This window comes from Oncorhynchus keta, chromosome 28 (genome assembly GCF_023373465.1).
Source record: "Oncorhynchus keta strain PuntledgeMale-10-30-2019 chromosome 28, Oket_V2, whole genome shotgun sequence".
Classification (NCBI taxonomy): domain Eukaryota; kingdom Metazoa; phylum Chordata; class Actinopteri; order Salmoniformes; family Salmonidae; genus Oncorhynchus; species Oncorhynchus keta.
This window is the reverse complement of record NC_068448.1, coordinates 44322417-44383364: the sequence shown is the minus strand read 5'-3', so window position 1 is coordinate 44383364 and position 60948 is coordinate 44322417. Positions and strand designations below refer to the sequence as shown.

Below are 60948 nucleotides of genomic sequence, written 5' to 3'. Positions count from 1 at the left end.
TTTTGGCAGCAAAACTACCAACCCAAAATAGTATTGTATAGAAAAATAAAACAGAGCATCTAATCACTGTAATTCATCAGTTTGTCTTTTCTAGGCGATGAATTTAAATAGTCTGTTTCTCAGACAATTGTCAATTTTTTTGCTCAGTTGTTGTTTGACTTACACTGCACTCCAGTGGTTAGTATGTTCAGGTATGATAAAGACAGTACAGTATGAAGACAGGCTAAAACTACTTCTCCAATAGAAATCCCAGATCACACTTGTAGGCGATGTCGGCTAGCTAAGCTCATGCATAGAAACACGTCATCAGGTCTAATGGTCATCTCGCGCCAAACTGCACACGTGCAGGCTTTCAAACCATAGACACTCGTTTGATATAAAAGCTCGTGAAAATGTTAGTTTGTCACTTTCACAAGGTTGTAGTAATAACATGTTCAACGACTTAATACATTGACTGGAATCTAGGTTGTGCCTTTAGACTGAGAAAAGGATTAATTTTTCACTTTCCCCACTGTCTTCTCAAACCCCGGCCTGGTCTGTTTAGCAAGCGTTCACGTAAATCCTGCGATGTTGCAACTCTGTGTTTAGAGAAACCGATGATACCTCATGACTATCGTTCATCAAAAAAGTACACTCAAAGAAAGCATTGTTGACATTTTTTTAATAAACATTTGCCAAATGGGGGAAGAAAAAAAAAATCACATTTTAGTACAAAAGGACAGTTGCTTGTCTCCTTTTTGAACTTGGGTTACATCTCTTTTTGTTTTACATATGATTTTACAATGGCAATTGGCAGAGGGCTTGTGTAATTTAAAGTGAACACAGCCTTCCATCAAGTCATTCAGTAGCTATCAGTTTTACTGCATTCACCCAAGTGCTACCAGTCTTTCTGGAACCAATGATCTCTTCACTGTTGGGTAGAGCTTGCAAGTTAAGCATTTCACTGTACTTGTGGATGTGACAATAACACTTGAACCTTTTATCAAAAACAAGCCCAGAGAAGCCTTATCAACTGAGACCTCCTGGTTGCAACATATTCTTAACCCCCAAAAACTACATAACTGGTATTTTTACATTTGTGCAGATATAGCACTTCATTCATTTCATACCTAAATTGTTCTCGCCTTCTTTAGTCAGTAGTGCAAAAAAATATTAATTAGTCTGCTCGGGAGTAATTAAAGAACGGCTAAAGTCCATATTTAAAACGCATACCTAGCCTGGTACACTTGAAAAAGGTGTGTTTAATTTAAAAGACAGAAGTAGAATAGATTACCAAAAAAAATACAAAATGTTACGAGCAGGAAAAGCCCCCTCCTTCTGCAACATACCCCACATTCCAGATAAATTAGGACTACAATGCTTGACACAGATTTAAAAATGTTTTTTTATTACAAATCAGGTGCACATTTCCAGATCCCTCTGGTCAGCCTGAGAGTTTGGGGCTCAGCTTCTTTTGAGTCCTCAAGTCTGGGGTGTTTCCATCATCACACCCCGCCCCGTTCACTATGCCACAGCCAATCAGAAGGGGAGGCCTCGCCCTCGGATGGCTGTTGAGTTCACATTTGTGTTGAAGCCAAGGGGCATAGATGGGGCCCCGGCCTGGGAAGGGGAACCCCAGGACTGGCCCAGAGGTGGGATGGGCGGGGGAGGTGTGGCATGGTTGTAGAGCTGGATGTTGGTGGGGTTGACCTGCCCTTCCACAAGCAAGGAGTGGCTTTGATTGTACTCAAAACGGTGGTCTTTGTCCCCGCTGAACACCATGCTACTGCCACCTCTACCTCCCCCTGTGCCTGAAGGGTAGGGCTCCTGGAGTGAGGGGGCCAGGGACCCGGCAGCTGAGGACGAGCCGGGGGTTGGAGCGCTGCTGGTGAACACCTCCCTCAGGGCGTGGGGGGGCAGGCCGCCCCCCAGCATGTGGCCCATGTAGCTGTTGCCAAAACCTGCAGGAGGGAAGGTTGGAGGGGGTGGGCAGCTGTAGTCACCACCATAGCCCGGTCCTTCTGCGCCGGGGTGTGGTGAGTAAACTTGCTTCGGGAACCTTCCTCCCTCACCTGAGATCAGCATGGGCGGCAGGTGGCCAGTCTTGAGCTCCATCTTCTGCCGGTAGTCCAGGTCCTCGCAGCAGGGAGGGGGCTCTGGAGGTTCAGGAGGTCTCTGGTCAGGGGGTAGGATGGGTCTGGAGGAAACTCCACTCCCCTCAGACACTAAGGGGGAAATGCACAAGACATGATGTTAATTCAATGCAAAGGGATAGTTCTAGTTTGAGTTCTATCCAACATTAAATTCATTGTGTACAGAAATTAGAGCCAGATAAGCCTACTGGATGGTCACAACAGTGTAGTTACCTGGTGAGACAGGGATGGGCTCTGGGGGCTGCTTGGGCTCAGGGGGTGGCGGAGGCCGTCCTGCTAGTGGGTTTCTGCCGACTGCCTCGTCCCTGGCCTCTTGCCTCTGTTGGGCCTGGAGGAGCTGGGCCAGCAGCATGGTGACCGCCGTCTGGGTGGCTGACGATGCTTCACCTTCAGGCTTTCCCTGCGAAACCGACGAGGGAGGTGGTGATGGGAGCTTGGGCATGGGGGGCGCTCCACACAGCATAGGGGGCTTGGGCGGAGTGGGTGGCTCTGGGGGCTGGTTGGAGTCAGAGGGCAGTGGTGGTAGGACCTTGGAGAGCTGCTGCAGTGTCTCAGAATTGACCTTAGCGATCTGGGCTGCGTTGACAGTGCTCTTAGACTGGCCAAGCAGCTTGAGGAGCACCGCCAGCTGTTCCTGGGTCAGCTGGCAGTTGGGACCTTTTGGGTCTACGGGAGACAAAGGAAAACATGATTTACTAAAAAGTAACTATTAATTCACTCCAAGTTGTTGTTAGTGTGTAACTGACAAGGCATGAGGCAAGTATGGTGGGTTGACTTTGCAGTACTAGACTAGAGACACAGTCGCTCACCCAGTAGGGCCGAGGCAGCCACAGTCTGGGCTTTGAGCCCCCCGGGTGGAGGGAAGCCCTGGGGAGTGTTGCTACGACTGTCATCTCCCAGCCCCAGCTCCTTACGGGGGGCCTTGGGAGCTGACAGCTCCTCTGGCATTTGCTTCTGTTTCCGCCGCTTCTTACTCCACAACTCATGGCAGTCCTGCCACAGGGGGAGACTGGAAAGGAGCAATGGGGACAAGATCTTCAGTTTCTTTGCAATTTCTCACATGGAATAGCCTTCATTTATCAGGACAATGTTTCAGAAGAAAATGCTTTGTTTCTGGCTATTTTGAGCCTGTAATTGAACACACAAATGCTGATGCTCCAGATACTCAACGAGTCTAAAGGCCAGTTTTATTGCTTCTTTAAATCAGAACAACAGTTTTCAGCTGTGCTAACAATTACAAAAGGGTTTTCTAATGATAAATTAGCTTTTTAAAATGATAAACATGGATTAGCCAATACAACGTGCCATTGGAACACAGGGGTGATAGTTGCTGTAAATGGGCCTCTGTACGCCTATATAGATATTCCATTAAAATAAATCTGCCGTTTCCAGCTACAATGTTAATTTACAACATTAACAATGTCTACACTGGATTTCTGATCAATTTGATGTTATTTTAATGGATTTTTTTTTGCTTTTCTTAAAAAAAAACAAGAACATTTCTAAGTGCCCCCAAACTTTTGAACGGTAGTGTACAATTCTACAGTGATGGATCACAGACACTGAGGTGTAACGGCTTTTCCCAAACATACTCTGGTGGGGGCATCTTGGTTGGGTCCACGTCTTTGAGGAATTCACTGCTTAGCGCCGCCTCGGCCGCGCAGCGCTTGCTGGGGTCCAGCGACATCATGTGGTCAAACAGGTCCAGGGCTGAGGGTGGAATACTGACCAGAGAGAAAGACCAAGCGATTAGTCAAACACGGCCAAAGAATAATGCTATGTATTATTTTCATACGTCAATGACGAACTCATTTACTGAATTCAAACAAGATGATTGACTCACAAAGCATACTCCTCTCTGAGCCGCCGCCGGTACTGTTTCTTTGGTTTCATGGTGTTGAAGTAGGGCAGCTTGATGACGTCTGGCCACACGGCGGGGCAGGGGCTGCCACAGATACGACTGGAAGGGAGAGAAGCCATCAGTTTGGGCTAGAGTTCAGTAATGTTCCCCATTTGGGAACACTGTCAAACGAGATAGCTGAAGGCCTTTCAGACAGTTAAAGCTGCAATATGTACATTTTTGGGCGACCTAACAAAATTCACATATAAATGTGAGTTATAGATCTGTCAATCATTGAAAGCAAATCTAAGAAGTGGTAGATCTGTTCTGTGTGTGCCATTTCTATGCTTCTTGTTTTTAAGTTTTGTTTTTGTGTCTTTTACTTTCAGTTTTGTACACCAGCTTCAAACAGCTGAAAATACAATATTTTTGGTTATGGAAAATATATTTCACAGCAGTTTAGATGGTAGAATGATTCTCTACACCAGGGCTCTCCAACCCTGTTCCTGTAGGTTTTCGCTCCAACCCCAGTTGTAAACTAACCTGAGTCAGCTTATCAATCAGCTAGTTATTAGAGTTAGGTGCGCTAGATTAGGGTTGGCGTAAAAACCTACTGGACTGTTGCTCTCCAGTGACACGATTGGAGAGACCTGCTCTACTCTTTATTTTCTTGTTCTGTCACATACTGAAATTCTGCGAACTTTTAGAATTTTAGCAACCAGGAATTGATGACAGAGCAATTTCTTAATAGTGAATCTTTAAACGAATACTGACAATAAGACAATGACAGATTTATAGTACCCGTTTCCTCTGACCACAACGTACCTGATCAGCTCTAACTGGGCAAGCTCCTGGTTGGCTTGGAAAATGGGCTTCTTTGTGAACAGCTCCCCCAGAATGCACCTGGATTTCAGACAAAAACAGAATGAATACATGATCATCTTTATAGAACCATGACCAATCATCTGTCCTTGGTTCAAGAATCATGAATCTCATAAGCCAGTGAAACACCACACCGAATGTCAACGCAATGTATGCATCTTACCCGCAGCTCCACACGTCAATGGCAGGTGTGTACCTCTCCTCCCCCAGCAAAAGCTCAGGGGGTCTGTACCACAGGGTGATCACCTTGTTGGTGTACGGGCGGCTATTACAAATGCATCAGTGTCAATAATATAATCCACAACAAAACACAGTTGAGACCTATATGTTTGATGAAACATATATACAGTAATACATCTGAAAATCCAATAACTATGGGCAGTAATCAACTGTAAGCCATATCGGGACACTTACCTCTCATCAGAGTTATAAAGTCGAGCCAGTCCAAAATCTGCCAGCTTTATTTGACCCCTGGCGGAGAGAACAGAACACGGCTTTAACTTGACCTCCAAACCCTTTCTGTCAGACACTGCCACCGCAGTGGATAGAAACAGGTTCTTTGACGTTGGCTACCCTTTAGCATGGTCCTAGATCTGCTTGTGCTTTGGCGTGACAATGACCATAGGAGTTGACAAGACAGCACCGACAGATATGGGATCAGCAGGCGAGCTATCCTGAGGAGCACTCACTTGTTATTGAGCAGGATGTTGGAGCACTTGATGTCCCTGTGCAGAAAGTTCTTTTTGTGGCAGTAGTCAAGGCCCTCCAGCAGCTGCCTCATGAAGGACTTGATGTGGCTCTCGTTGAAGTGGACCAGGCCTGACTCCAAGAGGCCCATCAGGTCATGGTCCATATACTCAAACACCAGGTAGAATGCACCTGTAAGAGGAGGATGGATCATATAGAAGGGAAACAGATGCATAGATAAACACAATGCAGACACATGGGGCTGCGTCCCAAACGCTTTTCCCTATAGTGCACTACATTTGACCAGGTCCCATAGGGCTCTGGTCAAAAGTGGTGCACTATTTAGGGAACGGAGTGCGGACATGCTAATACAGAGGGTTTGTCATATGGACCTTTGTCGTTCTTGAAGTCCAGGGCATCCTCCTTGTCGGTGACTATCTCCTTCATGTTGATGATGCTCTTGTGGTTGAGCTGCCGGAGGATCTTGATCTCCCTGATGGCGGTGATAGGGAAGCCCTCCTTCTCGTTGTCCAGACGCACCTTCTTCAAGGCCACCATCTCAGCTACACCATGGGGATAGAGAAAGGGCAGAGTATATTATAAAATACATTGTGGCAGACGGCAGGGAGAGGTGAGGGGGGTGGTAATTGAGGAACGATAGCTTGCAGGCCAGTGAAATACCCACAAGCCTTATATGGACTTCCTGCCCCAACGAGGCAAGACTGAATTGTTAAGCCAGGGAGTGCTTGCGGATTAAGAAGGGAGCAGCCTACACAAAGGGGCAGAGGAGCTGAGACAAGAGAGGTATGAAGAGTGAGAGAAACGAGAGCAAAATCTGTGTGATTGCCCATTGTGACCTGGGTTGTTGGACTACCCCTCCATGTACCAGACCAGATTGGCTGAGAACCCGAGTGTGAGGATTACCCCTGGAAAACGGAACGGCTTGTGGACTGTGAGGTGATGGGTGAATTCCGCCTTCTTTCCCTGTGTACCAAAATCCCTAATAAACTTCCCCTTTGCATTACATTTGGGCTAGTGGTGGTACCTGTTTTGTTATTGAACTTGAGGATGTGGAAACCCCACACCCTTGATCCTGCTACAACATGTTCACACATAATAGATATACAGGGCATAGAAAGACTTCAATTTTGAGTAGAGCGAGTTTTTTGCTTTAAAATGTTGATAGTGAAATAATTATTATAATATGAGCTACCAGGAAGATAGGGCGTAGCCTATGATCTACATGAAATGTTGACAAAAGACAGCATTAAGTAGTCCTCACCTGTGTCTTTGTCTTTTGCCTTGTACACCTGGCCGTAGGTGCCCTCTCCCGTGATGCCGATAATCTCAAACTTGTCCACGCACCGTTTCCCCCAGTCTATCTCAGTCTCCTTGATCTCCCCAAAACGTGGGCCGCAGATCCTGGGAGACAAACAAACCAACTAGAGATTAGGTCAAGCAGTGGTGGTCAACAACAGGCAGTAGAAACTCAAGGAGCATTAAGAAGCATAGGCCATGGAAGAGGTAGGGTGAGTATAATGGTTTCACAGAGCAGACACGGAAGGCCAAGGGGACCAGACATACTTGGGCCGGCGGTGAAGCGTGGTGGTCTTCTTCTCGTTTAATGGGCTGTGGGGGGAGGAGGCGCCGCCTCCGGGGAGTTCAGGAGGAAGGGGCAGGTCGGCAAGGAGGTGGCGGGCCTTCTGATGCTCTGCTGGCTTCTTCCCTGAGATCGAAGGTAAGACCTCCTTCAAGCTGCACAGGGGAAGAAGAGAATGAGAAGTTAGGCTATGGAACAGCACAGAGGTGGAGTGATGAAAACGATAATAAAAGCTATTTTCTATTACATTCCATTTACCTGTCTGCTCCATCTAAGTGCTCGAAGACATGCAGGGGCAGGAGTAGAGATGTCAGTGTAGAGGCAGTCGGGGCAGCTACTCGCCCCTTCTCTTTGCCCTGTCCAGATGCTGGTGCTTTCCTCTTGTCCCGTTGCTCCGAGGGGTGCCGCTCTCTGTCCCTGCTGGGCTGATGGGGCTCTGTGCTCCTCTTGGAGGTCCTGTCTGCAGGGGACTGGGGCTGGCTCAACACAGGGGTCCTGGGACCCTTCTCGGGAGGTGGCGGTGAAGGGGGCCGGCCCATCTTGATGGTGGGGTTGGCCTTGGGGCTGGGCTGGTGGGAGCCTGTAGAGGGGCCCTTGGTGGAATTGGAGGCGTTGCTGGAGCTTTTGGCCCGGGCAGCTGCCTCGGCAGCTTTTGCCTTCTTTTGCTTGCCGAGCTCGGCCGCTAGGCTGCTCTTGAAGGTCAGAGTGCTGGGGGAGAGGCTGGAAGGTCGACTGTGGGAGCAAGAGTGGCGGTGACGGCTGCGTGAGCGGGAGTGCCTCAAGGAGGAATACGGGCTCCTGCTTCGAGACTTGCCAGATCGCCTGGAGAAAGGAGACACACAGGTTGTATGATGAACCTTTATCACAGGAGAAAAGTTCTCATTAAAAAGGTGCATAATTTCTACCTAGCGCAAATCTAGCAGACTACTGAAATGGACATTTATATTCAGAGCCATTAAAAGCATCATTACAACCTTAATCACAATCTAGTAAAACAGTTCTACTAATATGTTTCACAAAGCAGAGCTCTCTCAGGCAATCCAGATTCCACCTTGACCTCATATTTACACCAATGTCTTGGAGTAGCCAGGTTTCCATCCAATTGGCCACAGATTTATGCAAATATATATAAATTTTTTAATCAGCATGAAAACAATATGCACTTTTTCCCCACAAGAGATGCGTTGCCATCAAATTAACTTGTTGTGGATAAAATGCTGGGCGTGGTGACGTAGATTCTAAGCTAACATATAGAATTGTTTAATGATGGTCATACCAAGGAGAATTTAGCTATTTGATTTGGAATTTTAAGACCCATTTTTATTTTATTTCACCTTTATTTAACTAGTTATTTAGGCCAGTTGAGAAGTTCTCATTTACAACTGTGACCTGGCCAAGATTAAAGCAAAGCAGAGCAACAAAAACAACACAGAGTTACACATGAGATAAGCAAACGTACAGTCAATAACACAATAGAGAAGTCTGTGTACAGTGTGTGCAAATGTAGTAAGATTAGGGAGGTAAGGCAATAAATAGCCAATAGTGGCGAAATAATTACAATTTTGCATTAACACTAGAGTGACAGATGTGCAGATGATGATGTGCAAGTAGAGATACTGGGGTGCAAAATAGCAAAAAATAAATAACAATATGGAGATGAGGTAGATGGGTGTGTTATTTACAGATGGGCTGTGTACAGGTACAGTGATCGGTAAGCTGCTCTGACAGCTGATGCTTAACGTTAGTGAGGGAAATATAGGTCTCCAGCTTAAGTGTTTTTTGCAGTTAGTTCCAGTCATTGGCAGCAGCGAACTGGAAGGAAAGGTGGCCAAAGGAGGCGTTGGCTTTGGGCATGACCAGTGAAATATACCTGCTGGAGAGCGTGCTACGGGTGGGTGCTGCTATGGTGACCAGTGAGTTGAGATAAGGCGGGGCTTAACCTAGCAAAGACTTATAGATGACCTGGAGCCAGTGGGTTTGGCAACTAATATGTAGCGAGGGCCAGCCAACAAGAGCATACAGGTCGCAGTGGTGGGTAGTATATGGGGCTTTGGTGACAGAACGGATGGCACTGTGATAGACTACATTCAATTTTCTGAGTAGAGTGTTGGAAGCTATTTTGTAAATGACATCGCCGAAGTCAAGGATCGGTAGGATAGTCAGTTTTACGAAGGTATGTTTGGCAGCATGAGTGAAGGAGGCTTTGTTGCAAAATAGGAAGCCAATTCTAGATTTAATTTTGTATTGGAGATGCTTAATGTGAGTCTGGAAGGGGTGTTTACAGTCTAACCAGACAACTAGGTATTTGTAGTTGTCCACATATTCTAAGTCAGAACCGTCCAGAGTAGTGATGCGAGGCGGGCGGGCACAGGAATCGGTTGAAGAGCATGCATTTAGTTTTACAAGCTTTTAAGAGTAGTTGGAGGCCACGGACGGAGTGTTGTATACCATTGATGCTCATTTGGAGGTTTAACACCGTGTCCAAGGAAAGGCCAGATGTATACAGAATGGTGTCGTCTGCGTAGAGGTGGATCAGAGAATCACCAGCAGCAAGAGAGACATCATTGACATATACAGAGAGAGTCGACCTGAGAATTGAACCCTGTGGTACCCCCATAGAGACTGCTAGAGGTCCGGACAACAGGCCCTCCGATTTGACACACTGAACTCTGAGTAGTAGTTGGTGAACCTGGCAAAGCAGTCATTTGAGAAACCAAGGCTATTGACTCTGCACCCCTTGATGAAATACTGAATTTGGCATTACTGCTATTATCCAATTGAAACGCATTGAACAGATTCACTAATTAAACCATAATTAATCTCCATACACACACACATATATATATTACTTCCATTCATTTTTTGTTGTTGTTGCTAGTACTGGGGACCTTCAGACAGTGGATTGAGAGGTGGCCCAAGCAAAAAACATCTCCCAATCTTAAAAACAGACAGATTTTGATGGGGATGTTATTAAATTGATTTCCACGGGACTGCGGAAATTGTAGGCTAAGGGTTAATAAAGTGTTTGTAATTCAACAAGAAGCACTTAAAAAAAACACCAAATTTAATGCCAGATTTCTAGAATTTTCAGACAGTATACACTTGGGGAAGTGTATACTGGCTCCTGAGTCTCAAGATGGTCAAACAGTACTATTGCGGTTGAATTGTAAAAAGAAAATATATATACAGGGGGGTGCCGGTACAGAGTCAATGTGCGGGGGGCACTGGTTAATTGAGGTAGTATGGACATGTAGGTAGAGTTGATTAAAGTGACTATGCATAGATGACAACAGAGAGTAGCAGTGGTGTGGAGAGGGGGGAGAAGGGCAATGCAAATAGCCCGGGTAGTCATTTGACTAGATGTTCAGGAGTCTTATGGTTTCGTGGTAGAAGCCTCTTGGACCTAGACTTGACACTCCAGTACCACTTGCCATGCGGTAGCAGAGAGAAGTCTATGACTAGGGTGGCTGGAGTCTGACAATTTTTAGGGCCTTCCTCTGACACCGCCTGGTATAGAGGTCCTGGATGGCAGGAAGCTTGTTGCGTCATTGGCAAACTTAATGATGGTGTTGGAGTCGTGCCTGCCCGTGCAATCGGGGCGGCAGCGTAGCCTTGTGGTTAGAGCGTTGGACTAGTAAACGAAAGGCTGCAAGATCGAATCCCTGAAAAATTAAAGAGAAATGCAAACGACAGCAGCAGAGTCCTGAATGGCAATATATTCAGAAGTTAAATGGGAAGGAAATGCAAACTTTAAAATTGTCACACCCCTAGTATATATATGCCTTAATATATTTTTTAAATAGACTCAGCCTTCATTTTGACACCCAATTTGACATGCTTCTATTTACTTCACGTTGGTGCTTATGGGTCCTTTAATATGGAAACATGAACATAAAATATTGCAGTTGTAAATAACTGCTACTGAACTAAAAATTAAGAGCTGAGAAATAAAAAGAATACCTACAGAAAGCTGTCAACAGGAAAGCATTGCTTTGCCAGCAATTGGATTTTAAAATATTATACAATCAGAGCATTTCCCCCCCCGGGAAAGGAGCGAGAGGCTCGCTCGACACAGCAGCAGACCCTAGTGAAACAGGTACCGTGACAGGCAGACACTTTCATTACTGGAATCATGAGGATTTTAGCCTCCTAAAAAATGGGAAGTTTTGAGTGAGGTGACCATGTAGAATGTGCAAATTTCACTGATGCAACCAATTACATTTTTTACTCGCACAGCCAAGTCAAAGGGTGCGACTAAAATGTTCGCAGTCTGGAGCCTTGAGGTGGCATGTGTAGTCCACTGTGTAGCCTTATTTCAAACATTGAAACTTTAGTAAATAAAAACAAAGAATATGGATGATTCAAAATATTAACTTTGTAACCATTCCCATTTAATCCCCTCAAGCCAGTGTTGCATAACTTTAGTCAACCAAAGCAAAAGATTTTGAAACTCTGGTGTCTCCCAGTGGCTCCTGTGGATGAAGTCAGCACACAACGTGACAAGCAGCAGAAATAATGTATCCCTCAGAATGTATGGAATACATCAAAGTGACTAGCTAGCTAACATTTTTTATCATGTTACAATGCGTATCGAGATACATTGCACTTGTACATTTGGGTACTGATACAATGGCAGGCAGCATTTAAAGCACCTAGCGGCCCCATGACTGAGAGTACCAGTCAAGCGCTTACTTACTATTGATAAGCCAAATGTGCATGCTATTACTGTCACCGTTTCCATGTGCCAAGTTAATTCAACACTTCGTAGGCCAAAGCGTTCTGTTGTCTTATGCCATCTTGCATTTTGAAAAGGAGATGGCCTCTCTTCCAAACTAAGGCCTTCTGTGTAGTCATATTTACATAATGAGGAAGTATGTGTAACGGGGGTCAGTGTGCTGCTAACAAGCTTAGCTTCCTCCACTGTACATACTAGACTCGAACCAGTGATGCTCTGCGTCACAACACATGTAACCGGCCTCCTTGACAACGTTCCAATGGGTTGAGCCACCCAAAGGGTACTGATTGGATGGCTCCATCTGCAACATTGCAAGCTAGCTGTGCAGTGAGCTTACATCACGTTTTTAACTCAGCAATCAAAGGGCATAAAACACAATATTGAACATGATCACACAAGAGAAGCTAAAACACTGGTCCAAATCACAATCAGGTAGGTAGTTAGACGATTGACACCTGAAATTATACCAGGCGTGTTATCTTTGACTTTAAAACAGATACAGTACCATCTGATTGACTGCTTACCTTATGACTGGACTTGGGCTGAGTGACTTTCGGTATGGACTTCGTGATCGCCGACGGGTACCGAAGGGACTTGAGACAAGTTCTCCCTGTTCAAATGGACTATGTCGGCCATAGCTTGGAGAACTGCGCCTGTTGAATGGGCTCATTGGAGACCGCTTTCTTTTGTTGCTTGAGTATGAACTGGGCGACTTTGAAATGTTGTAGGTGCCATAGACCTCAGCATCTCGGCTGTAGTATGTCAAACTAGGGGACAGCCTTTTGTTCCCATAACTGGGACTTCTTCTACATATAAACTGTTTATTATAACTACCACTGGGAGACTGGTATCCATAGGAATAAGATGTCCCATGTGGACTTTCTGCCTTGAAACCAGGACTTCTTCTGGAGGCTTCGAGTTCTTCACAGTCATCTCGGTATGATTGTGGTGCATCCCTGTATGCAGTCAGGGCCTCTTTTTCAGACCGTGACTTACTTTTGTGCCGTTTAGACTCCCTTTTATCCAAAGACATGGGCGGCAATGTTGTAGACGTCTTCTTGCCGTTGCTGTCACTGTTTCTCGCACTATCTCGGTTGTTTTTGGTGGCACTAAGGCTACTTCCGCCACGAGATTTCGAAGAGTCCCTCTCACCGCTCTGGCGTTCCTTTCTTTTCGGTTCCTTCTCTTGTCTATTCCTCTCGGATGAACCACTGGTTGGTTCATCCTTCCTGAGATGCACTATATCCCGGTCTCTTCGAGACCATCTCTCTCGGGATGTCGGTCCGTTGATGTCTGTAAACTCAATTTTTCTAAATCGATCGGCCGAAACCCGAGCATGCAGTTCTGGTTTAGGTGAAGGGCTCCCAGAAAAGCGTTCCGATTGGGAACTCACGTCGTCATATTCCACCAAAGTCCGAGGTTCACCTTCTCTTACGAGAGTGCTTCTCCGTTCACTGCCTGGTTCATCTGGCGTATGCCATGGTTCTTTATCCCTAGCGTGACTGTGTTTCTTTCTACTAGACGACAGCCTCTTCTCCCGGTGTTTCTCTCGCTGCTGAGTAGCACCGCTTATAGTTCTAACGCTACTGCGCCGCTCCGGTCTGTCACTTCTCTGTGCGGATGGGCTTCTTCCCCGACCCTCGCGAATTACCACCGAGTTAGGCATTTATCAAAAATGTGTGATATATACTTTTGGTAACATTGGTTGTCTTCAGTGTTATGTTCCTTGGTACACAAAACATTTGCAACAAATTGGCTAGCTAGCAAACTAGCAAGTTAATATAACTAGCTAGTCAGACGGTAACCAGCAGTGAGCTATTACAAACGACAATCCATCGCATTCATCATCTCCCAAAAAATCCATAATCTGTTTCCCTCGATTAAATTAATTTCATATGACAAATAAATCAATGATTATAATCAGGGGCTGTAAGATTCCAAAGATGTGCCATCTAGCTAGCCAAAGCTAGCTAGCAACTATAGCTAGCTAGGCAGTGTCTCGTAACTGCATTCCATGTTGAGTATAAGCAGGCCCGATATCTCCTGCTCGAAAGGAAATGTTTCTTGGTAGAAAATCGCAGCTCACGTCGGCTTTAAAAATATATTCCCAAAGTGCTGAAAATAAGAAATAAAAACATTTCACTTTTTAGTAATGACATTTCTTTACGCTTGCCATAACAATCCAGTTTGAACGAACAAGGAAGTGGCTAGCACGCATCAAACTATGCTAGCTTTCTTTCTCCTTGGAGTTCAAATCAACTCCGGCAGATTCAATAAAACAAAACTATTTTAAAAATCCACGAACAGTTTACGTATTTTAGTGGATAGCCGTATTATCAAATATTTATATAAATTCAAATATTATATGTAGAGTTTTATTGGTTATATAATTACATTTTATAACCGATATGCAACGAACATAATTCGTCAACAAGGTAACGTTAGATTGCCGGGCCCTCCAGTTTTCAAATTGAAGGGCTGCTGCTACTAGTACGACTAATACTACTTCTTCTTCTTCGATGAGATTTAAGGGTGGTTGGCATCCAATAAATGTTGCATTACCCCCACCTACTAGACTGGAGTACAACTCCCTATACTTTGCTTGAAAAAATGAATAAACGAATACCCTACCATCGAACACTACACACACACACATATTTTTATAATAATAACAAAGCACCCACCCTTCTCTATTATTTAAGTCTATTCAGTCATACCTCAGGCCAACAGATTGAAAGGAGGGGACAGCACCACACACCCTGTAACTCTTCTGACGTAAAGTCTTGCACACCCAAAATACTTCTCTGCAGCTGCCACCACAGCCTCAATTGTCTGCGACTTACATTCCATCCCTTACGTACAGTTGATAACCATTGCTATAAATGCAAAAAAAATCCAATCAATCTTAATGAAACATATATCACCTGCTGGTTTAACCCTCTGTACTTGTACAGATCTAATACTCACACCACTTCTCTTAAGATCCCTCCCCCTTGACCCATCTTCCTCTACTTTCTTAACTTCCTCAGCATATGACAACTTCCGCACTACTCTAACCCTGGAAACCTCAACCTGCCTCTCTCGCACAGGAAATGTCTGATCCCAACCCTATGGGCAGCCCTACAATTAACACATGCTAACACATACAATTAACACCTTCCCCAATGCTACACATTCCTTTGTCTCATGTCCTTCTGCACACTTCTCACACCTAGGAACCTCCCTCCTACACACTGCTGCCACATGCTTGACACCTGTAACAACGGGATGCACCCCTTGATGTAGCGTTTAACAGTGCATCCCACCTGCAAAATCGGCAGTGTATCAAATACTTGTTCTCCCCACCGTGTGTGTGTATATATATATACACGTGCATTAGGCATGCTGCAAGGAGGCATGAGGACTGCAGATGTGGCCAGGGCAATAAATTGCAATGTCTGTACTGTGAGATGCCTAAGACAGTGCCTCAGGGAGACAGGATGGACAACTGATCGTCCTCGCAGTGGCAGACCACATGTAACAACAACTGCACAGGACTGGTACATCCGAACATCACACCTGCGAGACAGGTACAGGATGGCAACAACAACTGCCCGAGTTACACCAGGAATGCACAATCCCTCCATCAGTGCTCAGACTGTCCACAATAGTCTGAGAGAGGCTGGACTGAGGGCTTGTAGGCCTGTTGTAAGGCAGGTCCTCACCAGACATCACTGGCAACAACGTCGCCTATGGGCACAAACCCACCGTTGCTGGACCAGACAGGACTGGCAAAAAGTGCTCTTCACTGACGAGTCACGGTTTTCTCTTTATCGTTGAAGGAATGAGCCTGTACTCTGGAGCGGGATTGATTTTAACATGGAGGGTCCGTCATGGTCAGGGGCGGTGTGCATCATCGGACTGAGCTTTTTGTCATTGCAGGCAATCTCAACACTGTGCGTTACAGGGAAGACATCCTCCTCCCTCATGTGGTACCCTTCCTGCAGGCTCATCCTGACATTACTCTCCAGCATGACAATGCCACCAGCCATACTGCTCGTTCTGTGTGTGATTTCCTGCAAAACAGGAATGTCAGTGTTCTGCCATGCTCAGCGAAGAGCCCGGATCTCAATCCCATGGGCACATCTGTTACCTGTTGAATCAGGGGGAGGAGGGCTAATGCCATTCACCCCAGAAATCACCGGGAACTTGCAGGTGCCTTGGTGGAAGAGTGGGGTAACATCTCACAGGAAGAACTGGAAAATATGGTGCAGTCTATGAGGAGGAGATGCACTGCAGTACTTAATGCACCAGATACTGACTGTTACTTTTGATTTTGACCCCCTTTGTTCAGGGACACATTAGTCCATCTCTGTTAGTCACATGTCTGTGGAACTTGTTCAGTTTATGTCTGTTGTTGAATCTTATGTTCATACACATATTTACACGTTAAGTTTGTTGAAAATAAACACAGTTGGTAGTGAGATGACATTTATTTTTTTGCTGAGTTTAGCTATTCCATTTTTTATTTTTTAAATAAGCCGTTTCCAGCTATAATAGTAATTTACAACATTAACAATGTCTACACCTAATTTCTGATTCTTTTGATGTTGTTTTAAATGGACAAAAAAAATGTGATTTCTTTCAAAAACAAGGACATTTCTAAGTGACCCCAAACTTTTGAATGGTAGTGAATTTCTTACTATAAAAGGCTGAAAAATGGGTGGATTGCAAACCAGGTAGTGTGTGGGTGTCGTGTCACTTTGCCAGTGGATGAGATCACCAGTCGACATTGACTTGAGTTACGGTGGCGTTTCCCACGCCACTCCTTCAATCACATCAACATAACTCCAATCTCACTAGATCTAAATGTCATTAAACAAATAAAGTAGACAGACATTTGCAGGGGAAAAAATAGATTTATTGTAGGACATACTGTACATCTTATGATTAAATTATTATGAACCATCAATATTTCAATTTAATTTTCCAATGTGATCAGTGTGTGTTTAAACATTTACATTTAAGTCATCAAGCAGACGCTCCTATCCAGGACATCATACAGTCTTGATTCCATACATTTTCATACTGGTCCCTCTTGGGAATTGAACCCACAACCTTGGCGTTGCAAGCGCCATGCTCTACCAACTAACCTACACGGGACATCATTAGACCTCATAGAAAACATCTGGTTCTTGGCTTCAATTGTCTTTACTTTTCTCCAAATTGAGCTAGAGAAAGAGAACAGAGTGTAAAACATCAGACTTTTAACAAAAATGACAATCTAATATCAGCCATATAAGATGAAAGGATATGGGAGACATACAGACAACCAAAGACAAATAGCAGTTGAAGCTCAATTGACATTAATACGTGTCATAGCTCTCTGAGGTCCATCGCATCACACAGCATGTAGCGGATTCTGGGGGACGTCCTCTTTTTCTTAATGATCACCACAATCTGCTTGTAGTGCTGATCCATTCTGGGCTGTGGAAGTATAGACTGGCTATTAGTGATCACATTTATAAATCAGAAAGACAAACAAATAAGAGACAGACAATATGTAGTTGTACCTCAGCCTCCTGAGAATCCTCCTCTAAGTCCTTGCCGATGGTGAAGAGTAATGTGCACAGGACCTCCAGTGAACCATCATCACCATTCTTTAGTAGCTTTACAATGCAGTTGTGCATGACGGTCTCCATAATCATCTTTAGCTTGAACAACTCGCACATGAACTTGATGTTGCAAAGCAACTCCCGCTGCCCCTCTGCCTTCGTCTCCTCCAGCCCCTCCCTCAGTCGCTGTCGGTCCTCCTTCTGGAAGGAATCAGGGAGATTTGGTGAGCCTTCCTTGAACTAATGAAAATTGCATTGGACTAAACAAGGTACAAGTTAGTGAGTTGTTACAAGCGTTACAATGATCAGTTGAAGGGAATAAATTCTTCAATGTAAGGTTAACGGCTAGGAGACCCAAAAGTGATAGGGGGCTTTATGACAACAATCCCGGACGATCTACAGTCGTGGCCAAAAGTGTTGAGAATGACACAAATATTATTTTTCACAAAGTCTGCTGCCTCAGTTTGTGTGAAGGGAATTTGCATGTCCTCCAGAATGTTATGAAGAGTGATCAGATGAATTGCAATTAATTGTAAAGTTCCTCTTTGCCATGCAAATGAACTGAATCCCCCCCAAAACATTTCCACTATATTTCAGCCCTGGCACAAAAGGATCAGCTGACATCATGTCAGTGATTCTCTCATTAACACAGGTGTGAGTGTTGGCGAGGACAAGGTTGGAGATCACTCTGTCATGCTGATTGAGTTTGAATAACAGACTGGAAGCTTCAAAAAGGAGGGTGGTGCTTGTAATCATTGTTCTTCCTCTGTCAACCATGGTTACCTGCAAGGATCTGCAAGGATCCTTGCTTTGCACAAAAATGGCTTCACTGGCAAGGATATTGCTGCCAGTAAGATTGCACCTAAATCAACCATTTATCGGATCATCAAGAACTTCAAGGAGAGCGGTTTGATTGTTGTGAAGAAGGCTTCAGGGTGCCCAAGAAAGTCCAGCAAGCGCCAGGACCGTCTCCTAAAGTTGATTCAACTGCGGGATCGGGGCACCACCAGTACAAAGCTTGCTCAGGAATGGCAGCAGGCAGGTGTGAGTGCATCTGCACATCTGCACAGGGATTGGCCTGCTGAGGGTTGGGATAAAATAATTTTCTCTGATGAATCCCCTTTCCGATTGTTTGGGGCATCCGGAAAAAAGCTTGTCCGGAGAAGACCAGGTGAGCGCTACCATCAGTCCTGTGTCATGCCAACAGTAAAGCATCCTGAGGCCATTCATATGTCGTGGGGTTGCTTCTCAGCCAAGGGAGTGGGCTCACTCACAATTTTGCCTAAGAACACAGCCATGAATAAAGAATGGTACCAACACATCCTCTGAGAGCAACTTCTCCCAACCATCCAGGAACCGTTTGATGACGAACAATGCCTTTTCCAGCATGATGGAGCACCTTGCCATAAGGCAAAAGTGATAACTAAGTGGCTCGGGGAACAAAACATTGATATTTTGGGTCCATGGCCAGGAAACTCCTCAGACCTTAATCCCATTGAGAACTTGAGGCGGGTGGACAAACAAAAACCCACAAATTCTGACAAACTCCAAGCATTGATTATGCAAGAATGGGCTGCCATCAGTCAGGATGTGGCCCAGAAGTTAATTGACAGCATGCTAGGGCGGATTGCAGAGGTCTTGAAAAAGAAGGGTCAACACTGCAAATATTGACTCGTTGCATCAACTTCATGTAATTGTCAATAAAAGACACTTATGAAATGCTTGTAATTATGCTTCAGTATTCCATAGTAACATCTGACAAAAATATCTAAAGACACTGAGGCAGCAGACTTGTGAAAATTAATATTTGTCTCATTCTCAAAACTTTTGGCCACGACTGTACTTCCCCAGAGTCAGATGAACTCATAGATACCATTTGTATGTCTCGGTGTTCAGTTTGAAGGAAGTTGCTAGATAGCTTTAGCGCAATGACAAAGTCTAACAGACTTCCAGTTATTGCTCTAATGCTACTTAGCAACTTCCTTCAAACGGAACACTGAGGTATACAAATGGTATCCACGGTATCCATCTGACTCTGGGAAAGTAGGGCTTCATTGGCAAAATCTCAAACTATCCCTTTAAATCAAATACAATTGTGAAGAAAGCATAAGGCATAAGGAGAAATTATGTTCATGTAATGTATACTCAACAAAAATATAAAACGCAACATGTAAAGTGTTGGTCCCATGTTTCATGAGCTGAAATAATAGATCCCAGGAATGTTCCATATGCACAAAAAGCTTATTTCATATGTTGTGCAGAAATGTGTTTACATCCCCATCCACCTGACTGGTGTGGAATATCAAGAAGCTGATTGTGAAGTTATTATGGCTGCAGCGGCAGTATTGAGTAGCTTGGATGAAAGGTGCCCAGAGGTGCCCAGAGTAAACGGCCTGCTCCTCAGTCCCAGTTGCTAATATATGCATATTATTAGTATTATTGGATAAAAAACGCTCTGAAGTTTCTAAAACTGTTTGAATGATGTCTGTGAGTATAATATAACTCATATGGCAGGCAAAAACCTGAGAAGAAATCCAAACAGGAAGTGAGAAATCTGAGGTTGGTATATTTTCAACCCAGGCCCTATTGAATTCACATTGGGATGTGAAAGAAGTTGCACTTCCTATGGATGTCAATCATCTTTAGAAACTTGAATGGGGCTTCTACTGTGTTGTGGGATTGAATAAGAGCTGAATGAGTCAGGTTACTGGCAGAGAGCAATTTCCTGGTCACGCGCATTCCACATGATATCGACTTGCTCCTCTCGATACAAAGGAATTCTCCGGTTGGAACATTAGTGAAGATTTATGATAAAAACATCATAATGATTGATTCTATACTTAGTTTGAAATGTTTCTTCGACCTCTAATATAACTTTTTGAAGTTTTTGTTTGAAGTAATGCACGAGCGTTTGGATTTGTATACCTAACGCGCTAACAAAAGAAGATACTTGGACATAAATAACGGACATTATCGAACAAATCAAGCATTTATTGTGGAACTAGGATTCCTGTGAGTACATTCTGATGAAGATCTTCAAAGGTAAGGGAATATTTATCATGTAATTTCTGGTTTCTGTTGACTCCAACATGGCGGCTAATTTGATTATTTTTCTGAGCGCCGTCTCAGATTATTGCATGGTTTGCTTTTTCCGTAAAGTTTTTTTAAAATCTGACACAGTGGTTGCATTAAGGAGAGGTATATCTTTAACTTGTATTATCATCTACATTTATGATGTTGATTTCTGTTGAATCGATGTAATTATGCAAAATCACTGGATGTTTTTGGAGCTAGGGAACGTAACAAGGTAATGTAAACTCAGATTTTTTTTATATAAATATGAACTTTATCAAACAAAACATACATGCATTGTGTAACATTAAGTCCTATGAGTGTCATCCGATGAAGATCATAAAAGGTTAGTGATTAATTTTCTAACTATTTGTGCTTTTTGTGACTCCTATCTTTTGCTGGAAAAATGGCTGTGTTTATTTTGTGGCTTGGTGGTGACATAACATAATCGTCTGTGGTGCTTTCGCTGTAACGTATATTTGAAATTGGACACTGTGGTGGGATTAACAGCAATATGACCTTTAAAAAGGTATAAGATATGTATGTATGTTTGAGTCATTTTAATTATGAGATTTCTGTTGTTTTGAATTTGGCACCCTGCACTTTCACTGGCTGTTGTCATATCATCCCGTTAACGTGATTGCAGCCCTAAGAAGTTTTTAAACAGCATGATCATTACACAGGTGCACCTTGTAATGGGGAAAATAAAAGGCCACTCTACAAATGTGCAGTTGTCACAACACAATGCCACAGATGTCTCAAGTTGAAGCAGGGTGCAATTGGCATGCTGACTGAAGGAATGTCCACCAGAGCTGTTGCCAGAGAATTTAAAGTTAATTTCTCCACCATAAGCCGATGTTTTAGAGAATTTGGTGGTATGTGCAACCGGCCTCACAACTGCACACCACATCTATGGCGTATGGGCAAGCAGTTTGCTGATGTCAACATTGTAAAATGAGTGCCCTATGATGGTGGTGGGGTTATGGTATAGGCAAGCTGAGGACAACAAACACAATTGCATTTTATCGATGACAATTTGAATGCAGAGACACCGTGACGAGATCCTGAGGCTCATTGTCGTGCCATTCATCCGCCGCCATCACCTCATGTTTCAGCATGATAATACATGGCCCCATGTCGCAAGGATCTGTACACAATTCATGGAAGCTGGAAATGTCCCAGTTCTTCCATTGTCTGCATACTCAGACATCACCCACTGAGTATGTCTGGGATGCTCTGGATCGACGTGTACGTCAGCCTGTTGCAGTTCTCGCAAATATCCAGCAAACATCGTACAGCCATTGAAGAGGAGTGGGACAACATTCCACAGGCCACAATCAACAGCCTGATCAACTCTATGTGAAGGAGATGTGTCGCGCTGCATGAGGCAAATGGTGGTCACACCAGATACTGACTGGTTTTCTGATCCATGAACCTACTTTTTTTTAAAGGTTTTTTAAAGGTATCTGTGACAAGTCATGTAGGTATAGGTATAATATTCCCAGTCATGTGGAATCCATAGATTAGAGCTTAACCTCTCTAGGATACATGAGACGGTAGCATCCCACCTATTCAACAGCCAGTGAAACTGCAGGGCGTCAAATTCAAAACAGAAATCCCATAATTAAAGTTCCTCAAACATACATGTATTTTACACAATTTTAAAAGATACACTTGTTGTAAATCCAGCCACAGTGTTTGATTTCAAAAAGGCTTTACGACGAAAGCAAACCAAACGATTATGTTAGGTGAGTGCCTATTCACAGAATAACACAGCCATTTTTCCAGCCAAAGAGAGGATTCACAAAAAGCAGAAATATAGTTCAAATTAATCACTAACCTTTGATGATCTTCATCAGATGACACTCATAGGACTTCATGTTACACAATACATGTATGTTTTGTTCGGTAAAGTTCATATTTATATCCAAAAATCTAAGTTTACATTGGCGCCTTACGTTCAGAAGTTCCAAAACATACTTTGATTTTGCAGCGAGCCACATCAATTTACAGGAATACTCATAATAAACATTGCTAAAAGATACAACTGTTATGCATGGAATTTTAGATGCACTTCTCCTTAATGCAACCACTGTGTCAGATTTCAAAAAGCTTTACGGAAAAAGCAAACCATGCAATAATCTGAGTCAGTGCTCAAAGCCCAATCAAGACACAAATATATCTCCCATATTATGCAGTCAACAAAAGTCATAAATAGCATTATAAATCTTCACTTACCTTTGCTGATCTTCGTCGGAATGCACTCCCAGGACTCCCACTTCCACAAGAAATGTTTGTTTTGTTCGGTAATGTCCATCATTTATGTCCAAATAGTTACTTTTGTGAGCATGTTTGGTAAATAAATCCAAAGTCACGAAGCGCGTTCACTAAAAGCAGACGAAATGTCAAAAAGTTCCGTATAACAGTCAGTAGAAACATCTCAAATTATGTATTGAATCAATCTTTAGGATGTTTTTAACATAAATCTTCAATAATGTTCCAACTGGAGAATTCGATTACCTTCAGAAGTGCGATGGAACAGAGCTCCCTCCCTCTCATGTGAACGCGCATGGTCAGCTCATGGCAGACTTTACTTATTCCCTTCTCCTTCGGCCCCACTTCACAGTAGAAGCATCAGACAAGGTTCTAAAGACTGTTGACATCTAGTGGAAGCCTTAGGAAGTGCAACATCACCAATATCCCACTGTATCCTCAATAGGAGCAATTGAAAATCGACTAGCCTCAGATTTCCCACTTCCTGGTTGGATTTTTTCCTCTGGTTTTTGCCTGCCATACGAGTTCTGTTATATTCACAAACATCATTCAAACAGTTTTAGAAACTTCAGAGTGTTTTTTTTATCCAAATCTACTAATAATATGCATATTCTAGCTTTGGCTTTGTAGCAGGCTGTTTACTCTGGGCATGCTTTTCATCCGGATGTGAAAATACTGCCCCCTACCCCAAATAAGTTAATGCATTGATTTAAATTGACTGATATGAACTACAGTTCATATCAGTCAATTTAAATAAATTCAGTAAAATTTAAATAAACCCAGTAAAATCTTTGAAATTGTTGCATGTTGCCTTTTCTTTTGTTTGTTCAGTATAGATCAAGTGCAAGTAATTTTGACATCAAAATGTTGGTCTACCTCAGTGATCGCGTCCAGTTCTCTCTGCATTTCCTTTAAGATCTTACTATTGTCTTTCTCAAAGCCCTTCTGGCATCGGTTCAGCAGCAGCTTGCGGAAAGGTAATGTCACTCCGGGTACTTTCAACTGAAAAGGCAGGATATGTTGTAGGTAAAACTCATTGAAGGTTGATGGGTTGTTATTGTGTCAGAGAGAGCAAGATGGACAGAGAGAAGGAAAAAGACAAAAACAAGTAATTTTTTGTGATCACCTCTGGGATTAAGACAGTGAGAAATAGACAGAAAACTTTAATATGTAGACTTACCCCCATGAGTTGGTGATGGTGGCACACCTTGGCGTAGACATCAGCGTAGGTAGGGTATTCAATGGCATTCTTATATATGCGGTCAATAAAGCCCTTGAGTTTGTCCTCTGTGTCAATGGTAAATGCACTCACTACCTTCATCGACTGATGGAAGTTCCTAGGAGTCAGCCTGTCCAGGATGTCATCCATTTGTGCATATATTTCCTCTGTCTTCACTGTATCTAGGTCCACAAAGTCCTCCTTCAAGTCATAAATCAGGAGGCAGGTGGGGGAGTAAACAAACAATATAGAACCAGGAGATTATTACTAAACACAGCTGTTCTGGACAGATCTTACCAGGTCCTTTTCTTCCACCTCCTGTCTGTCAATAGAAGTGATGGCTGTGAGAGAGGGCGAGAGAGAGAGAGAGAGACAATCTGGGATAGGTACATCAATTTTAATTAAATTATAAATATAGCCATTGATTCTTCAGGAGCATGAGTTAGAAATGCCATGTGAGCTTAGTTCAACTTTCTTATTCTAACACAAACCAAAATATGAGCTTATATAAAAACTTGTTTGTAAATCAACACATAGCTTCAGAAAACAAAACACAATCATTTTTATCTCATGGATGGTCAAGTCCTCGTCCTCCATAGCACTGGCTAAGAGGTTGAGAGAAGTTAAATTTCTCCAGCTCCATCCCTCAGCTGTTTATCCCAAAAGGTGGCTGGTTGACCAGTTGTTGCCCCCGATAAGCTAGAGGTCTTTGGGCCAATTGTGCTGTAATGGTAATGCTTAACTGTATGGTTCCAGCATTTCTTCAACTGTTGAAAAAAAATATAATAATAATGTTATGTCTGAAGGAATCTGGTTTATGCTAAAACAAATAGTACAGCTATAATGCTTAATGAGTACCTATTTCATAAAACATCTTAAATTGTCTCTTGGAGGTATTTTCAAATAGCTTTTGGATTTTAGTGGCATATATCCTCTTCACTTTTCCAAAAGCCTCAGTGATGCTGGGCAATTTCTACAGACAGACAAATAAACATTCAGTAAATCAGAAACCGTACAAATCCAATTCAGAAAGACAGTAAATACACTGATGAAATGGTAAAACACAAGGTGTTCACAAGTAAATACACTGATGAAATGGTAAAACACAAGGTGACCACAAGTAAATACACTGATGAAATGGTAAAACACAAGGTGTCCATATAAATAGTTACAGTGAAACCTAAGAGCCCATCATCATTGTCTCTGATTGTGTGTGTTACAAAGTGGGGTTAAAAATGGATTAAATCTTCACTTCACTTCAAAAAAATCCTCATCAATCTACACACAATACCCCATAATGACAAAGCGAAAACATAAGTATTCAGACCCTTTGCTATGAGACTTGAAATTGAGCTCGGGTGCATCATGTTTCCATTGAGCATTCTTTTCAATAACTTGATTGGAGTCCACTTGTGGTAAATTCAATTGATTGGACATGATTTGGAAAGACACACACCTGAATATATATAAGCTCCCAAAATTGACAGTGCATGTCAGAGCAAAAACCAAGCCATAAGGCCGAAGGAATTGTCCGTAGAGCTCCGAAACAGGATTGTGTCAAGGCACGGATCTGGAGCAGGATACCAAAACATTTCTGCACCATTGAAGGTCCCCAATAACACAGTGGCCTCCATCATTCTTAAATGAAATAAGTTTGGAACCACCAATAATCTTCTTAGAGCTGGCCACCGGGCCAAACTGAGCAATCGGGAGAGAAGATAATTTGTCAGGGAGGTGATCAAGAACCCGATGGTCACTCTGAAAGAGCTCCAGAGTTCCCCTGTGGAGGAATCTTCAAGAAGTACAACCATCTCTGCAGCACTCCACCAATCAGGCCTTTATGGTAGTGGCTACACGAAAGACACTCCTCAGTAAAAAAAAATATGACTGCCCGCTTGGAGTTTGCCAAAAGGCACCTAAAGGATGATGAAATCAACATTGAACTCTTTGGCCCGAATGCCTTTCTGGAGGAAACCTGGAACCATCCCTACGGTGAAGCATAGAGGTGACAGCATCATGCTGTGGGGATGTTGTTCAGCAGCAGGGACTGGGAGAATAGTCAGGAATGAGGGAAAGATGAACGGAGCAAAGTACACAGAGATCCTTGATGAAAACATGCCCCAGAGCGCTCAGGACCTCAGACTGGGTTCACCTTCCAGCAGAACCATTTATTTTTTATTTTTTTATTTTACCTTTATTTTACTAGGCAAGTCAGTTAAGAACAAATTCTTATTTTCAATGATGGCCTAGGAACAGTGGGTTAACTGCCTGTTCAGGGGCAGAACGACAGATGTGTACCTTTGTCAGCTCGGGGATTGAAACTTTCAACCTTTCGCTTATTTGTCCAACGCTCTAACCACTAGGCTACCCTGCCACCCTAAGCACATAGCCAAGACAACGCAGGAGTGGCTTTGGGACAATTTTCTGAATGTCCTTGAGTGGGCCAGCCCGGACTTGAACCCAAACGAACATCTCTGGAGACCTGAAAATAGCTGTGCAGCGACGCTCCTCAACCTGACAGAGCTTCAGAGGATCTGCAGAGAAGAATGGGAGAAACTCCAGTACAGGTGTGTGTCACGCCTTGACCTTAGAGATCCTTTTAATTCTCTATGTGGTTAGGTCAGGGTGTGACTAGGGTGGGCAATCTGTTTTCTATTTCTTTGTTGGCCGGGTATGGTTCCCAATCAGAGGCAGCTGTCTATCGTTGTCTCTGATTGGGGATCATACTTAGGCAGCCTTTTTCCACCTGTAGTTGGTGGGATCTTGTTTTTGGTACTGTGCTGTTTAGCCCTACTAGACGTTACGTTTCATTTTGTATTTGTTGTTTATTCAGTGTTCATTTAATAAATTGAAATGTGCGCCTACCACGCTGAACCTTGGTCCGATCTTTCCATCGATGAGCGTAACAGTGTGCCAAGGTTTGAGAAGCTTTGAGGAGACTCAAGGCTGTATTCGCTGCCAAAGGTGCTTCAACAAAGTACTGAGTAAAGAGTCTGAATACTTATGTAAATGTGATAGTTCCGTTTCTTTTTTTACATTTGCATAAAAAACATTTTATACATTTTGCTTTGTCATTATGGGGTATTGTGTGTAGATTGATGAGGGGAAAAAAACAATTTAATACATTTTAGAACAAGGCTTTAACATAACAAAATGTGTAAAAAGTGAAGGGCTCAGGGCTCCCTAGTGGCGCAGCGGTCTATTACTATACCTTTATTTCAACAAGGAACACAGACTGAGACTGAGGTCTCTTTTACAGCTGGGCCCTGCGTATACATGTTTACACATACAGTTTAGGTGCAATGATTAGAAAAACTAAAGACAAACAAAACGATCACAGACAACACCAAAAAAAAAGAAAAAGTACAGCAACATATTTCATTTACACATAGGTTGCTCTACTAACAGCACAAGAACTTGCATTACCTGAAAGCCATACAAAAATAAAAATGCTCCAATAAATATTTAAAATGAGCAAGGGGGACAAGAGTCTCAAGTTTACGTTTAGTCTGCAGGCTATTCCATAGGCAAGGAGCGTAACAGGAAAAGGCAGCCATACCCAACTCTGTGGAAATCGCATGGGCCTCAAGTGTAATCCATGCTTGAGACCTGGTTTTAGGAATTCTAATTCTAATATTGATGAGTGATGATAAATAAGAAGGTCGCTTATTCAGAAGTGCTTTATAGACAAACACGAGAGCATGTTGTTCTCGTCTCACGACTACGAAGTCCAACCCACATTATGATATAAAACACAGTGGTGAGTTCTGTAGCTAGCACCCGTAATAAACCTAAGTGCGCAATGATAAGTAGCATCCAGCGATTTAAGTGTTGATGCCGTAGCATGCATGTAAATAATATCCCCATAATCTATAACAGACATAAAAGTAGCTTGCACAATTTGTCTTCTATTTGTAGAGGACAAGCATGTCCTGTTTCTATAGAGGAAGCCCAGCTTGATTTTTAGCCGTTTACATCATCATCCAAACATGTCCCTAAGGATTTATATGCAGAGACCTGATTAATTTGAGAACCATCTAAGCTCGTAAGTGCAAGTGTATTTTCAACCAACTTTTTGAACCTATTAAAAATCATAAAATGTGTTTTCTTTGCATTTAAAACAAGTTTCAGCTGTATAAAATACCCTTGTAATATCTTAAAATCTGTCTCCAATAGTGACAATGCTTGGTCAGCCATTGAAGCGATAGAGTACATGACAGTGTCATCAGCATATAAATGAATTTGACACTTTCTTACCTCATCACCAATATTGTTTATGTAAAGAGTGGACAGTAATGGACCAAGTATAGAACCTTGTGGGACCCCTTTAACCAACTCCAACGGCTCTGACTGGATGTCGTCGACTCTAACAGCCGGACTTCTATCCTTTAGATAGTCATGAAACAAACGACAGGCATCCAGTCCCAGTCCTATTGACGACAGCTTACCCAAAAGTATTGCATGGTCTACAGTGTCAAAAGCTTTAGATAAATCTATGAACAAGGCGGTACAGTACTGGGTCTAAGGCACTGCATCTCAGTGCAAGAGGCATCACTACAGTCCCTGATTCGAATCCAGGCTGCATCACATCCGGCCGTGATTAGGAATCCCACAGGGGGACGCACAATTGGCCCAGCGTTATCCAGGTTTTGTCCTACATTTTTTTTTTTTTTTTTAAATCCCAGCCACCGTCCTTGTAGGAGGCCTTTTGCCTTCTGGTAGGCCGTCATTGTAAATAAGAATTTGTTCTTAACGGACTTGCCTAGTTAAATAAAATAATAATCCAGTCAGGCCTTTAGAGTTTACCATTTCGAATTTTGGGGTTTTGTAGGCTAGACTTCCTACTTTGTTATTTAGATTTATGGATTAAACCTTCTTTCCCTAAGGAGTCATTCTGATTTTGTTCCCAATGATCAGTGCTTTAGTTTAACATGTCACTGTCCAGAAGTCCACGTTCTGAACTTGCGATGCACCTGACTGACCATGTTTTTCTGTGAAATAGCCTTATGATGTGAACATTTGAAAATAACCAATAACCTGCCTAACCAGCCTGAGGAGGCCTATAACTCCATTCCTATTCTATTCAGAGTTTATAGAAATTAATTGAATTGGAAAAGAGCCATTATCAGGATGGTTATGCCAGGCTACTAAAGCAATGCATGTCTGTTGAAATTTGAAATATATCCAGCTGCACTACTACTCAGCCAGTCAGTACTGCTCATATCGATGCTACCATAGGCCGTTTTCAAAACGAGAAGTTGCTTTTAGGGGAAGTCGCTCTTTAAAGACCTAATGTGTGGTTTTGAGTGGTCTCAAGACCACTAGATGAAGAGTCCATGGGCCCCTTCTTCAGTTGTAAGAACCTCAAGTCAACTTTTAAACTTGAGTAAAATAGAGTACAGTATAGCATAGTAATGTAGAATACAGTACAGAACATTATAGACATCTATGTTTTGGCCAATTAGATGTCAAAGTTTGATATCTTGGAGGATTTAAGCCCCCCTGCTGGCTATGAATCTCAATACTTTAAAAACGTTCTCCTGAAGTGTGCACTTGTCCACATGGTGGTCCTCTGTAGCTCAGTTGGTAGAGCATGGGACATGCAACTTTTAAAATGGAGATAACCTCAATGGTGCTGCCCATGCCGTCACAGACGCCAAGATAAGATAGTGTTTTAAAATGTTTTTATTACAAAAATCATGAATTGCTTTATTTTCAAACTTGAAGTTTAGGAGTCTGGGGCAGTTTGGGACAGCCACCTTAATATGAACAGGTGTATAAACAATGACTTTGTACAATATTAATTTAACAATATGTTATTTAATGCCTTGAATTGCATTAGAACACATCATTATGTAAATAAATGTCCCATTTTTGAAGAGTTGTTTGTTGTTTATCGTTTTTGGGGGGTGGGACTGTAATTTGCACCACTTCTGTAGATTCACCCATATACATACTTCACCCCTCATTCTTCAAAATGTTATATTTTCTACATTGTAGAATAATAGTGAAGACATTAAAACTATGAAATAACACATATGGAATCATGTAGTAACCAAAAGAGTGTTGAACAAATCAAAATATATTTATATTTGAGATTCTTCAAAATAGCCACCCTTTGCCTTGACAGCTTTGCAAACTCTTGGCATTGCCTCAACCACCCTCACTAACAGTCTTGAAGGAGTTCCCACATATGTTGAGCATTTGTTGGCTGCTTTTCCTTCACACCGAGGTCTAACTCAAACCATCTCAATTGGGTTGAGGTCAGGTGTTTGTGGAGGCCAGGTCATCTGATGCAGCACTCCATCACTCTCCTTTTTGGTCAAATAGCCCTTACACAGCCTGGTGGTGTGTTGGGTCATTGTCCTGTTGAAAAACAAATGATAGTCTCACTAAGCGCAAACCAGATGGCATGGCATATCGCTGCAGAATGCTGTGGTAGCCATGCTGGTTAAGTGTACCTTGAATTCTAAATAAGTCACACAGTGTCACCAGCAAAGCACCACCATACCTCCTCATCCATGCTTCACGGTAGGAACTACACATGGAGATCATCTGTTCACCTACTCTGCATCTCACACAGTGGTTGGAACCAAAAATCTCAAATTTGGACATATTTCCACCGGTCTAACGTCCATTGCTTGTGTTTCTTGGCCCAAGCAAGTCTCTTCTTCTTATTGGTCCTTTAGTAGTGGTTTCTTTGCAGTAATTTGACCATGTAGGTCTGATTCACGCTGTCTCCTCTGAACAGTTGATATTGAGATGTGTCTGTTACTTGAACTCTGTGAAGCATTTATTTGGGATACAATTTCTGAGGCTAGTAACTCTAATGAACTTATCCTCTGCAGCAGAGGTAACTCTGGATCTTCCGTTCCTGTGGCGGTCCTCATGAGAGCCAGTTGCATCATAGCGCTTGATGGTTTTTGCGACTGCACTTGAAAATCTTTCAAAGTTCGTGAAATATTCTGGATTGACTGACCTTTATGTCTTAAAGTAATGATGGACTGTCGTTTCTCTTTGCTTATTATTTGAGCTGTTCTTGCCATAATATGGACTTGGTATTTTACCAAATAGGGCTATCTTCTGTAAACTACCCCTACCTTGTCACAACAACTGATTGGCACAAACGCATTATGAAGGAAAGAAATTCCATTAAAATGAGCTTTTAACAAGTCACACCTGTTAATTGAAATGCATTCCAGGTGACTATCTCATGAAACTGGTTGAGAGAAAGCCAAGAGTGTGCAAAGCTGTCAAGGCAAAGGGTGGCTATTTTGAAGAATCTCAAATATAAATATATTTTGATTTGTTCAACACTCTTTTGGTTACTACATGATTCCATGTGTTATTTCATAGTTTTGATGTCTTCACTATTATTGTACAACGTGGAAAATAGTCAAAATAAAGTTAAACCTATGAATGAGTAGGTGTATCCAACTTTTGACAGGTACCGTATATGGAAATATTACCCACCGCAAAATAATCCTAGGGGGTGAACACTTATGTAAGAACGATATGTATGACTACCAATACAGAGAAGTAATTGCTATTGGTTCAAACTGATCGAAAAATGTTAACTTCTTAATATCAATGGTCAATCTGTCTTTTGAAAACCTGTAACACTTTATTAGAGAGCTCCTGATCTTACCTGGAAGAAATGGGGGACGTCCTCTATGTGTGGAAGCTGCCTAGCCTCTGTTTCAGTCATCTTCAGCTCATCAAGCTCCTTCTCGAGTGTCTGTATGAGTCCCTCAGCCTCACTCACCATCTCCTTCTCTTTGGCTTGGATCCACTCTCTCACCTCTGAGCACCTTGTCTCAATCAATTTGGTGAAGAACCTCTGTAGCCTGAGATAAGCACTGTCAAAAGACAGAGAGCGAGAAAGAGTCGTCCATTTCAAGGTGTTTGTCTCAGAAAGTTTGGTAAGCATCTGCTTTGTTCCGACTCTCCACACTTCCCCCAAAGTATGGACTTGCATACTCCCTGTCTTGATTATAATTGAAATGCATTGGCTGGAGGGAGTTAAATCCATCATTGTTAAATCCATTACGGGGAGTGTGCAACTGTACACTTTGGGAGAACGGTGGAGAATAACGGAGCCATGGGATGAATATCAATTGTACTTGCTTGATTCCTCATTGAAGGAGAAGAAACTCCGGACCTTATACAGTATGACGTGATTCACCTGACAGGACCAGAGTTGTTCTAATCAGGTCACATGGTTAAAAAAAAACTTTTGGAAAAACTCCTGGCCTTGGGGAAGATGAAAACCCTGTCAAGCTGAACTTGTTCATATAAATTATCTTTTAAAAGCAGGACTGGGGAGGGGGGTGCATAATATGTTAGACTACGCAGCTTCTGATGTAAGTAGCTTAGTTGATTAAACTGAAAAATAGTCTTGTTTCCATGCAATATAGCATGTCAGATCGCAAATGTATAGGTGTATAGGCTGCCACGTGTATGTAAGAGTTTTTTCTTGTTTTTGTTGGGAGTGATGTGTTATCAGCTTGTTAAATAAATACCAGAGCAAAGTGGAGAGCGCGACTTGAGCTTGTTGCGTTGTGCCCGATATGCGCAACCTGTGATTTCCGTGAATCTGATTTGTCAAGATATGCAAAGAGCCTGCAGCAGCACTGCAATGTGTAGGTATTTGTGTAGAACTTTGCCCCTCTTTTTAACACTTAACTTAACCCCACCTCTTTAAGGAATACCTAGGATAGGATAAGTAATCCTTCTCACCCCCCCCCCCTTAAAAGATTTAGATGCACTATTGTAAAGTGGCTGTTCCACTGGATGTCATAAGGTGAATGCACCAATTTGTAAGTCGCTCTGGATAAGAGCGTCTGCTAAATGACTTAAATGTAATGACTTAAATGTTAACTCTGTGCAATAGAAATTCTTATTTTCGTTACAAAACGTTTTGCAATGGAATCCGACTAATGAATACACCCCTGATGTCTGACCTTTAGAGACTCCACTTCCTGTCTCAGTTTCTGTAGCTCCTCCTCTCTCTCCTGGATTATCTGATGGCATGTTTTAAAGGGCACACTAACCTTTTTCTGTGGACAAACATACAGACAGTTGTAATTGGCATCACACAATGGACCAAAACATATCCCTTGGTCTTTATTCAGATTGAAATATGTCTATCTACACCAGCTGATGGGTAAAGCCTGCAACATTTCTATGTACCGCTTATCCTTAGCCTATTACGGTATCCCATGAATACCTTCTTGGTAGACCGCCCTGCAGAGTCTGTCTCATGGTCTTCAGCTTTCAGCTTATCACCATGAGGACATACATTCTCCTGCAGTGGGGTAAATATGCTAACCAGCTCCTGTTGCTTCATGGGTGATGACTTATAATGAGGCCGCAAAACAGGTTCCGTATGTGCAGGTCCAGTGTGATCGTCAGCATCATCGTCAGCTTGCAGTCTGATCTTCTCCATCTTTTCAGCAAGCTGGGGTATTTCGGTCTAGAGAGAAAATGCGTACACCCCCCCCCCCCACCACCACCACACACACACACCCCACCACACACACAACATTATTAATATTACATAAAAAGACAATGCAATAATTAATCAATTATAGAACTTTACAGAACTGTAATTCCTGAAATGGATGCATATGTAGCAGTGTGATGTTGTTCCCCTAGATTATGCACCAAGTTGCACACAAGGACCAATTCAAATAGACAAGGTCAAGAGAGGATGTTAATAATTTGATAATAATAATTATTATTCAGTGAATTTTTTAAATTGAATTACAGCTGCATAGCTAATGTTTTTCTTTGGTGGTGTACACTTTTTCATATCAATATTGTACATACATGTGATTGTAAAAGTTTTGTATATTTCGGTTTGGTCCATCGCGGGTTATCTGTATTTCCATACTCCCTTATAATATTGTTCTGTTTTGCCTGACCTTCAGCTAGCAAGGTATGTTGTCCTTGGCTCCGAAATTGTTTAATATAAAACCGTCATAATGTTACACAATGTACTGTTATGCTACCATAAGTTTGTTACAATGTGGATAATATAAAGATTTATGTTAACAAATTTCACAAAGCTTGCTAACTAGCTATTGTAACTTGTGAGTACTTGGGACAGTGTTTGAGTGAGTGTCCAGGTGCCTGAGAGCTAGGACTAAGGGTTAACATAATGTGTGTTGTCTCTTCGTGTGCATCTATGTCTTTTATTTTGTCTGAATTATGTTCTGTATCATTTTACTTGTATTGTATGGTGTGCTGTTTTGCATTGAATGTGTGCACACAGCACCTGTTATTTCCTTTTGGGGCTCTTTTGCCTGACATTCGGCTAGTAAGGTGCCTGAGAGCTAGGACTGCGCCAAGGGTTAACATAATATGTGTTGTCTCTTCGTGTGCAGGGCAAATAAAAAAATAATTCAACCAGCAGACCTCCAGTTGTGGCAGCGTCCTAATTAAAAGTACACAATGCAGAACGAACCACGCTACACATACAAACTACATATTACGGCTTTAGAGCACAGAGCAAAAAGAGAGACAACCAAGACGTTAGATATGGATGTTAAAAGAGGAAAGAAGAATAACTGGTCATACCTTTCGGAGATCCATCACATTTTGCAGCATGCTTGTGATTCTGGGGGAGGTTGTCCTATTCTTCACGATCTTCTCAATCTGGTTGCAGTACTCATCCATTCTGGGCTGTGGAAGTAGACAGCCCAAGTGAATGCTTTTGACTGATTTATAGATTTTAATCTATTGGATGAATCTATCAGATCATCTGTGATAAAACAATTATGCACTGTACTTATTAAATGGCATTGATTTTGCTATCATTGATTTAAACTGAATAAAAAAGATAAAAAACAGACCGATGGGAGTGATGGACAGAGAGAGACAATGTTGTACCCTGGCCAATTCCTTGCCGATGGTGGAGAGTAAGGTGCACAAACACTCCAGCGAATCCTCGTCGTGGTTCTATCAACAGCTTTACGATGGTGTCATGCATGATGGCCTCCGTAATCATCTTCAACCTGTACAACTCGCACATGAACTGGATATTGCCTAGAGACTGTCTCCGACCCTTCGCCTTGACCTCCTCCAGCTCTTCCCTCAGTTGCTGGCCGTCCTCCTCCTGGAAGGAATCAGTAAACAAATTAAACTATACAATTGGTGACTAGTTAGATAAGAAAACATTTTCCAATTATCAATTCACGGGAAGAACACCATGCAAGGTTAAGGCACATAATCAATGATGCATTAGAGCATCAGTGAAATGCTAAGGGATTAATATCATTCAGATCAGAATTTCTCAAAGTGTTGGTCTATAATGTAATGGGCAGTGCGTCTAAAGAGATGAATGTGATACCTTGGTGATGGCGTCCATCTTCTTCTGCGAGATTTCATGACTGTCCCTCCCCATGTTCTCAAAGTCTGTCTTGACTCGGTTCAGAAGTATCTTGCGGACATTTAATGTCACTCCTGGTACGGCAACCATGGGTACTTTGAGCTGAGGGGGGAAGATATGCGAGGGGGGTGGGGTAAAAACTAATTGGTGGGTGTGGTGCAGCAGGGCCAAGCCAGGACCAGGAATGTTGGCTTGGGAACAAGCTCCAGCTGAGCACTGTTCCCTTACAAGGGTGTGGCAACACTCTAATTGACTGCATAAAGACTTAAAGGTGTGCAACTCTCACCGCTAGGTAGAGCAGAATGGCTGAGACCTTTATTCATGCTTTTGTTTTCTAAATTTAAAGTCTAAGAGCCAGGATTTCATTTGCATTTTCTTACTATAAGCCTCTTTGTTTGCACCTGGCTCCTGTGCATTTACCTTTGAATCATTGCCTATGCCCGACTCCTTAGACCAGGGATCAGCAATTAGATTCAGCCGCGGGCAGATTTTTTTCTCTTTATAGGATGGTCGGGGGGCCGGAACATAATCAGTATTAGTGACCGAAAGAAACCGGACTAAAACATTCATTTCAAACCTTGCTTACATTTGTATATGATCACGTGTATCTATTATGCGTGGAAACACTTGAACAGATTTCCAAAATTAAAATGACTTAGAGTTGATTTCCTGGTGTTTTTACAGTTAGTCATGTGCCCAACAATAAAAACAGATTTTATGAATAAAATGTAATTATAAATAAAAGACCCGCCAGTTGGGGAACACTGCCCTAGAAAGTGTTAAACCCTTTGCACTGTAACAGTTGATTAAAGGCAAAACCTGTAAGATTTCCAACTCTTCTCCATGTCTGGTCATTGGCATTTGACAAAAAAATTGCAATCACCTCTGTGAGAGACAGACAAAATACAGACAGACGGAGAATTGTACAGATACAGACTTACCCCCATGAGGTAGTGGCACATGTTGGCATAGACCACAGAGCTGGCAGGGTGTGATATGGCCCTCTCATATATGAGGTCAGTAATGGCCCTCAGTTTGCCCTCTGTGTTAATGGTGAACTCAGTTATTGCATTCATTGATTGCTGGAAGTTGTTTTGAGTCACCCTATCCAGGATGTCATCCATTTGGGCATACAGTTCCTGTGTCTTCCCTGGCTCTGGATCCTGAAACTCCTTAAAGTTCTAAGTTGGGGGCAGGTGAGCCAGTCACATACAGACATTCAAGTTATCAGCATGATATCACCAATAATATTAAATCAGGAGGGTATTACTGAACACACATGTACAGACTGTGTACATACAGTGGTTCCTCTTTTAAAACTTGCAGTGTACTGCGGCGCAGCTTGCATGGTGCTGCAGAATTCTATGGCACGTTATTTAAGTGTGCACCACTGGTATCATTAATGCTAAGTTAGTGCTAGTTTGACCACCAGAGGGCATCTTTGAGAAGAATTTGATAGCCTTCAATAACATCTGTACTAGACAATGCGGGCGCGCGGGAGACCAGGGTTCAATTCCCAAGAATTTGTTCTTAACTGATTCCATATGTGTTACTTCACAGTTGTGATGTATTCACTGTTATTCTACAATATGGAAAATAGTAAAAATAAAGAAAAACTGGAATGAGTAGGTGTCCAAACTTTTGACTGGAACTTGCTTAATTAATTTGCTTAATGTTATGGTGTTTCTATTCCAAGGAAAACGAAAAACCCTCTGGGTTTCCATTAGGATGAAACCGAAATCATGGCGCTGTACAATGTTATTTTAATGTTAGGTTGGGATTACAGTACTGGGCTATTTAGCTAAAAATCCAGTCTCCTGCGGGCACGCGGGAGACTGGGGTTCAATTCCCTGATGGGGAGGAAAGACTTGGCTGTCCTTGTGAATTAGATTTTGTTCATAACTGACTTGTCTAGTTAAAAAAAAGGTTACACTAAGAGCATAACATTTCTACACCCTAATTTTCTAATTCTAGTCTAACTAATACCCAAACTGAGATTCAGTGAAAATAAAGATCTTATTGATTTATCAAGACCAGTCACCATGCTTGTCTCAGAGCAGCACAAAACGGTGCTAAAATAGTTGAAGGCCATTGCTTTAAATCCTATTGCTTCTATCTTCAATATGCTCTTTAAATAAACAAGACCTACACCACTTTTAACAGCACATTACTCAACACTAGTGAGAATCATGTTGCCTACGGTAGGCCTACAGTATATTGAAAAATATGATGTGACTCTCTGCCAATAATTGCATATAGACAATTGGAGGATATTTCTGTAATTCAGTGATATTTATTCCCAATAGTAATTTGTTATGGATCCACAACTAAATAAACATTGGCATTTTGAAAGAGTATTTCTTATCATTATTTTATTAATGAAAGCATAAAGATGCCATTATTAGTTACATTGTTTTAGTTTGAACGTGCAGACTGGCACTAAGAACAGAACAGTGGGAACGTTTCCCAAGTCAGCGCCATTATTAGTGCAATGCCCCTTAAAATGTTGCCAGTGTGGTGCCACCCCCCTCTCCTCCCTTCCCCATGGGCTACGTCCTTCTTCTGTGCGCAGATCTGCTGCCCATGCCGTGCCCCCTGTCCTCGTGCCTTAAACCTTACATGCTTTCAGTGGATACAGCTGGAGAACTGCAAGGCAGTCCCATTGTGACCCACTCGGGTGCCATGATCAATATGACCAATATATATTGTCCTGCTAATAACAGGGTCAATAATATATCTGTGAGAATATCCAACAGGCTTTTATATAATTATAAATTAATAATAATAATTGCTTTTTTTTAAATAACAATATTTTGGAGATTATTTTGTTTTCAAATAACATAAAATGAGCGAGAAAAAGGAAATTCTTGAACATGGGGTGAGACATTGTTAGTAATTTGTAAATAAAGTCAGTTTGTTATTTAGAATGATTTATTTCTGTTTTTAAGAGGGAAAAAAAACCTACTGTCATCTCTTGCATCTCCCAGTCAAGACCGGCACGGGTATTGAACCAGCATCTTTAGCAACACAGCTTGTGTCTTAGAACATTGTGCCATTCAGGCGCTGTACAATGTGACCTGTCGGGAGTGGCCTACAGTAAAGAGCGAAATGATCCTAACAAAATAAAGTAATAAAAAGCTAAGTGTAACAACAGTTTTAGTAATGTAGTCGTGTACCAGTTTCTATTTAGGTTTATGTCACCCATTCATTGTCAGTTAGAGACACAGTAGGACACAAAAGCACAATCAGTGCTCTAACTCCCCCTTGCTCTGGTCTGGAGCAATGAAGTTGTGATGCAGGGTACCATACCACAAATGACCTCTTAGTCCAGCGGTGTAAGCTCGCAACTTTTAAAGGAGGAACCACTGTACTAACTTGCCAGAGCTTACCAAGTCCTGTCTGCTGGAAGAGGGAGCTGGTGACTGGGCTTCTTGTTTGCGTGTCTTGCGCCCACTCATCTTTTTCTGTTGGCAAACACGCAGTGGTATTGAGGCAATAATACTGTGGTATTAGAACATTATTCTCTGTGTGATATACACTCTTCCTGAATCTTGGATTGTTCTTGAACTGTGTCTCTGCCTGTTCTGGTAGATGGATGGGGTCTGTGTAATCTTCACATGACCTCCAAAGTACATTGTACAAAGTAGGCTACAGCTATTATTTCATAATAAGTCACATTTCTTTCTACATCTACTCTATGTAGTTGAGTCACTGTAGACAGGAAATAGTTATTATCCATACCGTGTTCATGCTGACCAGGTGCTGATTTCTCAGCATATGTTTGCGGAGTATCTCCTCAGTATGTTTCCTCAGTATTTCCTCAGTATATGACTTGGAGTATATGACTGTTTCCAGATCCAGTCTCATCAGCTTGCATTCCAGTCTTTTCTATTTTTTTCCACCACTTCATCAAGATTGGTGTTTGTATATAGCGCAGGTCTTGGGGTGTATGTCTGTCTGCACTTAAGGCAGATGTGGTAGGGATCATTTTGGTGATCCTGAACCCAGTTACCAATACAGACTTTACAGTAACTCTGTCCACAGGGAATACTCAGCGGATCCAGTAAACCTACACAGATTAGACAATTTAACTTTTTTTAATTCAAAAGTTCTATAGTTTCAGCCACCTTACTACAGCGAATTCGATACATACCAGAGTGTTAGCTCTTTGCTATTACTACCAAGACTCGGTGTAATCTACTGCTGTCTCAGCTCAGCTGTTGGTTTCAATTCTCTGGAATCGTGAGAGGGGAGTGGCTTTCATATGTCAGGAAGAGGGGGGTGAGCTGCAGTGTTGCCATGTTCATAGTTTTTCTGTAAATTGGGCTACTTTGAAAACGATGTTGTGGGTGAAACTGTATTGGTAGAGGGTTTTTGGGCTATTTCTAAGTTGCACCGCGGCCGCCATGGCTTTTATCTTAAAATACATATATTTCAATGTGACCTGCTCTTGACTGTCAAGCAGTGATACAGGCTGTTGCTGAGTGAGTGGTGGTGAGGGCCGGGTGTGTCGAGAGAGCACTACAAGTAACCTGAGGCACGTGATCGAGAGGAGAGAGCAGCACACACGCAAGTTGTACCAGTTGTAGCTAGGCTATTTAGATTGTCATTATGGTGACAGCTATTTCCAAACCATTTTTCCATAAAATATGTTAATACTCTGGAACTGATGCACATTAAGAAATAAGGGAGACAAAGCACTAGAAAACGACTTTGGGCGCCTCCTTTTACGGCTGCTGTCCTTGTACAGGGACCAAATCAGCGGAAATTTCAGAGAGCCAACTAATAGTACTCGATACAACTCAAACTTTCATTAAAACACACATGCAGGGTACTCAATTAAAGCTACACTCGTTGTGAATCTAGCCAACATGTCAGATTTGTAAAATGCTTTTCGGCGAAAGCATGAGAAGCTATTATCTGATAGCATGCAACCCCCGAAATAACCAAAGGGGACGTAAACAGAAATAATTAGCGTAGCCCGCACTACACAAAACGCAGAAATAAAATATAAAACATTCATTACCTTTGACGAGCTTCTTTGTTGGCACTCCTATATGTCCCATAAACATCACAATTGGGTATTTTTTTTTCGATTAAATCGGTCCATGTATACCCAAAAATGTCCATTTATGAAGCCCGTCTGATCCAGGAAAAAGCACCTTTTCAAAACACAAAGTCATTTTTTTAAATGAAAAAAGTTGCCTATAAACTTTGACAAAACACTTCAAACTACTTTTGTAAACCACCTTAATTAATAAACGTTAATAATCGATAAAATTGATCACGGGGCGATCTGTATTCGGTAGCAGCAAGTCTTGAAATCATCGTCCATTTTCTCCCTTTCATAACTTCCTTCGGTGTACCCCAAGACAGGAAGTGCCTATTCGTCATCCCACCAATTTCCAGTACTGGCGACATCGTGTGGAAGCTGTAGGCATTGTAAACGGGACTCTATCTATTTTCCCTGGCCATAGACAATTCAGAGACTGGCGGATGGATTTTTTTTTTGTGTTTTTTGTGAACAGTTTTCCTTGGGATTTTGACTCCTAAACACGTTCTGTTATAGCCACAGACATGATTTAACCAGTTTTAAAGACTTCAGAGTGTTTTCTATCCACACATACTAATCATATGCATTTACTATATTCCTTGCATGAGTAGCAGGATGTTGAAATTTTGCTCGATTTTTAACAAAAAGCTGCGAAAATTCGCAGCCTCCCTAACAGGCTTCTAGCTAGAGCGCATACTATTACCAGTCAAAAGTTTGGACACATCTAATCATTCAAGGGTTTTTCTTTCGTTTTACATCGTAGAATAATAGTGAAGACATCAACAATATGAAATAACACATATTGAATCATGTAGAAACCAAAATAGTGTTAAACAAATTATTCAAAGTAGCCACTCTTTGCCTTGACCGCTTTGCACGCTCTTGGTATTCTCACAACCAGCTTCAAAAGGTACCTGGAACGTGTTTCAATTAACAGGTGTGCCTTATTAAAAGTTAGTTTGTGGAATTTATTTCCTTCTTAATGCATTTGAGCCAATCAGTTGTTGTGACAAGGTAGGGGTGGTATACAGAAGATAGCCTTATTTTGTAAAAGACCAAGTCCATATTATGGCAAGAACAGCTTTTAATTGTTTTTAACTAGGCAAGTCATTTAAGAACAAATTCTTATTTACAATGATGGCCGACCACGGCCGGCGCTTTGTCAATTGCATACCGCCCTAATGGGACTCCCAATCACACCTGGATGTGATGCAGCCTGGATTCAAACCAGAGACTGCAGCGACGCCTCTTGCCCTGAGATGTAGTATCTTAGACCGCTGCGCCACTCGGGAGCCTAAAATAAGGAAAGAGAAACAGTCCATCATTACTTTAAGACATGAAGGTCAGTCAATCCGGAAAATGTCAAGAACTTTTCAAGTTTCTTCAAGTGTAGTCACAAGGAAAGGAAGAACCAGAGTTACCTCTGCTGCAGAGGATAAGTTAGAGTTACCAGCCTCAAATTGCAGCCCAAATAAATGCTTCACACAGTTCAAGTAACAGACACATGTCAACATCAACTGTTCAGAGGAGACAGACCTTCATGGTCGAATTTATGCAAAGAAACCACTACGAAAGGAAACCAATAATAAGACGAGACTTGCTTGGGCCAAAAAACATGCGCAATGGACATTAGACCGGTGGAAATCTGTCCTTTGGTCTGATGAGTCCAAATTTGAGATTTTTGGTTCCAACCGCTGTGTCTTTGTGAGATCTCCGCATGTGTGGTTCCCACTGTGAAGCATGGAGGTATGATGGTGTGGGGGTGCTTTGCTGGTGACATTGTCAGTGATTTATTTAGAATTCTAATCAAATAAAATTGTATTTGTCACATGCACCGAATACAGCAGGTGGAGACCTTAAAGTGAAATGCTTATTTACTAACGATGCAGTTTTAAGAAAAATACGTGTTAAGTAAAAACATAGATAAGTAAAAATATATTTTTGGAATTATTTTGTGAGTGTAGTGTTAGATGGTGGTAGAGTACAACTCTCTTATACTTTGCTTGAAATAAAATACATGAAAACAATGACTACATTTCCTTGTTTGCAGCTAACCTGTATGCTAACCAGAGCCATGTATGTGTAAAAAAGAATAATACATATTTTGGATAAATAGCTAATCTGTTCCAGTTATTGTTTCGTTATTTTTCAGCTACAGTGGGGCAAAAAAGTATTTAGTCAGCCACCAATTGTGCAAGTTCTCCCACTTAAAAAGATGAGAGAGGCCTTTAATTTTCATCATAGGTACACTTCAACTATGACAGACAAAATTAGGAAAATCACATTGTAGGATGGTGGAAAATAAGTATTTGGTCAATAACAAAAGTTTATCTCAATACTTTGTTATATACCCTTTGTTGGCAATGACAGAGGTCAAACGTTTTCTGTAAGTCTCTTCACAAGGTTTTCACTTGGTATTTTGGCCCATTCCTCCATGCAGATCTCATCTAGAGCAGTGATGTTTTGGGGCTGTTGCTGGGCAACACAGACTTTCAACTCCCTCCAAAGATTTTCTATGGGGTTGAGATCTGGAGACTGGCTAGGCCACTCCAGGACCTTGAAATGCTTCTTACGAAGCCACTCCTTCGTTGCCCGGGTGGTGTGTTTCGGATCATTGGCATGCTGAAAGACCCAGCCACGTTTCATCTTGCTGATGGAAGGAGGTTTTCACTCAAAATCTCACGATACATGGCCCCATTCATTCTTTCCTTTACACGGATCAGTCATAATGGTCCCTTTGCAGAAAAACAGCCCCAAAGCATGATGTTTCCACCCCCATGCTTCACAGTAGGTATGGTATTGTTTTGGATGCAACTCAGCATTCTTTGTCATCCAAAGACGACGAGTTGAGTTTTTACCAAAAAGTTATATTTTGGTTTCATCTGACCATACGACATTCTCCCAATCTTCTTCTGGATCATTCAAATGCTCTCTAGCAAACTTCAGACGGGCCTGGACATGTACTGCCTTAAGCAGGGGGACACGTCTGGCACTGCAGGATTTGAGTCCCTGGCGGCGTAGTGTGTTACTGATGGTAGGCTTTGTTACTTTGGACCCAGCTCTCTGCAGGTCATTCACTAGGTCCCCCCGTGTGGTTCTGGGATTTTTACTCACCATTCTTGTGATCATTTGACCCCACGGGGTGAGATCTTGTGTGGAGCCCCAGATCGAGGGAGATTATCAGTGGTCTTGTATGTCTTCCATTTCCTAATAATTGCTCCCACAGTTGATTTCTTCAAACCAAGCTGCTTACCTATTGCAGATTCAGTTTTCCCAGCCTGGTGCAGGTCTACAATTTTGTTTCTGGTGTCCTTTGACAGCTCTTTGGTCTTGGCCACAGTGGAGTTTGGAGTGTGACTGTTTGAGGTTGTGGACAGGTGTCTTTTATACTGATAAACAAGCTCAAACAGGTTCCATTAATACAGATAACGAGTGGAGGACAGAGGAGCCTCTTAAAGAAGAAGTTACAGGTCTGTGAGAGCCAGAAATCTTGTTTGTTTGTAGGTGACCAAATACTTATTTTCCACCATAATTTGCAAATAAATTCATAAAAAATCCTAAAATGTGATTTTCTGGATTTTTTTCTTCTCATTTTGTCTGTCATAGTTGAAGTGTACCTATGATGAAAATTACAGGCCTCTCTCATCTTTTTAAGTGGGAGAACTTGCACAATTGGTGGATGACTAAATACTTTTTTGCCCCACTGTATTTTGTTTGAACACCATGACCACAAGGTGCCAGCCTGCGTGGTAGCTCGGTGGATATTCCTGCCTCAGCCATTGCATTGGCTATCTTGTCAGCACGTATGGATGAATGCAGATGTCAGTCAATTATTACATGTCGACTATGGCGTACTGTATGTCTGGCATACATACAGTACGCCATAGTCGACATGTAATAATTACACTTTTTATGTGAGAATTGTTTTCCTCATCTAGCTACCAGATTTGAACTAGTTGCCTGCTTGATTATTGGAAGTTAATGTTTTACACAAAAAATAACCTCTGTTTAACAGACGACATTATTGCTTGACTGATATCATTTATCTATGAATAAACAAGCACGGTCTATCGTATTGCTCGTTGATTGCGAACTCACAGTTTTGGACGTGGCTCACTAACCTCACATAGCCAGGTAATGAATGGATCTATTGGCTCACAACCGCCATCTGCGAGGTCATTTCGAGATTACACCATGAAATAGCTCTATGACATTTACAATGATCATGTTAGTTGGAAAGTCGATTACACCAGCTCCTTACTGTAATGTCATTATGCGATTACTGATTTGCAAACACAGAGCACAACCATGCAGAGAACCCTAATAAAACCATGTACAGAACACATTTTTTTCCATCTGGAACTACATTTGTTTGCTATTGTGACATCATGGTGATTTTTTAAATTTATTTTTTTATGCCATTTAGCAGACGCTTTTATCCAAAGCGACTTACAGTCATGTGTGCATACATTCTACGTATGGGTGGTCCCGGGAATCGAACCCACTACCCTGGCATTACAAGCGCCATGCTCTACCAACTGAGCTACAGAAGGACCACTGAGCTACAGAAGGACCACATGATCTCTCGTATTGGCTCATTCTAGAATATATTAGCATATTTCAATTAGGAAACGCCTACTCTGATCTTATTGCGTGTGCAATAACTCAATTCGCTCGTGTACTCCTTCCAAAAAACACAATTTAAAAAAAACTTTGGCAAAGGACAAAATCTGTTGGTAACATATTGTATTTTTGGAAACATCAAATGTCTCATGTGCAGAATTTCGGCCACAATCCATCTTCTCCCACAGCCGTCTAGTGGGTTTCTTCTCATCACCATATTTGGCGGGGAACGGAATTGCCAACCGGATGCTTCAGGTTTATAACATCTGGCTAAACGTCTGGCTCATTATTCTACCTGTGGTATTACCTAAGAGTTAATATTATATTGACAAGATAGAGGGGTCACGCGACTAACAATGGAAATACATGGAAAACAGGCGGGATCAGATGGGATCATTATCTAGCCAATGAGACGGCAGACACGCTTGTAAACAACAGCACAACTCCGAATTCATGTTTGTAATATTTTTGCCGAAATGCCACTTATACCAGTGCATTCCTAACAACCTAACCACGACACAACTTCTATTCGATCAAATAAGCCTCATACAGCAAATTAGCAATTACATATTTGTTGACCAAATTTGACAATCTCATTGACTTCTTGGTATTATTTTCATGGACAGATTCCGGGGGGATAAACCCTCTCGTTTTGCCTTTTCTAGTCTGGAATTACCCACCCTGCAAAAACGCTAAACCTGGGAATATCGATTTTTGTTGTTGCACAGCATTGCAGCCACATAGGAAACACATACAGATACAATTATTATTAATGCAAGCATTATTTTTTAAAGTTTACATAAATACTGGTATTTCTAAACCAATTATGTATATTTAAGGAATTTCCCTTTAATAACATAAGCTATTTACCAAGAGAGTTCTCATCTATGTTATTCATTCATTATTCATTCATTCATATACCACCACAAATCGATGCTGGCACTAAGACCGCACTCAACAAGCTTTATAAGGCCATAAGCAAACAAGAAAATGCTCATCCAGAAGCAGCGCTCCGAGTAGCTGGGAACTTTAACTTAGGGCTAGGCCCTTTTTTCTCAATTTCCGCCTGACTAACGTGCCCAAAGTAAACTGCCTTGTTCCTCAGACATTTTTCCAATTGGTACCATTGGAAAGAAAACACTTTGAAGTTTGTAGAAATGTTAAAATAATGTAGGAGACTATAACATAATAGCTATGGTAGGAGAAAATCCAAAGAAAAACCAACCTGAGTGTTTTGTTGTTGTTGAGAAGCCATGCTCTTACAATGGAAAGTATAGGGGCATACTGAATTCCAGTTCCCAGGATGCAATTCCTATAAGAAATATCAGTTTTAGTACAGGGACACAGTCTTGGAAATTCGTGTTTGGGCGTGCCATGAAAACAAGGTGCACCTGCTAAAATCGATTTCCTATTGAACGTACTTCTTTCCATAAGAAATATTATAGATTACATTTTAGGGTATCTGAGTAGTAAATATAAATGTATTTTGACTTTTTGAAACAAAGTTTAGGGGGTAGATTTTCTGATTTTTTTCTCTGCATGTTGAACGAGTGGATTACTCAAATTGATGGTGCCAACTCAACTGACTTTTTGGGATATAAAGAAGGATTTTATCTAACAAAACGACACTACATGTTATAGCTGGGACCCTTTGGATGACAAATCAGAAGAAGATTTTCAACAAGTAAGTGAATATTTTATCGCTATTTGTGAATTAATGAAACCTGTGCCAGTGGAAAAATATTTGATCGCCATCCTCAAACAATCGCATAGCATGCTTTCACTGTATTAGCTACTGTATTAGCTACTGTAAATTGGACAGTGCAGTTAGACTAACAAGAATTTAAGCTTTCAACCGATATAAGCAAGTTTTCATATGTACATAAATATTTAATATCCATAATTTTTATGATTATTTATTTGAATTGCATGCCCTCCTGTTTCACCTAAAGTTGTCCCCCTAGCGGGACGCCTATCACCGTGAGGATTTATTATTGCAGGCAAACTTAATATATTCCACCTAGTTTCTACCAGCATGTCACATGCGCAACAAGAAAAAAAAAATTCTAGACAACCTTTACTCCACACACAGAGATGGATACAAAGCTATCCCTCTCCCTCCATTTGGCAAATCTGACCATATCTCTATCCTCCTGATTCCTGCTTACAAGCTAAATCTAAAGCAGGAAGTATCAGTTACTCGCTCAATATGGAAGTGGTCCGATGTGGCGGATGGTACGCTATACAAGACTGTTTTTCTAGCACAAACTGGAATATGTTCTGTGATTCATCCAATGGCATTTGAGGAGTTTACCACCTCAGTCACCGGCTTCATCAATAAGTGCATTGAGGACGTCGTCCCCACAGTGATCGTATGTACATATCCCAACCAGAAGCCAACCAGAAGCCATGGATTACAGGCAACATCTGCACTGAGCTAAAGGCTAGAGCTGCTGCTTTCAAGGAAATCCGGACACTTATATGAAATCCTGCTATGCCCTCAGACAAACCATCAAACGGCCAAAGTGTCAATACAGGACTAAGACTGAAACCTACTACTTTTTACAGCCCTCCAATGCAATACACTGTAATTACATATTGGGTTGTTGATATACTTTTTTTTCTAACTGTCTCCGCTAAGTGGGTTTGGGAAATACTCAGTAGGGTCTTTACTAACCAAATATGTTTTGTTTTTGATGGGGACCATGCTGCATTGCCTGCGGCTGGCTTTTCTCTGCCCCCTATTTGGTTAGTAGAGACCCTACTGAGTATTTCCCATCCCACTTAGCTGATACAGGTTTTTTACAGTTTTTTTTCTCTACATCCCAATATTCTCAACATACCAGTGTCAACATTATATTTTTTTAAAACATATGTTTAAATCCGTTTTCATAAATTCCTAATTGCCTTTCTTGATGCCAAAATAAAAGCGGCCAATAATTAAATTGCAATATCCTTTTAATCAGCTAATGATATTACAACGGTATTCAAATGCTGGCTTTTATTTTGAAGGTTTTGTCATTGCTATAGGAAAATGATGTCATAATTTGTGCTGCTGGCAGAATAGTAGTGCAGAGGTTAGAAAAGGGAAACAATACAGTAAGTTTCGGTTTTCAAACGGTCTTTGCTGGCAAATCGATTATTGTTACAATTTATAGGGCGGTTATCTGGTCACTAGCTAGCTGTTATGTATCCTTGCTGATTTAGCTAGTGATCAATCCCGGGAAGACCTCATAGCCTGTCAGCTGGCTAGCTATCGTTAGCTTGGTTATGTGTAACATTTTCGACGTTGATAATTTATTTGTCTATTTAGCTAGAATAACGTGTTAACCTCTTGCAAATTATTCTCCAGGGCTGGGTTTCCTGAAAAGCATCGTAGTACTAATATAATATTTTGTCCATTTTAGTTTCAATTGAATTAATACGATTTTAGTGCGACAATGCTTTTGGGAAATCCAGCTCCGGTTTGAATATAATTGTCCTATTGGGTGTTGTTACTTGTTTGTTTAGGTTATCGTCATCATGGCAGACCCTTGGAAAGAGTGCATGGACCACTGCCTTGAGGTGACCAAAGAGGCTGGGAAGGTGAGAAAACAGCCTTATACCCTACTAGCTAGGTTACAGTGAATAATATTACGTTATGTCAGGGATCATCAACTGGATTCCGATTTTTTTCTTGACCGGATAGTCAGGGGGCCATAACATAATTACAAATAATTTTTAAACTGCAAATTGACCGCAAGAAGCCCAAACAGATAGAATATTATACTAAATAATAATAATTTCAAACCTGGCTTACATTTGTACACTATCACATAAAGTGCTTTCAGAAAGTATTCATACCCCTTGATTTATTCCACATGTTGTTGTGTTACAGACTGAATTCAAAATATACATTTTTAATCACCCATCTACACACAATACCCCATAATGACAAAGTGAAAACATGTTTTTTTTTTAGAAATGTTTGCAAATGTATTGAATATGAAATACAGAAATAACTAATTTACATATGTATTCAGACCACTGAGTCAATACTTTGTAGAAGCACCTTTGGCAGTGATTACAACTGAGTCTTTATGGGTAAATCTCTAAGTTTTCCACACCTGGATTGTGCAATATTTACCCATTACGTTTTTTTCAAAATTCTTCAAGCTCTGTAAAATCGGTTGTTGATCAATGCTACACAACCATTTGCAGGTCTTCCCATAGATTTTGAAGTAGTTTAAATGTGTTTTTTTAGTTATGTGTTTTTGTTTGATTTGCCTCAAACATAACACTTTTTACAGTATTACTTGTGTGCCTTGTTGCAAACACGATGCATGTTTTGGAATATTTGTATTCTGTATTCTACCAGTAGGTGCCCTACTTTGCAAGGAGATGGAAAATCTCCCTGGTCTTTGTGGTTGAATCTGTTTGAAATTCACTTGTCGACTGAGGGACCGTGCAGATAATTGTATGTGTCGGGTAAAGAGACGAGGTAGTCATTCAAAAATCTTGTTAAACACTATTATTGCACACAGTGACTCCATACACATCTTAACTCCTGAACTTATTTAGTCTTGCCATAAAGCGGTTGAATACTTATTGACTCAAGACTTTTCAGCTTTTCATTTTTAATTAATTTGTAAATATTTTAAAAATATATAATTTCACTATGTGAAGGCCAGTGACCAAGTGACCAAGGCCAGTGACCAAAGGAAATCTATATTTAATCCATTTTAAATTCAGGCTGTAACACAACAAAATGTGAAAAAGTCAAGGGGTGTGAATATTTTCACTCTATTATGCATGGGAATACTTTGGAACAGATGTCCTAAATTAAAATAACTTGGAGCTGATTTGCTTGTTTTTACAAGAATTGTACAAGAATTTCCATTATTTATTTCTTTGCCTAGAAAACTTGGGGGGCCAAATAAAATCACCCGCGGACCAAATTCAGCCCGTGGGAAACCTGCCTTATGGTCTATCAATGCCTTGTAGTCTATCATAGTGGGCTATCTTACTCTCATCGGGGTGCTGTGCTTATATAAACCATTATAATGAAAACGTTTCAGTAGTGAAACAGTGATCTGTCATCGCCCAAGTGGGTGCTACAAATTGGTGGTGGAAGAGGTGAGTTTCCCGCCTTACTATGTAAAGCGCTTTGAGCACCTACTCTACTGTATGTATAGTTGAAGTAGGAAGTTTACATACACCTTAGCCAAATACATTTAAACTCAGTTTTTTTACAATTCCTGACATTTAATCTTACAAAAAATTCCCTGTCTTAGGTCAGTTAGGATCACCACTTTATTTTAAGAAGGTGAAATGTCAGAATAATAGTAGAGTGACTTATTTCAGCTTTTATTTATTTCATCGCATTCCCAGTGGGTCAGGTGTTTACATACACAATTAGTATTTGGTAGCATTGCCTTTAAAATGGTTTAACTTCGGTTAAATATTTCAGGGAGCCTTCCACAAGCTTCCCACAATAAGTTGGGTGAATTTTGGCCTATTCCTTCTGACAGAGCTGGTGTAACTGAGTCAGGTTTGTAGGCCTCCTTGCTCGCACACGCTTTTTCAGTTCTGCCCAGAAATTTCTATGGGATTGAGGTCAGGGCTTTGTGATGGCCACTCCAAAACCTTGACTTTGTTGTCTTTAAGCCATTTTGCCACAACTTTGGAAGTATGCTTGGGGTCATTGTCAATTTGGAAGATCCATTTGCGACCAAGCGCTAACTGATGTCTTGAGATGTTGCGTCAAGATATCCACATAAACTTTCCTACCTCATGACGCCATCTATTTTGTGAAGTGCACCAGTCCCTCCTGCAGCAAAGCACCCCCACAACATGATGCTGCCACACCCGTGCTTCACGCTGGGATGGTGTTCTTCGGCTTGCAAGCCCTTTTTCCTTCAAACATAACAATGTTCATTATGGCTAAACAGTTCTATTTTTGTTTCATCAGACCAGAGGACCTTTCTCCAAAAAGTACGATCTTTGTCCCCATGTGGGGCGGCAGGGTAGCCTAGTGGTTAGAGTGTTGGACTAGCAATCAGAAGGTTGCAAGTTCAAATCCCTGAGCTGACAAGGTACAAATCTGTCGTTCTGCCCCTCAACAGGCAGTTAACCCACCGTTCCTAAGCCGTCATTGAAAATAAGAATTTGTTCTTAACTGACTTGCCTAGTTAAATAAAGGTAAAATAAAAAATGAAAATGTGCAGTTGCAAACCGTAGTCTGGACTCTTTAGAGTTTTGGAGCAGAGTGGCCTGTCAGGTTATGTCGATATAGGACTCGTTTTTACTGTGGAAAGTTATAAAAGTTACATATTTTTATTCCATTCCTTTACTTAGATTTGTGCATATTAGGTAGTTGTTGTGGAATTGTTTGATTAATTGTTGCACTGTCGGAACTAGAAGCACAAGAATTTCACTACACTCGCAATAATATCTGCTAACCAATAAAATTAGATTCAAACAATTGTTATTATTATCATCCCTATTTAATCCCTCATGTGACTAGCTGGCTGACACTCTCGCTTTCTCATCTCTCTCTGTCAGATGATCCAAGAAGCGTTGCAGAAGGACATCTCCATCATGCAGAAGAGCTCTCCTGTGGACCTGGTCACTGAGACCGATCAGAAGGTGGAGCAGCTCATCATCTCCTCCATCAAGGAGAAGTTTCCCACACACAGGTACAGTAGCTCACTGCAGATCTTTAAAGCCTGAACCACCACTCATCATCATTTGCTGCTTTCGAGAGTCTATTTCTTTACATTGTTCCCAGCAGACTTGGGTCAAATGCATAACTAAAATGCTTGAAATTGATTTAGCTTGCGTGGTATAATGGAACCCAATTCATTAGTCCCAAAAGTGCACATTTTGCCCACTTTGCATGCAGGTCAAGCTAAATCAAGCACACCTCAATTATTTGCATTTGATCCAGGTCTGGTTCCTAAATGCCTGAAAGGTGTGGTACTGTGCTTCTATCGCTGATATTCGTTATCCACCATCTTCTCTTAATTCTTCTTTCACCAGTTTTATAGGTGAAGAGTCTGTAGCGGCGGGAGCAACCAGCAACCTAACTGATAATCCCACCTGGATCATCGACCCCATTGATGGGACCACCAACTTTGTCCACAGGTGCTGCACAATGTTACAGTTCTGTATTGCAAACATTCCCCCTTTTATAGCCTAACATATGATCTAATGTTCTCATAACCAAAGAAGCTATAGCCTCCTACATCAATAATGTTTTTTTTGGCATTGGTAGCTTCATATTAAAATGGCTATTTTTAACAAGATTTTTCCTGGAGTGACCTCAAGGATTTTAATAGAAATGGATTTTTATGTGCTTAGTTCCTCTAGGAGTTCACTTATTTAATACCTTAACACATTTTCTCTTTTCTTTTACCTCAGATTCCCCTTTGTCTCTATGTCGATTGGTTTTGCTGTGAAGAAAGAGGTAAAGGTTTTCTGTGTTTGGCAATGTCATGAGATTTATAAGACAGTAATAACTGAGTAGCAGGAACTCAGCAGGTTTTGACTTTGCATTTTAAGTCAACCTTCTCTATGCTATGTCTTTGACTCAGATAGAGTTTGGCATTGTCTACAGCTGCCAAGAGGGCAAGATGTACACAGCACGGAAGGGGAAAGGGTCATTCTGTAATGGAGAACCCATCAAAGTGTCTGGGCAGGAAGGTATGTTGTACAGCCTTGTCTGTCTGGCTGAGCCAATTGAGATAATATCAACTAGGTAGAGTCATTCACCAAGTACCAAACATCAGGGCTGGTATTCATAAAGCATTCTAGAGTAGGAGTGCTGATCTAGGGTCTGGTCCCCCCCGTCCATGTAATCTTCGTCGTTATGATCTAAAAGGTCAGTTAAACTGATCCTACATAATAATTTCTCTTAATTTGAGTGTTGTGCCTTCAAAATGGTCTGTCATAACAGCTATTAGGAATCAATTGATCATGATAACACGAGGAAGATATACAGATGAATTGTATCTCATTTTATTGTATGAGAATTAGCTTGGTTAGCGTTATGCTAGTTTGTTGTGTAATGATTCAATGAGTAGTCATAACTCATGACACTCTCTGTGTAGACATCACCAAGTCCTTGGTCCTGACAGAGATGGGCTTTAAGAAGGATCCAGAGCACTTCAAAACCATGATGGGCAACATCGAGACAATCCTCACCATCCCTGTGCACGGGTAAACATTACTTCCCACACTCTCTGTTTAAACATCTCAATATTGTGAGCTTGTAATGCTTCAAACATTAATAAGGTCACAGAAAGAGAGATGTTGTATTATAATAATTTATACCATTTAGCAGACGTTTTTATCCAAATCGACTTACAGTAGTGCATCAAAGGTGCAAGTGCCATGCTCTACCCATTGAGCCACACGTGATGATGTTTGGCTAACAAGCAAATGTTGCTCCCGTAGCATCCGCTCGCCGGGTAGTGCGGCAGTCAACATGTGCCTGGTGGCGTGCGGAGCGGCTGATGCCTACTACCACATGGGCATACACTGCTGGGACATGGCTGGAGGAGCTGCCATCATTAGAGAGGCTGGGGGTGTCATCATGGACATCTCAGGTGATTCACTGTACATAGTTGTAACCATGATGTGGCGGGCTTCTGAAGAAGTGGTGTGGATTGTAGATGGTACATGATCAAGGCCTCCAAGTCCTGAGTAAATTATTTTATTGATCTTATGAATTATATTTTCACCATCTTAATGTTCTCAATGAGGTTCAAATGAGTACTGGACACATGCTATTACATGGATCTATTGTATTGTTGTCCTACCCAGGAGGCCCATTTGACCTGATGTCCAGGAGGCTGATCATTGCCAGCAGCAGAACCATCGCAGAGCGCATCTCCCAGGTGATAAAAGCATTCCCTGTAGGAAGGGACGACATCGAGGGATAGAGTACCATCACACACACACACATGCATGCACAGAGGGACTGACACATGGCTGCAGGTGCATGCGCACCCAGCAGAACACACATACACATGTTTAGATTAGTCAGGTCAAGATCCTCTCTGCGCCTTAATTGTTAAACTGGTGGTATTAACCTTTCTCTGAATGCACCTCAGTGGATTTGCAAAAACCTATCAATGAAGACCAACTTTATTCATTTAATTGACTGTTTGCCCCTCAAGGGCTTTGACTTGCATCTCATTTTTTGGGGGCATTTAAGTGAGAACAAGATTAGAAAATGTGGTCATTGTAGACCAAGACATTTTCTGTCTCAATCATACACCACATGGCCAAAGGTATGTAGACATACCTTCAAATTTGTGGATTTGTTTATTTTAGCCACACTCATTGCTGACAAGTGTTTAAAATCAAGCACACAGCCATGCAATCTCTATAGACAAATATTGGCAGTAAAATGGCCTTACTGAAGAGCTCAGTGACTTTCAACGTGGCACTGTCATAGGATGCCATCTTTCCAATAAGTTAGTTTGTCAGATTTATGCTCTGCTAGAGCTGCCCAGGTCAACTGTAATTGCTGTTATTGTGAAGTGGAAACGTCTAGGAACAACAACGGCTCAGCCGCGAAGTGGTAGGCCGCACAAGCTCACAGAACAGGACCGCTGAAGCACGTAGCGCGTACAAATCATCTGTCTTCAGTTGCAATACTCACTACTGAGTTCCAAACTGCCTCTGGAAGCAACTTCAGCACAATAACTGTTCGTCAGGGGAGCATCATGAAATAGGTTTCCATGGCAGAGCAGCCACAACACTAGCTTCAGATCACCATGCGCAATGCCAAGCGTCGGCTAGAGTGGTGTAAAGCTTGCCGCCATTGGACTCTGGAGTAGTGGAAATGTGTTCTCTCGAGTGATGAAACACGCTTCACCATCTGTCAATCCGATGGATGAATCTGGGTTTGGCGGATTCCAGGATAACGATACCTGCACCAATGCCTTATGCCAACTGTAAAGTTTGGTGGAAGATTAATAATGGTCTGTGGCTGTTTTTCATGGTTTGGGCTAGGCCCCTTAGTTCCAGTAAATGGAAATCTTAACGCTACAGCATACAATGACATTCTAGACAATTCTGTGCTTCCTGTTTCTGCATGACAATGCCCCCATGCACAAAGCGGGGTCCATATAGAAATGGTTTGCCGAGATGAGTGTGGACAAAAATGACTGGCCTGAACAGAGCCCTGACATCAACCCCATCGGAAACCTTTGGGATGAATTGGAATGCAGACTGCTAGTCCGGCCTAATCGCCCAACATCAGTGCATGACCTAACTAATGCTCTTGTAGCTGAATGGAAGCCAGTCCCTGCTGAAATGTTCCAACATCTAGTGGAAAGCCTTCCCAGCTGAGTGGAGGCTGTTATAGCATCAAAGAGGGAACAACTCCATATTAATGGCCATGATTTTGGAATGAAATGTTCAACGAGCAGGTTCTCCACATACTTTTGGTCATGTGTAAGTTGAATATTTTAAGTAACTGTATTATAACTTGAACAAATAACACAAACCTCAGCAGTATATAGCTTCCTTGACTGATTTAGAATCTTGAGTTACAAAGACATCCATTGACTTTCCACAAAATATATAGGGAAATCTGTATTTATTTAGATCTGAATTGTAATGAATTATTTTCCTACTCTACTACAGTGCTAAATACTTTATATGTTATGTACTGTGAGGTATATTTATTTATTGCAGGTATTGGTATAATATGTTAAAGCTTTCGCAAATAACTTGTTACCCACATTTATTATTTTACAAACCTCTCATATTTGGAGTGACCATACATTGAAGCCTCACTCCCAGAGAACATAACATGTTGGTTAGCTACAGTGGGGCAAAAAAGTATTTAGTCAGCCACCAATTGTGCAAGTTCTCCCACTTAAAAAGATGAGAGGCCTGTAATTTTCATCATAGGTACACTTCAATTATGACAGACAAAATGAGAAAAAAAATCCAGAAAATCACGTTGTAGGATTTTTTATGAATTTATTTGCAAATTATGGTGGAAAATAAGTATTTGGTCAATAACAAAAGTTTCTCAATACTTTGTTATATACCCTTTGTTGGCAATGACAGAGGTCAAACGTTTTCTGTAAGTATTCACAAGGTTTTCACACACTGTTGCTGGTATTTTGGCCCATTCCTCCATGCAGATCTCCTCTAGAGCTGTGATGTTTTGGGGCTGTTGCTCCCTCCAAAGATTTTCTATTGGGTTGAGATCTGGAGACTGGCTAGGCCACTCCAGGACCTTGAAATGCTTCTTACGAAGCCACTCCTTCGTTGCCCGGGCGGTGTGTTTGGGATCATGGTCATGCTGAAAGACCCAGCCACGTTTCAGCCCTTGCTGATGGAAGGAGGTTTTCACTCAAAATCTCACGACACATGGCCCCATTCATTCTTTGCTTTACACGGATCAGTCGTCCTGGTCCCTTTGCAGAATAACAGCCCCAAAGCATGATGTTTCCACCCCCATGCTTCACAGTAGGTATGGTGTTCTTTGGATGCAACTCAGCATTCTTTGTCCTCCAAACACGACAAGTTGAGTTTTTACCAAAAAGTTATATTTTGGTTTCATCTGACCATATGACATTCTCCCAATCTTCTTCTGGATCATCCAAATGCTCTCTAGCAAACTTCAGACGGGCCTGGACATGTACTGGCTTAAACAGGGGGACACGTCTGGCACTGCAGGATTTGAGTCCCTGGCGGCGTAGTGTGTTACTGATGGTAGGCTTTGTTACTTTGGTCCCAGCTCTCTGCAGGTCATTCACTAGGTCCCCCCGTGTGGTTCTGGGATTTTTGCTCACCGTTCTTGTAATCATTTTGACCCCATGGGGTGAGATCTTGTGTGGAGCCCCAGATCGAGGGAGATTATCAGTGGTCTTGTATGTCTTCCATTTCCTAATAATTGCTCCCACAGTTGATTTATTCAAACCAAGCTGCTTACCTATTGCAGATTCAGTCTTCCCAGCCTGGTGCAGGTCTACAATTTTGTTTCTGGTGTCCTTTGACAGCTCTTTGGTCTTGGCCATAGTGGAGTTTGGAGTGTGACTGTTTGAGGTTGTGGACAGGTGTCTTTTATACTGATAACAAGTTCAAACCGGTGCCATTAATACAGGTAACGAGTGGAGGACAGAGGAGCCTCTTAATGAAGAAGTTACAGGTCTGTGAGAGCCAGAAATCTTGCTTGTTTGAAGGTGACCAAATACTTATTTTCCACCATAATTTGCAAATAAATTCATAAAAAATCCTACAATGTGATTTTCTGGATTTTTTTCCTAATTTTGTCTGTCATAGTTGAAGTGTACCTATGATGAAAATTACAGGCCTCTCTCATATTTTTAAGTGGGAGAACTTGCACAATTGGTGGATGACTAAATACTTTTTTGCCCCACTGTACCTGACGTTAGTTGATAAGCCATAAAGAGTATTGCAGATATCTTACTATGAGTGTAGCTTTGTATGATTTAGTGACTAAATAAAGACATGTTTTGAGAAGTGATGTTCTGTAATGTTTTCTTAGGCTATATGAAGAGGGAAGTAAAAAGAAAAAGCAATTTCATTTCTATACTAATAATGATATTGCCACACATGTCTTTATGAATAACTGATGGATATAGTGTTTTTGTATTTTGTTCCTTATGTAGTCGCTGTTGTCTGTGCTAACAGCGAGGTGGAAAAAACATAAATCGGTCATTTAAAAAAGCCAATGCCCAAACAGGAAAGTCACAAGAGATGAGAATATATAGCAATGGTTAGTTTCACAGGGGAAGGCTAAGAATCACGTTGTCTGCCTGAACTGTCGCCTGATAAAAACAATTTGTTTTACAGACAACCTGAGGATAGAAGGTCTTGATAATAATCTCTTTGAAGTAGGTTTATATGTAATTATTTTGGAATGTTTTGTCAAGGGTCTACATTATTTTATAAAGAACATACATTCACACCAACTGTTAGTGATGTCAATCTTCTTTGTGCACAGCAAACAGGAGAGATGGGCATGTGTGTTTCGACATACATGCAGTTGAGTTATCCAACGCTGTGTGTCTGAAGCAGTCTAAACATGGGCCCTACTAAATGTACTCTAGAAATAAGTACAAAACCCAGCAGCGTTGCAGTTCTTGTCACAAGCCAGCGTGCCCGGCACCTACTACCACACCCCGTCCAAAGGCACTTAAATATTTTGTTTATTCACCCTCTGAATGGCACACATACAAAATCCATGTCTCAATTGTCTCGAGGCTTAAAAAGCCTTCTTTAACTGGTCTCCTCCCTTTCATCAACATTGATTGAAGTGGATTTAACAAGTGACATCAATAAGGGATCACATGGATTCACCTTGTCAGTCTATGCCATGGAATGAGCAGGTTTGTATACTCAGTTTATATGTATTACCATAGTAATACATACCATAATTGTAAAGTGTTGTAGATTTCTTATTTACTTTAAAGGGGCAATAGCCTTCCACCTTTTCAAAAGTTAATATTTTGGGTTCTGATGGGGTTAGACAGTTTGAACTAATTTCATGGGGCATTTGTAAGTTATGTTATTAAATAATTGTTGGCTATAATTAATTTAAAAGTCCAAAAATGTATGTATCAATGGCAGAGTTCCCCTTTAATGGTGGATTCATGTCATTGTTTCTTCACAACTAGTGACAACCAGCAGAGATCGTTTTGCATTCATGAAGATTGTTTATCACACAGTTGCAATTAGATATTGAAAGAATAGAGGCTTTACTTAGTTGTTTAAGCTTCTCCTCGTTTGTGTTTTGGGCATTCCAGTATAAATGATTCAATATTGTGTGTACTCCTCATGAAATTACTCTACTAGTTTTCATATAATAGAGCCTAATGCTCTGGAATTAGTGGAAATAATGTGTAATAAATGGTACCACAGTTTTGTACTATAGGGGCCATCTGTGATGACTCAGATGGCCTATATAGCTGAGGAGTGGCATGATTTAAATGTAGTTTTCCACTTTAGTCTCATGGGTCCATTTAGGTCAAAGTTGGCAGGAATGAAAGACTGCTTGCATGGCTTTTTGGCATTAGATTATGGGATTTCTGATAATTATTTCCCATTCACTTCTGGAGTGGTTGCACTGTATCTCTTGTAGAAACAGGCCACGAGAATGCAATGACACAATCCATCTGCTTCACAGTTATTGGGTTTGATCATTCCTGTTCCTGCTCAATCAATTACAATAGCGCCACACATTGAGAATGATGGAGAGGCTTTGTTTTTTATTGGCACCATTGATTTGCCTGCATTGATGTTCACACAAAAGACAATACAAGAAATGTCCTACATTGTAACTGGCACACAGTGAGGAAGCAGGAAACATCCTAGGACCAAACACATATAAATCCCACGGTTTACACAGAAAACAGCTAGCATAATGGTTCAAATAATACATAAACCTGTGTGGACCAAAGTTGGTTTTGATTCCATTTCAAGTCAGTTGAACTGAACATGGAATTCCCCATGTAATGTATAATGCATTATAATATGATGTGAGTTCCAACTGGGTTTAATAACATGCATGTTGCATTTTGAATGGAGAGAAGTTTTAACATGCCATACAGCAGTACCATCTTAACAGAGCTCTTGAAAAGACAGTTTTACATGCCTGGGTATGTCTGATGACATATGCATGCAAGTCTAGATGGTCGTAGATGCTCCTGACATGGTTTCCAATGCATCATAATACATTATACCTGGATGCTTTAAGTATATGCTGAAAGTATAGTAAAGTATTATTATTTTATATTTATTATTATTTATTACCTAATTTTCCATACCACCAATACCCTTTTCAGTAGCTTACTCACATTACTCATCATGTTGTTGCAAGTCTCCTTTTTACGAGAGTTGTTTTTTCAGATTGGTAACCATCATGGGTTGCCTATGAGGAAATGTGTGTGGGGCGGTTCTGGTACTTTTCCTGTGCATAGCTAGCTACTTAATATCTCCCATTTTGAGTATGCACACCTTTATTTGAGGATAAGTTGTGTTTTTTTTTGCAAAATGACTATGAATTAACAGACTTATTTATTCATCATCATGTTAAGGTGTAGGACGTTTAACCCCCTAAGGTCCATGTCCGCGCCCCTGCAGAAAATCTGATTAGCGCATTTGTATATATATATATATATATATATATATTTTTTTTTTAACTGACAGTTTAAGCTAGAGATGTTTTTTTTTGTGCATTGGATGCATCCGCTTATGTCCCGAAAATTAGTCTTCTCACAAAATAATTTGTACTATACTATTGGCCTCTATGGAAAGGTGAGACTCTCACGAACACGATGGTCTTCTCTGTTTTGCTCTACAATCCCCACAAGCATCTTGGGACTCGTCGATACAGCCGATCTGCCAACTTCTGTCTGTAGTGTTTTAACAGTTTGGACTACACACTATTTTAGGGACTATCTGTTGTCCCATGTAGTGAATCTGTTATTCAGTGCGTTTGTATGGGCTAACAGCAGTAAGGCCAAATATACATTTCCATCAAATATTTTTTGATACTTCAAGGGGTCTTCAAAATCAAATAGCAAATTTATCCTTGGTATGATCTTCTTAAAACAATTCAATTTGCTTAGTACAGAGTAGCCTACATTGCTACCATGACAAAGACCAAAGCCTGTGGGAGTATCGTTGAGGACAGTGGTGTCTCTCTATCACAGGTGAATGATCTTTTAAACAAACAAAAATTGTTCTACAAGCAGTTGTTACTACAACAACAAGAAAATAGCTTCAAGTGTTGTGTCCAAATACTAGTGGAGTCAACAAATAAAAGAATGGACGATCTGACCAGAGAGGTCCAGGATAGGCCTGTTGGGGTG

At 41.4% G+C, this 60948-nt stretch overlaps 4 protein-coding genes across 14 annotated transcripts; 1 reads left to right on the top strand and 3 right to left on the bottom strand.

Moving 5' to 3' along the window:
- Positions 1–644: 644 nt before the first annotated feature.
- Positions 645–14893, bottom strand: LOC118361461 (cyclin-dependent kinase 13-like). 4 transcript variants are annotated; one of them, XM_035741413.2, is made up of 15 exons: positions 14271–14395; positions 12401–13991; positions 7400–7963; positions 7126–7296; positions 6824–6963; positions 5934–6104; positions 5544–5733; positions 5269–5325; positions 5018–5119; positions 4798–4875; positions 3976–4092; positions 3725–3856; positions 2942–3141; positions 2346–2798; positions 645–2204 (listed from the first exon to the last, which is right to left on the bottom strand). In XM_035741413.2, exons 2-15 carry the CDS (start codon positions 13540–13542, stop codon positions 1519–1521), a joined length of 4203 nt encoding a protein of 1400 aa, XP_035597306.1. In that variant the 5' UTR covers positions 13543–13991; positions 14271–14395; the 3' UTR covers positions 645–1518. The 4 variants fall into 4 exon arrangements, with proteins under 4 accessions (XP_035597306.1, XP_052339078.1, XP_035597308.1 ...); XM_052483118.1 differs by lacking the exons at positions 12401–13991; positions 14271–14395 and adding an exon at positions 14844–14893; XM_035741415.2 differs by lacking the exon at positions 12401–13991 and having other exon boundaries at positions 14271–14400.
- A 1867-nt stretch (positions 14894–16760) lies between these two features.
- Positions 16761–33507, bottom strand: LOC118361458 (eukaryotic translation initiation factor 4 gamma 3-like). 8 transcript variants are annotated; one of them, XR_004821001.2, is made up of 10 exons: positions 33265–33414; positions 31684–33094; positions 24894–25008; positions 24779–24802; positions 24333–24376; positions 23997–24236; positions 23693–23818; positions 17429–17671; positions 17182–17342; positions 16761–17086 (listed from the first exon to the last, which is right to left on the bottom strand). XR_004821001.2 is itself a non-coding variant. In XM_035741410.2 (10 exons), exons 3-10 carry the CDS (start codon positions 31801–31803, stop codon positions 17232–17234), a joined length of 1023 nt encoding a protein of 340 aa, XP_035597303.1. In that variant the 5' UTR covers positions 31804–31894; positions 32999–33094; positions 33367–33507; the 3' UTR covers positions 16761–17231. The 8 variants fall into 8 exon arrangements, 6 of the variants coding, with proteins under 6 accessions (XP_035597303.1, XP_035597300.1, XP_035597302.1 ...); XM_035741410.2 differs by having other exon boundaries at positions 16761–17342; positions 31684–31894; positions 32999–33094; positions 33367–33507; XM_035741407.2 differs by having other exon boundaries at positions 17229–17342.
- LOC118361460 (eukaryotic translation initiation factor 4 gamma 3-like) lies at positions 33370–39651 on the bottom strand. The gene is made up of 7 exons (XM_035741411.2): positions 39169–39651; positions 38817–38891; positions 36369–36608; positions 35389–35529; positions 34892–35154; positions 34617–34721; positions 33370–33510 (listed from the first exon to the last, which is right to left on the bottom strand). The coding sequence occupies exons 1-6, from the start codon at positions 39292–39294 to the stop codon at positions 34679–34681; spliced, it is 888 nt and encodes a 295-aa protein (XP_035597304.2). The 5' UTR covers positions 39295–39651; the 3' UTR covers positions 33370–33510; positions 34617–34678.
- An 8430-nt stretch (positions 39652–48081) lies between these two features.
- On the top strand, positions 48082–58047 carry LOC118361457 (inositol monophosphatase 1-like). The gene is made up of 9 exons (XM_035741406.2): positions 48082–48202; positions 48614–48688; positions 51647–51780; positions 52124–52228; positions 52505–52550; positions 52678–52786; positions 53194–53302; positions 53540–53691; positions 53909–58047. The coding sequence occupies exons 2-9, from the start codon at positions 48626–48628 to the stop codon at positions 54025–54027; spliced, it is 837 nt and encodes a 278-aa protein (XP_035597299.1). The 5' UTR covers positions 48082–48202; positions 48614–48625; the 3' UTR covers positions 54028–58047.
- Positions 58048–60948: the final 2901 nt, after the last annotated feature.

Coding starts and splice junctions, on each gene's coding strand:
- LOC118361460 (XM_035741411.2), bottom strand. CDS start 39,294: ATGAGACTGGATCTGGAAACAGTCATATACTCCAAGTCATATACTGAG. Junction 35,530..36,368: donor TGTGCCACTACCTCATGGGG/GTAAGTCTGTAT, acceptor TTCCCCCCTCAG/CTCAAAGTACCCATGGTTGC. Junction 34,722..34,891: donor TCTGTCCATCACTCCCATCG/GTCTGTTTTTTA, acceptor CTACTTCCACAG/CCCAGAATGGATGAGTACTG.
- LOC118361458 (XM_052483132.1), bottom strand. CDS start 32,082: ATGGATTTAACAATGATGGATTTAACTCCCTCCAGCCAATGCATTTCA. Junction 25,009..31,683: donor ACGTCCCCCATTTCTTCCAG/GTAAGATCAGGA, acceptor GTCTGTCTGTAG/AAATTGCCCAGCATCACTGA. Junction 23,819..23,996: donor ACCATCACCAACTCATGGGG/GTAAGTCTACAT, acceptor CTGCCTTTTCAG/TTGAAAGTACCCGGAGTGAC.
- LOC118361457 (XM_035741406.2), top strand. CDS start 48,626: ATGGCAGACCCTTGGAAAGAGTGCATGGACCACTGCCTTGAGGTGACC. Junction 51,781..52,123: donor GAGAAGTTTCCCACACACAG/GTACAGTAGCTC, acceptor TTCTTTCACCAG/TTTTATAGGTGAAGAGTCTG. Junction 52,787..53,193: donor CAAAGTGTCTGGGCAGGAAG/GTATGTTGTACA, acceptor CTCTCTGTGTAG/ACATCACCAAGTCCTTGGTC.
- LOC118361461 (XM_035741413.2), bottom strand. CDS start 13,542: ATGCCTAACTCGGTGGTAATTCGCGAGGGTCGGGGAAGAAGCCCATCC. Junction 5,120..5,268: donor CTTTATAACTCTGATGAGAG/GTAAGTGTCCCG, acceptor CATTTGTAATAG/CCGCCCGTACACCAACAAGG. Junction 4,093..4,797: donor GCCCAGTTAGAGCTGATCAG/GTACGTTGTGGT, acceptor TCTCCCTTCCAG/TCGTATCTGTGGCAGCCCCT.